At 42.7% G+C, this 72,089-nt stretch overlaps 2 protein-coding genes and 1 long non-coding RNA gene across 12 annotated transcripts in view; 1 reads left to right on the forward strand and 2 right to left on the reverse strand.

Annotated features, from left to right (window-relative positions):
- Positions 1 to 5,567: 5,567 nt before the first annotated feature.
- Positions 5,568 to 37,530, reverse strand: myd88 (MYD88 innate immune signal transduction adaptor). The gene is made up of 6 exons (XM_069922173.1): positions 37,336 to 37,530; positions 36,691 to 37,046; positions 14,349 to 14,435; positions 11,168 to 11,348; positions 9,315 to 9,406; positions 5,568 to 7,582 (listed from the first exon to the last, which is right to left on the reverse strand). Exons 1-6 carry the CDS (start codon positions 37,521 to 37,523, stop codon positions 7,428 to 7,430), a joined length of 1,059 nt encoding a protein of 352 aa, XP_069778274.1. The 5' UTR covers positions 37,524 to 37,530; the 3' UTR covers positions 5,568 to 7,427.
- A 33,450-nt stretch (positions 37,531 to 70,980) lies between these two features.
- Positions 70,981 to 72,089, forward strand: part of map3k22 (mitogen-activated protein kinase kinase kinase 22) — a 179,077-nt gene continuing 177,968 nt past the window's right edge. For 8 of the 10 annotated variants that reach the window (XR_011352488.1, XR_011352489.1, XR_011352490.1 and 5 more), the window contains exon 1: positions 70,981 to 71,069. The gene's annotated coding sequence lies outside the window, so the exon portion shown is untranslated. Of the gene's footprint in view, positions 71,070 to 71,379; positions 71,488 to 72,089 lie in introns of all 10 variants that reach the window. The other 2 variants (XR_011352492.1, XR_011352493.1) reach the window with 2 other exon arrangements.
- Positions 72,087 to 72,089, reverse strand: part of LOC138755720 (uncharacterized) — an 8,436-nt gene continuing 8,433 nt past the window's right edge. The window contains exon 3 of the long non-coding RNA XR_011352500.1: positions 72,087 to 72,089. This exon is cut by the window's right edge and continues 275 nt beyond it. This is a non-coding gene — a long non-coding RNA (uncharacterized lncRNA).

The following is a 72,089-nucleotide window of genomic DNA, read 5'->3' on the forward strand; positions in this document are numbered from 1 at the left end:
TTCTTCGGATGTGTTATATCTCAGGAGCTGAAATTTCAAGAGCTTGTTATCATCATCATTGCTAGGTTGCCTCTCTCTCTCTCTCTGCAATTGTTTTGACTTTAGCTGCTTGTTTATTTGCAGGCCACCTGCACTTTAAAAGCGAACATTTAGCTTTGATACGTCCTTCTGTTTTGCAATGGTTGCATTTAGAATTTTTGAAGAAACAGTTTCTGGTTGGTGGATGTATTTTCCACAACGGAAACAATCTCCTGACCAGTAGGTCTGGTTGACCCACATCCAAGTTTTTAATCTGCCATTTCAGGGCTGCAGGCAGCCCTGTATACAATCTGTAACGTAACCTCTTCATCCATTGCTAATAATTTTTGGCTTGCTTGGTGATTTGCCAGCCCCATCACTAATCTGTCTCGCAGTGCCTGATTTAGAAACTGCTTGAAATGACAGGGCTCCGTCAGCTTGCACAACGTTGCCAGGTATTCACTGTCTGTTTCTCCTGCTCCTTGTCTCCTTTCTTAGAATTGTTGCCTTTCTGCTATAACTGGCTATAATTATAGCCTTTCTGCTATAACTGGTTACTTAGAGCTGTGCATAATTTGTTGAATGACTTAGTCCCTGGATCCTTTGGCGTCAGCAAGGTCTTAAGGAAGTTGAATGTTTTGTCACCCATTATACTGAGCAAGAGGCCACATTTGCGGTTTACTGGACCTTCCACAATATTGTGGGCTATGAGGTAGTAGTTAAACCATTCTACGTAGTTATGGTAACTTTCTTCTACTTCGTTGAATTCCCCGAACTTTCTCTCCATCATCTTGGTGTGCTTTCACCTTGATCTTTTGACGGAATTTTGTTGGGGTTGTTAGATAGTTGTTTTCCTTCTCACGGTTAGTGCATGGAGTATTTGTAGGGTTCGTTTTGTTCCTCTTCGCCACTGTTGTGTATGCACTCACACAATTAAGATGGAGACATGATGCTTTCTCATCCTTTCCTTCTATTAGACTAACATGGCTACTGACACACAGGGTCAGCATGGAAGGGTGATATCATGATGTCCAGCATAGGGCAGGCTTATACCCAACAATGGCTGCAAGAAACAGATAGAGGCTAGATTTCCTGTCGCAAATGGCTCACCAGGTAATACCCAAAGACCTTCCCAGCATCAAGACACAAATCTGAAGCATGACGGTAGCTTTCCACTCTCAGTAAAGCTCAGAACATAATACTGGACAACAAACATTTTGTTTCCTGAACACTTTTGGGTGTGTTTTATGAATTTTGGGCTGCTTATCACAAAAAAACACCTTAAAATCTACCTATCACGTACCATTATTTTAGATATAACACATTTTTGTGATTTTCTGTCGTATTTTAAGTCCACTTCAAGCATTTAAAACTTTGGAATGCAACACATCATTGAAAATTCATTTTTTGCATTCACATTTGAACTTCTTCCCTACTGATCTTGGTGCAGTCAATAATGAACATGGTGAAAAGTTTCACCAGGACATTGCGACAGGGCAACTGAAATCCATCAGTGATAGCTAACTATTGTTGAACACTGACATGAGAGGCATCACGTCATGGAGTCTCCCACACTGACTCCAACTATGTGGCTCCCAACACAATCTATTACTGGAGTCCTGATCTCATTGCTGGATCCCACTCATCCCTTTTACTACCCTTTCCCTATCCTCCTACACCTCTCCCTACTCCACCCCTCCACCTCTCTGCCCCCTCTTCTCCCAACCCCCTAACCTTCAGACTTCATCTCCCCCTCCTCTCTCTGCTTACCCCCCTACACTCCCTCCCCCCCAAACTCCCCCTCCCTCACCCTCCTCTGACCTCCCAATCTCCCTTGCCCCAACAACAGCCCCCAACCCTTCTCCTCCTCCCTCCAATCTCCCCTACCTTCCATCTCCACCTTTGGACCCATCCCCACACTGATCGCTTCTACCTTCTACTCAAGACACACAAACCAACCATCCATTGTAAACCCATTGTTTCTGCTTGCTCTTGCCCAACCGAAAAGATACTATTTTCTCCCCATGTCCAATCACTCCCCACCTGCAACACCTCACATGCCCTCCATCTCTTCAATGACTTCAGATCCCCAAACTGGACGGCCTCATCTTCACGAGGGATGTTCAATCTCTTAATACCTCCATCCACCACATAGGACTGAAAGCACTTTGCTTTTTTCCGGACCAAACTCCTGACCAGTCACCCTCTACCACCACCCTCCTCCTCCTGGCAGAGTCTGTCCTCACTTTAAACAACTTCTTTTTTAACTTGTCCTTCCTCCAAAAGAGTAGCTTTTTTGCAGAGCAAATCCCACACACAGGCAAGACCCCACAACTCTTCCTCCAGTATATAAATGACTGCATTGGGGTTGCCTTTTGCACCCGCAATGAGTTTGTCAACTTCATCCACTTTGCAGCCAACTTCCACCCCAATTTCAAACTCACCTGGTCCATCTCTGACAATACTTTCCCCTTCCTGGATCTCTCTTTCTCCAACTTTGGAGACAAGCTTTCCACTGACATATATTACAAATCTTCTAACTCCCATAATTACCGTTACTACATTTCCTCACTCTCCATCCCCTGCAAGGATTCTATCCCCTTCTCTCAATTTCTCTGCCACATCTGTTCCCAAGATGAAGCCTTCCAGTACAGATCTTCCAAAATGTCTGCCTTCTTCCACACATGTGGCTTCCCTTCCACCCCAACCGCATCTCCTCCATTTCCTGCCCATTTGCCCTCAGATGCAACAAATATAGAATCCCCCTCATCCTCACCTAGCACCCCACCAGCCTCCGCATCATATTATCCGCTGGAATTTCCGGAACTTATTACAGGATCCCACCACTAGATACATTTTCCCTTTTCTTCCCCTCTGCCTTCTGTAGGGACTGCTCCCGCCATGGTTTCCTTGTGCACTCATTCCTCTCCACCTATCACCCCATCCCCCCAGTACCTTCTTTGTGGCCACAGGAGATGTAACACTTGCACCCACACTCCTTCCTTCACCACGGTCCAGGGCCCTAAACAGGCCTTTCAACTGAAGCAACACTTCACTTGTACATCCACAGGACTGATTTACTGCATCTGATGCTCCTTCTCTACACTGGAGAGACTGGTCGCAAATTGGGAGATCGCTTCACTGAGCACCTCCAGTCCCTCCACTACAACACACTCCCATACTCATGTTCTATCCCACCCTGATTGGAGGAATAACACCTTATTTTCTGTCTGGGCGCTGTCCAGCCAGATGGAATTAACATTGACTGCTTTCTGCTAACTTGCTCACCTTTTCCCCCCTCCCCTTCAGTTTTAGCAGTTCTCCCCCCCTCAAGCCACTCAGCCATCCTCCCTGATCGCTGCTGTCCCCTCCCTCCTTTCTCCATCTATCATCTCCTGCCTTTGCCTTTTGTTCAAATGCCTGCCGACATTCCTCCATACCTTGATGAAGGGCTCAAGCTCGAAACATTGGTTATGTATTTTTACCGTTGCTACATAGAGGACACTGTTTGACCAGCTGAGTTTCTCCAGCATTTTGAGAGGCATCAGATGCTGAGTGCAAACGAAAATCAGTGTAAACATTTTTTGGTCAGTTGAACAAACGTAATGTGTCAACACGCTAAATTTGCTAAAAATTAATTTAATGTTTCCCAACTTCCTATGTGGTACAGCAAATTTGAAACTATCTTTGTGTTCAACTTGCCATTCTTGAACTGAAATGTGTTCAAATTGTCCATCATATTCTCTAATTTTTTTTTTCAGGAAGCAAACCCTTTGAAAAAATTTGTTGTCCAGTATTATTAGTTGCAGCTTTGGAGGCTGCTAATTCCTGGGATTAAATATTGTCATGAGAGACTGGGCGATTTGGATTGGTGTTCCCTGGAGAGTCGACCTTATTCAAACATACAAGTTCCAAAGGGGCTTGCAGGTCAGCTGTTGAGAAATTTTCATCAGGAAGCTCTTCACAAAGATGGGGCAATTCTGCCTCGCCCGCAGAAAAAGAATCTCAGGGTGGTACATGATATCCTATATGTACTCTTGTCATTAAAATTAAAATCAGAATCTGGCAATTCATTTAAAAATGAGGTGCGCAGAAATTTCTTCTTTCAGCAGATAATGATTCTCTGTCCCAAGGGCGGTGTCTAACATCAGGGGTAGGGAAACTGCTGGTGAGGTTTCTAGGAGATAGAACCTATTAACAATGATTAAGGAGAGGAACTACCTTATTCTTCTTATTTTACTACATCTTCTCTGCTTCTGTTTTCTATGGCTCTGTGAAATATTTTAGGATCTATTTACATCACTGACAAAAGGCAAAGGAGGAAAAACCCAACACCCAACCCCAACCAACCAATTTTCCCCTGCAACCGCTGCAACCGCGTCTGCCTGTCCCGCATCGGACTTGTCAGCCACCAACGAGGCTGCAGCTGACGTGGACATTTACCCCCTCCATAAATCTTCGTCCGCGAAGCCAAGCCAAAGAAGAATTTCAAAGTGCTGTTGAGGTTATATAAAGGTTGATTGTGGTACCAAAGACGTATGGGGTTAGTAAGTTAATGGGTGTATTTAGAAGACACGGGCTCATGGGCCAAAAGGGCTGTATCTCTAAATTAAACATATTGACTGATGGAAGTGTTAACAGTGCCATCTTCTGCCCATACCCGTGAATGCAATTCCTTTATAGACTAAAGATTAAGCTTCAAAAAAGTTTGCTAATGGTTCCTGCATAAAAGGAATGGCTGGAGGAACTGAGCAGGTCAGAGAGGATTTGTGGAGGGAAAAAAAAAAATCACTGATGTATCAGGTCATATATATTGTTACATCTGGATAATTTACATTGTAATTTCAAATGTTGCACTGTACTCCAGGTTGAAAAAGACCTTAGTTGTGCAGGCAGCAAATGCAATTGTGATCACAACACTGCCTTCTCACTAAGTAATTATTTAATAATTTCTAGTTCGGAAAATTGTAGCTATCGGCACAGCATTTTGAAATCCCACCGCATGATGAAATCTGCAGGAGGTTTGGTAAGAAATTCCAATCAGGGTTTTGTCTGGAATCTGCATTTTGGAATTAGTTTAGATGAATATACAAAATAGGAGCATGAATAGGCCAAATAACCTCTCAAGCCTTCTCCACCATTCAATGTGAACATGGCTTGATGTGATGTTAGCCTGAACTTCCCTTTCTTGTCTGTGTTCCTTAGTTCTTGACAGCCTTGACTATACTCAATAAGTTAGCCTGAGCAGTTCACTGGGGTAAAGAATTGTGAAGATCCGTAACCTTAGAGGGAAAGTATCCTCTTAATTCCAGTCTTAAACATCTTATTCTGAAAATATGACCTTTGATTTTGGATTCCTCCACATGTCAAGGTATTCTTTCGGCATCAACATTGTAGATTCATAGTTATATAGAACAGAAACATGCCCTTCAATTCATCTCATCCAAACAAATCAAGATGGCTACCCAAACTAATTTAATTTGCCTGTGTTTGACACATATTTCTCTAACCTTTGCTATTCATGTAGATTTCAAATAAAAAAAAAACTATTGTCAACCATTACAGTGTTTATTGGTGTTTGAAAAAAAGCACTGTGTAAATAAAAGAGATTTTACTAATGCATAAAATCAGAATAAAAGAGGAACAAATTATTACAGATGTTAACAATCACTTCCACAGAGGCTAAAGGAAAAGGCCTAATTTACAGAATGCTACTCAGAAAATAGGTGACACTATCAATGTTCCAACTGTTGACTCCAACAAGTTCTCAACCAAGTCCCAAACCTTAAATGTCCAGGTGTGGGTTTATGACCAAAACCTAATTGTCCTTCGGCAATGGTTGTGATCTTTGCTCTTGAAGCATTGACAGGGGCTCGATAAAATTGACTAGTTCACCAGGTCACTTCAGAGGGTGGTTAAGAATCAACATTAATGGTTTGAGACTGGAAACACAAATAGGCCAGATGACAAAGGACTGTGGATTTAATCCTCTTTAAGTTATTATTGGTATCCATAATAGTCCTATAGATTTATGGCTAATTCTTGAATGAATTTTCAAGACAGAGAGTGAATTTTTCACACAACCTTTTCTTAAATCTCTTCATTCACTATTTCTACATTTCCTTCTATTCTTTGCCCCTCATGAGTCTTTGCATCTTTCACTTCAATGAATCGACACGAGTCACACATTTACATTCATACACCTCATTGGGGAAAAAAATATTTAATTGACTTAACTGTTGAATTTATTAGTGAATATTATTTGTTTATGGCCTCTTGTCTTGGGATTGCTCCCATATATGGAAATGTACTGTAAATAGACCCTTTTTAATACTTTGAAATATTTTACCAGTCTTCCCTCAGCCTCATACATCGAAAATCATTTAAGATAGCGTGGTTAACACAATGCTCTTGCAGCACTGGTGACTCAGGTTTGAATCTGGCACTGTCTGTAAGGAATTTGTTTGCTCTCCCTGTGTCTTCATGGGTTTTCTCCGTGTGTTCCAGTTTCCAAAAATGTGCAAGATTAATAAGTTGATTGGCAATGGATGTACTTGGATGGCACGGGTTCTGGGCTGGAAGGGTCTGGTAACATGCTGTACCTCTAAATTAAAAATTCTCTGGACTGCTATTCCAGAATTAATAGCCTAGTAACATAATCATTATAATATGCATATCTTTGCTTCTAAGTAAATTGACATGATCTCCTACATTGAAATCCTACCATGCAATTTGTGACACCAGTTAGGAGTTCACATGCAACTTCTAATAGGAGAAATTAAAGCAAGATATAGAAATCTGAGAAGATCATCATTTGACATCTTTGGACCAAACTTTAATTAGAACTTCAATTTGTAACAAATGACAATTGTTCTGCTTTGCCTGCCACTGCATTCCTCTCACCATGTCCAGCTTCAGCACGAGCAACTTTTCAGAACCCTTAGTAATTTTATATTAGTTATCAGAAAACAAACTAGGCACTCTCTGCTGACATGACAGACAGAAGTGTTAGAGAAAGAAACAGATGCTTCAGATTGAGCTGATAAAAGCACATCTGGGCAAAAGGAACCTCGACACAATGACAGGCTTTACAGAAGCTTGAATTAAAGGCACAGATGTGGCAGTGGGCTTTTCCTTGAGACTTATATCTACCTAACAAAATGTAAAAATTAAATTTTCATTTCCTCAGGGATATGATTTGAACCATTCTTAGACGCTCCAAAGGTTCCTTTCATTTAAGTTATATTTGGCGGAAAGGGGAAAAAGATCAAGTTCTTTTAATACTGAAGAAAAGAGAAAACGGAGCTGGTCATCAAATACATTTCATTGGAATCACCTTAGAGAACAATCCCCACAGAGTTTAAATACAGCCAACTTGAATATTTCCATTCCCTGACCAGGTGTTCCTCTCAAGGCTGTGAGAGTGCCTTTCCAAGCCTTTTCCAGAACCACGATTTAGTGCTGGGATTTGTGTAATCACAGATAGTGATATGGCGGAGAATACTGGGAAACTCTTTCTTGATTTGTTTGTATTTGACAGGGATCAGCCGTTTGTCTCGGGCACCTGTGAAACCAAAAATCAATACATTAATTTTGAAATTGCCCTCGCTGGTTCCTGTGTGCTTCCTCACACTTCCATTTATCTTTCCTCCCTTCATGAAAGATTACACCTTGGATGGAATTTGATTCCACATGCAAAGAAAGTTCTATGAACATACAAACTTGAAACAAGCTTTTTTTCTTGCACTCTCATTGTTTGCAGGGTGCAAAAGCCTCATTGCTTCTATTCTTCCCATAACCACAATGGGAATGGGAGCAATGTCCCAGGGCATAATTCCACACAATGGAAGTAAGTGGATAGGCACTCAGAACTAAAAAATAGCAAAACATGCTGTGAAGTCATTAAAAAAAAATAATATAAGGTATAGGAGCAGGAGTGGGCCATCGGGCCTGTTGATCTTTCTCCAGCACTCATGGATTTAGCTCTATTTATGTGTCTGCTGCCCATAAACCCCAACTCCCTTATTATTCAAACCTGTGTCTTAAATATATTTAATGAAATGATTTCTTTTGCTTCATTGGGCAGAGAATTCCACTAATTCACTCCTCTCTGGGAGAAGCAGTTCCTTCTCATCTCTGTCTTAAATCTACTCTCACAAATATTGAGGCTATGTCCCTGAGTTCTATAATTACCTGCCAGTGGAAATAACCAGCCTGCTACTTATCTATTTCTATGATTCTCTCTCATTCTATTGATTAATCAATCCTCTAACCATGTTAATACATTACACCTAACTCTGTGTACCCCTCCAGGCATCCTTATCTTACAAATATTATTCAATGATGGAAAAAATGAGAAGCTTAAGAGTTAAAGAGATCAAAGATTGAATAAAATTCAAGTTCATCGTCATCTGTACCGAAGGACAGTGAGAATTTTTGTTTTGTGAGCAATCCAGCTTGTAATTATCTCCAGTTAGCTCATTGAAAAAAAGAATACAGTGTAGCAATAAAAACATAATAGAGCCATAGAACACTACAGCATACAAAACAGGCCATTTGGCCCTTCCAGTCTGTGCCAAAAACACCATACCGCTAGTCCCCCTTCCATAACACTACAGACCTCTCCCATCCATGTAACTTAAGAGTGAACCCGCATTTATCACGTCAGATGGCAACTCATTCCACACTCCCACTGTTCTCTGAGTGAAAAGGTTCCCCCTAATATTCCCCCTAAACCTTTCCCCTTTCACCCTAAAACCATGTCCTCTTGTATTTATCTCTCCCAATCTAAGTGGAAGGAACCTACTCGCATTTACTCTGCCTAATCCCCTCATCATTTTGTTAACCTCTATCAAATCTCCCCTCATTCTTCCACATTCCAAGAAATAATCTGTTTAATTTTTTTCCTGTAACTCAACTCCTGAAGACCTGGAATCATCCTAGTAAATCTTCTCTGCACTCTTTCAAACTTAATAAAGAGCAATTACAAAGAGATTGGTTACAACAGGACAAACATATTATTTTTATTTTGAATGAGATTCATTCAAGAGTCTGATGTGGATGGGAAAGAAATCATCCTTGAACCTAAAGGTGCGTGATCTCACACATGAATTTTCTTCCCAATGGGAGGAAAGAGAAAAGAATGCAGTTGGGATGGGGTGAATTTTTTAATAATAAAAGCAGTCAAAATGAGATGAAACGAGAAAAAAATTTGTCAGAGGAAGATAAAGATTAAAAAAAAACATTCAAACACACAGGAATGAGCTCGAGTTGATGGTGGTGCATAGTTGGTTTACCTGGACTAAGACTCAGTGCAAACTTCGTTTGGAAATCACAATCATCGCTAACCAAATAGTCGTCAGAGATTACCGCCACCATTCTTTTACACCTGTCATTTAATATGAGAAAGATAATACATAAGATTCCAGTAATACAGCTGGTAGTTCATATCAGGCTAATCTTTAAATTTAGCAATTTAGTTGTTACTTTTACCTTTCTTCCTGGCCTGATATAGATTTCAGATAAGAAAAATGTTATTACACAAATGTACTCAATTACATAAAGATTCATTTACAGAAGGATATGGAGTATTGAGTTGGAGGGCGAAATATAATAGTATCTGGATGATATGGGCTTGGAATCAAAAGTGAAGGCGATCCAAATTTCAGTTCAAAAATGAGGAAGCAACCATACTAATTAATCTTTTCAGTATAGTTGCCTCATTCCTCCTTGATTTTAATGAGGCAGAAAGCCTTCAATACTGATCAATAACACATTTTATGAATTGATGAAAGACACTTGTCATGGATAAGTTCTATCTTGTCCCAATCCACCATCCAAAAATCTTCATTTTTGACTGCCAGTCAAAGTTTGAATCAAGTAGTGCTGTGATCATTTCTGAGTATTCCCAAAATTCAACCTATTGCATATATGGCGTTATTTACAAGATGAAATCAGTCAGGGCAACATCTTTGACGATGGAAAGAAAAAAAGTCGACTCATGGTTCTATTACTACATGATGATCTAAGTTTGCGAGCAAGCCTCAGTTTTATTTGCAAATGATCTTCCTTGGCTTTGAATGATTTGGCAAGCCTCATGGTTAAGGCATATTTGTGAATATGGATTCTGAATATAGTACTGAAAGATATGCCAGAATCTTCTTTTTCTTTGGCTTGGCTTCGCGGACGAAGATTTATGGAGGGGGGTAAATGTCCACGTCAGCTGCAGGCTCGTTTGTGGCTGACAAGTCCGATGCGGGACAGGCAGGCACGGTTGCAGCGGTTGCAGGGGAAAATTGGTGGATTGGGGTTGGGTGTTGGGTTTTTCCTCCTTTTTCTTTTGTCAGTGAGGTGGGCTCTGCGGTCTTCTTCAAAGGAGGTTGCTGCCCGCCGAAATGTGAGGCGCCAAGATGTATGGTTTGAGGCGATATCAGCCCACTGGCGGTGGTCAATGTGGCAGGCACCAAGAGATTTCTTTAGGCAGTCCTTGTACCTCTTCTTTGGTGCTCCTCTGTCACGGTGGCCAGTGGAGAGCTCGCCATATAACACGATCTTGGGAAGGCGATGGTCCTCCATTCTGGAGACGTGACCCACCCAGCGCAGCTGGATCTTCAGCAGCGTGGATTCGATGCTGTCGGCCTCTGCCATCTCGAGTACTTTGATGTTAGGGATGAAGTCGCTCCAATGAATGTTGAGGATGGAGCGGAGACAACGCTGGTGGAAGCGTTCTAGGATAGTAATAGTAATAGAATAGTAAAATCGTAAACATTGCTGTTTGAAGCCTAAAAATGTAAGTGTAGCATGCCAAAATGAAGAATGCGCCTGTGACTTACCTTTTGCTAAGCTTTTCAATATTAGGTGCTTCCATTACCTTGTATTTGAATCAACTGTAGATCTATAGACGTGTATTGATTGCTAACGATTGGCAAATTAGTCTATTTTTGTTGTACCATGTGTTTAGGAGGATGATAGAAGGGAAAGAATATGGGGCTGAAGGACAAATTCTCTGAGCATAAAATGAATTCCCCTTTCGGTTCCCCAAGGCAAATTATTGAGCTTCAAGGTTGGCGCACGCAAGGCGCACTGGAATTCCCTGTTAAGGTATCGCCATCCCAGATACGTGCAGCGTTCCCAAGTCTTAACCGCATACCTTTTCTCAATGAGCTCGCTGGAGATGGTCCAGATGCATGATCCTGGCAGCACATCACGATCAAATACACATAGCTTCAGTTTGTAGTCAGTCTGCTCAAGTTGTTTGATCATTTCGTGGACAAACTCAATGTCAGCTTGACAATAACAAATAAAGGCATCGTATAATTCAGGTGGACCTCCTGTCAGGAAAAATAGAATTTATTTATCAATCATCTAGAACATGGGTCATACATGTTACATGTCAATCATCTAGAACATGAGTCATACAGCATGAGCAGGCCTTTCAGTCCAACATTCTAGAGTGCTTTAAATCTCAACTTTGAAACTCCTATCCCTTTACTTCCATGGAGTCGTTGCCTTATTTAAGCTTGGGTGAAAAGATGCTATGAATGTAGCTCAGGCCATCATGAAAGCTGACCTTCTCCCCATCAATTCTGATTATGCAGCCTTCAGGAGATGTTAATGAATCTCCTTCCATTGGGTAAGCTTGAAACTCAGAACCTCTAGGTTCAAGAACAATTCCTTTTCTGCAGTTAACAGTAATAAATGGATGGCACAGTTAGCGTAGCAATTAGTGCAACACTATTACTACGCCAGCGAATGGGGCAGGGATTTGAATCCGCTGCTGTCTGTAAGGAGTTGGTATGTTCTCCTCATGTCTGCGTGGATTTCCTCGGGGTGCTCTGCTTTCCTCCCAAAATGCACCAGGAGGTAAGTGGATAGGCACTCAGAACTAAAAAATAGCAAAACATGCTGTGAAATCATTAAAAAAATAAGAATATAAGGAATAGGAGCAGGAGTGGGCCATCGGGCCTGTTGATCTTACTCCAGCGCTCATGTAATTGGGCGACACTAGCATGTGGGTCCACAGAGCTGTTACTGAGCTGTTTGTCTAAATTAAAAAGTAAAAGATAATCACTTTACACTGCTTTAAATGTATTTTTCTCTCTACCCTGCACTTTGTCTTGTAATACAATATCTTCTACTCTTTGACTTACTATAACCACACCCTGCAGTTTTGTTTTATTTTTGCATTATCTGCTAATACTTAAATATAAGTTGACTTTTCTGGAAAGCATGCAAAACAATGTTTGTAACTGTAACTTTGTTCATGGGACAATAAACATTTCAATTCAATATTTCCAATGGGGGTGAATATATTGAATATACTTTCCAATTAATTGTGATAAATAAAAAATATATAAATTGATTATGTCCAGCTAGAATAGTAAATCCTAATTTTAATACACAATCCTAAGTTAATACACAAGGCCATTTTGTGTCTTTGCTTTGTTTTCTGTATTGGACCAAAATTCAAATTATTTCTATGAAGTAAACATTATAGCAAGAGTATCATCTCTCTTGCTCAACCTCACTATTTTTCATGACTTTCAATAACATTTTGAATTAGCATATATACTCATGTAATCATTGAAACTATGTAATAGACGACCACCCCCCATTTTTGGGCCAAAAATTGGGTGTTTTTGTATGACCGTATTAAGGTCTACCCCCACCCCCCTCTATTTTTGGCCTTGACCGCCTGGCCATCCAAGCTCCCAATGCCCCGGCCGCCTGCTCACCAGAGAACCCAATACCCTGATAGTGGATCCTCACCCTGGCCAGCTGCCCATCAGAGCACCCGATGCCCTGGCGCCTGCCCATCTGAGCTCATGACTGCAGATCCTCGCCCTAGCCACCTGCCCATCAGAGCTCCTGACCATGGATACTCTCTCCGGCCGCCCACCAATCCGAGGTCCTGACCATAAATCCTCGCCCCGTTCTGTCCAACCTTCCAAACTATGAAGCGTGGATCCTCACTCCACCCGCCCACCTATCTGAACTCCCGACGCCTCGGACATCTGCCCATCCAAGATCCCGAAGCCCCGGCCATCTGCACATCTGAGCTCCCAACGCCCTAGCTTCTCACCCATCTGAGCTCCCACCTGCAGATGCTCACCCGAGCCACCCCCCAATCTCAACTCCAGACACCTCAGTGACCCATCCATCCAAGCTACCGACCATGGATCCTTGCACTGGCTGCCTGCCCATCCAAACTTCCAACCACATGCTCATCCAAGCTCCTGATGCCCTGGTCGCGGGCTTACCACTGGGTTCCAGCTATCGGAGCTCCTGAAGCTTTGAATGAAGCAGGTATTTACCAAGGTCGAAAGTTTAACGTGTAAAAGGCAACCACCCCTCCCCAATTTTCTGGCCTGAAAAATTGATCCAAAAAATTCAATGCCTACAGGAGTATATATGGTAAATGTTCACTTACTATCTTCTAAAAACAGCACGATTGGTATTTGTGCGACATATAAAAGTGCGGTAAAAACTCAGCAGGTCACGCAGCATCTGTAAGAAGCAAAGGGTAACCAGCTTTTTGGGTCTTGGCCCTTCATCATGGTATAAGGAAACAGCAGGCAATTGCCTGAATAAAAAAAAGCTTAAATTTAAAAAAAACTTTGACGAAGGGTTCAGCCTGAAACTTTGGTTATCCTGGCTTCCCATAGATGCTGACATGTACAGTTACAATCACAGCATTTGCAGACTTTTCTGTTTAACTCCAGGATTAGTATTTGTTATGTGATTGTTCAATCAATGTCAAAAATCTTTTTGATAATATATATTTAGTTTCTGTTCAGGACACTTGCAGAGAACAGGTTCGCATTACCACAGAATATGAGCCATTTGGCTCATTGAGTCTTTGCTGGCTCATTCCCCCATTAGTTTTTCTCGTAACCTATTTTCCCCATATTCTCTTCAACTCCTTCCAAATTCTACCATTCACCCACACATTAGGTGAAATTTACAGTGGCCAATTAATTCATAACTCACACATTTTAAGAATGTGCAAGGAAAGCAGATCACTTGGAGAAAAGCATGTAGCCACAGGAAGAATGTATGATCTCCACACAGATAGTGCCAGGGACTCAAATTATGGGCGCTGTGATCAACAGCTTTGCCAGCTACATTACGATACTGTCCTTAAACCTCAAAGATTGGCTCCAATAAAGGCCATCACATTTTTCTTAAAATATTTGTTCTTCAGATTGTCCCTCATATTTCTTAATACGATCTGGAGGGGGAGCTATGACACATAGTGGAATTTATTTTGCTCCTGTGTATGAAAGATTATATTACAAGAAAATGGAACGCAAGTTTATTCTGGATATTACCTGAAGGATCATCTGAGCTCTTGCGATCACTGCTATCCACTGATGGCACCTGAAGAGGTTTGTTGAGATATTGTTTGCAGTCCATTTCTATATAAAAAAATATGTTATGATATTGTAATATTAATGCACATTTTTGGATTTAAGTTCCTTATATTCTTAAAAAGGTTTCCAATCTGTTACCACTATTTTTTAAGAATTTATTGTGATGAACGTCATGAAATTTGGTGTTTTGCGAGAGCATTGCAGTGAAAACATACATATTATAACCATCTTACAGTATTACGATATAAAAAACTATAAATAATAGTGCACGAAAAGGAAGACAGTGTCTTTGGTTCATTGATTATTCAGGAATCTGATGGCAGTGGGGAAGAAGCCGTCCTTGTGCCGTTAAGTGCTCACCTTTAGACTCCTGGACCTTTTTTCTCGATGGTAACAGAATGAAGAGGGCATGGCCCTGGGTGGTGGGGTCTTTGAGGATAGAGGCTGCTTTTGTAAGACTCTGCCTCATGTAGATGTCCGCGATGGAGTGAAGAATGGTGCCTGTGATGTCGCAAGCCGAGTTAACAACCCTCTGGAGTTTATTCTTGTGCTGAGTGTTGGCGTCTCCACACCAGGCAGTGATGCAAACAGCGAGAATGCTCTCCCAGTACATATGTAGATGTTTACGATAGTCCTCAGTGACATACCGAATATCCTCAGACACCTCACAAAGTTTAGCTGCTGGCAAGCCATTTTTGTGATTGCATCAACTTGGAGGCTCCAGGACAGATCTTTGGAAATGTTGACAATTGAAGTTTTTGACCCTCTCCACTACTGAGCCCTCAAAGAAGACTGCGTCATGTTCCTCTAACTTCCTCCTGAAATTCACAATCAGAGAATCACATCACAGGCACCATTCTTCATTCCATCGCAGACATCTACATGAGGCAGAGTCTTACAAAAGCAGCCTCTATCCTCAAAGACCCCACCACCCAGGGCCATGCCCTCTTCACTGCTACCATCGAGAAAAAAAATCACCTCCTTGGTTTTGCTGCCATTGAGCGCAAGGTTGTTCTATTTACACCATTCAACAAGCTGATCCATCTCCCTCCTGTACGCTTACTGTTGGTGTCATTGGCAAACGTAGACAGCATAGGAATTGTTCCTGGCCACACAGTCATGGGTATACAATGAGTAGAGCAGTGGGCTAAGCATGCATCCTTGGGGTGCACCTGTGTTGATAATCAATAAGGAGGAGACATTGTTTCCAATTGGTGCTGATTGTGGTCTTCCAATGAGAAAGTCAAAGATCCAGTTGCAGAGGGTGGTACAGAGGCCAAGAGTTAGTAGCTTCTTGACTAGCACTGAAGGAATAATAGTGTTGAAAGTTGAGCTTTCATCAATGAAGAGCAGCTGTATGTATGATTTGCTGTTTTCAAGGTGATCCAGATTTGAGTGGAGCGATTGTGACAGTAGCTGAATTGCAATGGTTCCAGATCTTTGCTTAGATATGTGTTAATTCTGGCCATGACCAGCCTCTCAAAGCATTTCATCATAGTGGAAGTTAGTGCTTCTGGGCAGTAGTCATTGAGGCAGCTCACACTACTCTACTTGGGTACCGGGATGATTGATGCCCTTTGGAAGCAGGTGGGAACCTCTGATTGAAGCAATGAGAAGTTAAAAATGTTCATGTACACTCCAACTAGTTGATTGGGGCAGATTTTCAGTACGCTGCCAGGTATGCCATCAGGGCCTGATGCCTTGCAGGGTTTCACCCTCTTGAATGATGTCCTGAAGTTGCCCTCAAAGACAGATATCACAGGGTCCTTAGCCTTTTCAGGGATTCTGGTAAGCACTGTTTCGATTTTATTTTTATTGATCACTTGACTTTATTCTTCCATTTTCTGTTTCATATTCTATTTCTATGAACATAATTTATTCTTTCATGTTACATAAAAATCTGCTTAAGGTGTTGCAGCTTTAAAAAAAATCAAATATCGGCAAGGTTTTTTGAAAAAATAACAGGTTAACATTTAGAGTTAATAAGTTACAATTGGCTAAGCATGCCAGGTTTTATCTGCTGAAGGAGTGCAGTGATTCACTTGAACTTTTACAATACTTTATACCTAATGTTGCATATTCTTTTTTTTAAAAACTGCTATATTGTAATTTGAATTTTCCATCTTCAGAACGTGACTTTTGGATTACTAATATGAGTTGCAGAGCCTTTACAGTGCCCTTTAATTCTGTGGTTCTGGTCTAGCTTTAATTTTGCTATCCTACTAAGTATGTTAGGTTTAGAGTCTTGCCATAGGTGTGGCCATAGAGTTGTCCATCTTTAAAAAGGGCATAGACAATCCAATTCTTTTCAGGAGGACCTTGGATTAGAATGCCACTCAGTCTGTCTTTGCCAGTGGTCCAAATTTTTCATCATATTTCCTAGATTGTTCATTTGCAGATTTCAGATCTACTGTCAGAGAACATACATGACATCATATACAACCCTGAGATTCTTTTTTTCTGGAGACGAGGCAGAATCACCACTCATTGGTCGTGCAAAAAAAACTGCGCAAAGTGTATACATATAAACAAATAAAGAACTGAAAACAAACAATGAATGTAAACAAATTGTGCAATACAGAGAATTTTTTAAATCAATAAAGTGCCCAAGTAAGAGTCCTTAAATGAGTCCTTGATTGAGTTTATTGTTGAGGAGTCTGATGGTGGAGGGGAAGCAGCTGTTTCTGAGCATGGTGGTGTGACTCTTGTGGCACCTTGACCTCTTTCCTGATGACAGCAATACTCTTCTTGCCTTTTTTTGTTTTCCAGTACTCTTCTTGCCTTTATTTTAATGACCCTCCCAGTGTAAAAGCAGTCTAATGCCCCATGCAATCCGCAGAAGGATTCATTGCCATTGTGAACTATTCAATACAGTAAATCTTCAGCTAGAGTCCGAGGAGCAACAGAAAAATCAGACTGATCCAATTACATCAAATCCAATCAAATCTAATCAGATACTGCGACAAAAGTTGGTCATTTCTGCACTAAGTTACCACCACTTTTACTCAGCAGCATTCTCAAATGAGAGTCACATGTTTCTAGGTTTGAGTCCTCCTCCAGAAACTGATCTCATAATCTCTTGGACAATCGACGGTGAGACTGCCGCCTCAAAGACAAAGTTAAATATATTACTTAAATCAAATATATGGTTTCTGTAGAGAAAACATTAAAATCAAGTTTGGTCTCATCCTCATTAGATTACCTACAATTAGGGCCCTCTGCTGCAGAGGGCAAGGACAAGGTCTTAGAAGTTCTATTGGCCATCCAAGTTTCTCCACTGGTGTGTCCAGACAGTGACAGTCAGTATGCTGATCAATCAGAAGCAATGATGATTAAAGAATAGATAAGATATTAGAACCACCAAGTGTGAAATGGTGCTAATGAAACCAGCCACTAATGCTTTCAATAATGGTCACCAATATGGTTATCTGCTTGAATTTGGCTGTCTTTTGCCATCTAGGGTCAATGAAACTGATTGAAAAGTCTCCCAACCAAAGTTAATCAACCCGGTTCCAAGGAGAAATCAAAGCTACCCAACCAAAGTTAATCAACCCGGTTCCAAGGAGAAATCAAAGCTACCCAACCAAAGTTAATCGACCCGGTTCCAAGGAGAAATCAAAGCTACCCAACCAAAGTTAATCAACCCGGTTCCAAGGAGAAATCAAAGCTAAGATCTTCCTTCCTGTACTATAATGAAAATACTTCAAGACAAAGAATTGGTGGAGGAACTCAAATGTGCCAGACAGCATTCATGGGTAGAAATAGTCAGTCAATACTTTGGGTCTGAATCCTTTATGATAATGAAAATTAAACAGGTGAAATTACATATATGAAGGGGGAAAGAAGCTTGGGGGGGGGGGGGCGGTTGCAGGGGTGTTAGATGTCCATCTCTCATGTTTCCCCACACCTTGATAAAGGGCTCAAGCCTGAAACATTGGTGATGTATCTTTACCTTTGCTATATAAAGGCACTCTTTGACCTGCTGAGTTTCTCTAGCATTTGTGTTTTTTTTTTCATTGATTGGATCAAACTTGCTATATTTTAGTCAACAAAATTTTTGTTTTGGAACAGAAAATTGAAGAATAGAAGATAGAAAAGAAACTCTCTGTGCCTTGGATTGATATCATTAGTTATATGGTGGCCATCTTGGAAATGCCTTGAGTTGGGGGAAGTTTGTAATCCACATCTATTCGCCATGAGTATCGGCCAGAGAGGGATTTAAAGCTTCTAATCTAATAACAAAATGCTCTATAGACACGTTGGTGAAGCCATTTCTTTAAAATCAGTGATATTATAAACTGATGCTGCAGTGGAAACTCATTTGTTAATAGCAGCACATTATACCCATCAGACGGCTTATGTCTTTGGACTCATCTTCTGTGTATTTGTAGCAAGTTTGAACACAGTTTGGATTTTTCTGCCACTAGTCCATTGGGAACTGTTGATTTGGTCTGAGTTGTGCGTGTTTGACGGATGGTAAAACAAGACAAGTAAAAATGGCTGCAGCAGCGGCTGACTGCTGTTAAGGAGTAATGTATTAAAAGCATGAAGGTTGCAGATCTCAAAGAAGAACTGAAGTGATGGAGCAAAAAGACAAGTGGTGATAAAAAAAAAATGTTCTCATTGCAAGACTGAAGCAGGTAATGGAAGAAGCCACGGCTTCAGTTGGTGGGAAATGAAGACACTTCAAATCCATTGCAGAATGTAATATCTAATTTGAAGACAGAAAGGTGTAAATGGCTGAAGATGTGTCACCAAAAGATGATGAAGAAAATGGAAAGGATAAAGAAAATAAAGAGAATGAAGATGAAAAAGAAGTACAATTCGAATTGGAGAAAGAGGCAAGTAAGAAGGTAACATCTGACCTGCAAGACAAAATAAATTTAAGTGACAGTACATCAAATGTTGAAAGCCAGAGAAGCAAACAAAGTTCTTCTAGAATGAGCTCCAGAGTTTCCAGTACACAAGCTGCACATTTAGTGAATCAGGCTGAATTAGCTCCTCTTGTTGTGCACTATGAATTACTTCAAAATAAATTTGCCTTAGAAGAACAAGAGGAGCAGCTAAAGAGGGAAAACAAGCAGGGTGAGAAGCAGCTGAGGAGAGAAAAGTAACAGAGAAAGAGGAAAAAGGATAAGTTGGACCTGCTGTTAGCAAGGTCAAAAGGATTGTACTAGAAGGCTCAATGATATCTGGTGTTTGAAGTAAATTATCTAAAGTGCATGATGGTATGGAGTTATATTTTGAGAAAGAGCAATAGGAAAGGAAACCACTTAATAAGGTAGATATCTTCATACCACGGGTACAAATCCTCCCAAAGCAAGGTGTTATTAAGCCAAATGTATCAGTGACATTATGTGCAGACAAAGCTGCGGCTTGGGTTCGGTCAAACGCTGCAGCTCCTTTGGCATTCGAGTCAAGCATCAGAAATATGGGTGAATCTACATCAGTGAGGTTTCCAAATACAATACCTGCTACAGTACAAGAGGTGATGACCGGGCCAACCAACTATCATCCATAAGAAGACAATGAAATCGCTGCATCATTGGTCCAATTAGTCTCTCTTCTTTGCCCAAGAAGGAGATTCAACCTTTTGATGGAGACCCACTTCAGTACCAAACTTTCAAGAGATCTTTTAGACACAATATTGAAAACAAGTGTCAATACCCTGGAGATTGTCTTTATTATGTGGAAATGTACACAGGACAGCCAAGGGAACTTTTAAAAAAGTTGTCAACATATGTCCTTGGATAGAGGATTTGACAGAACCAAGTCTTTACTAGAGCAGCACTCATGCTTGGCTCGATGGCAACAGCCATCATATTGCTTTCTGGATAAAGCTCTTAAATGGTCATCAATAAAACCAAATGATGCAAAGGTTCTACAAATGTACACTCTCTTTTTAAAAGGATGATGTAATGGCATGGAAGTTATTGACAATATTCATGAACTTGATGTGCCTAGTCATGGGCAAATCATCTTAAATAAATTACCCTGCCAAATGTTGGATAGATGGAGACATTAGGCATGTAATTTCCATTAAAAAAAATTGATCAAAGAGCAACTTTAAAGGATTTGGTCAATTTTCTTGAAGGGCAGGTATATATTGAAAGAGATCTAATATATGGAAATACCAGAGACACTTTGATTGGGAACAAAGATGTAAGGAGGCTCTCGTCCAAAATTGAAAATAACTGTGCCAGTTATAAATAAAGAAAAAGATAAAGTAACTAAGGAAAAAGAGAGTTTGCTTACTGAGAAGAGTTGTTTGTTCTGTAAAGGTGGGCATGCTTTGGAAATGTGTTTATGGTTGGAAAAGAAGAAAAATAATGAGAAGATCGCTTTCTGAAAGGAAAATGGAATATGTTTTAGGTGTCTGTGTAAAGGACACATCAGTAAAAACTGCAAGAAGCAACTTAACTATTATAATATGCAGTCAGAAGCATTCTAAAATGTTGCATATCCATTAAAGGAACAAGGAATTGAAAAGGGGCAAAAAGCATTCTAAAATGTTGCATATCCATCAAAGGAACAAGGAATTGAAAAGGGGCAAACAGAAACAAAGGAAACATCAGAAAACAGTGATATAGTCTCGGTTCAGACAAGTGATCTTACTGGGGCCAGTGTAGATAACTGCAAACTTTCAATAGTGCTTGTACAAGTTAAACCCAAGATTGGGAATGCAACAGTACCTACTTATGCATTTCTTCACCCAGGCAGTACTGCATCTTTTCGCACATTGGGACTAATGAACAAACTTAATCTTCAGGGAAGAAGGCCGAGGATTATGTTGAAAACCATGGGATAATAAAAGATTGTTGAAAGAAACATAATTTCAGGGTTAGAATTTGCTGGAGAAGGTATTTTGTGATCTGCCAATTTTAAACACTCAGAAGACTGTGCATGAATAAAATATTCCACTTAATAAAGATATATATCAATTGTCTTATCTGTGGAACATTTATCTACCTGAAGTTAATTCTGAGGCAGATATGCTGATTAGTTCAGATATACCAATTCTGGAACTACTAGATGTAATATGGAGTGTGGGAGATGGACCTTATGAGAATATAACAATGCTTGGATGGACAATGGGCCATTATGTTGAGTATAAGCCTGCCCTCTGCTGGACATCATGACGCCTACATCATGATGTCACCCTTCCACATATATATATATATATATATATATATAAAACCTTGTGTGTCAGTAGCCAGGTTAGTCTAATAAAAGTAAAGGATGAGAAAGCAGGTTTTAATTTTCTGTTTGGCTGGGCGCAGCCATCTCTATTCTTTGCGCATGCTCCTGGAACTCATGCATGCACACATGTGTTAGTATATTAGAATGCCGGCTGGAGCATGCACAGTGCATTTGTGTGCTGTAATGCCGGTTGGAGCATACCTGGTGACACTGACCGTGAATTGGGAGTTTTACAATATATTATACAACACGGTGGCAGGAGGGTGAGTGAAAAAAAAACACTCATAATTTTCGTTGAATGCTTTCAGAGTATTCACGGAGTTTAATACCGATGTTATTGGAAGTTTACAGGGATGTTATTTATGAATATTTAATTGAATATTAAAGAAGATAATTACATTTATGTGTTAAAATAAAGAATTTAAATACATCTGTAGTTGTACTGGAACTAATTGAAAATTTAGCATCCAAGCCACTATTTATTGGATCAATGTCGCTATAGTAGTTGTACTGTTTGAGACCAGCTTATCTATCTTCTCAGGAAATGGTTAATATTAACCCATTCAATTAGTCAACAGCACTTTTTTTCTGGTCATCTTGAATCTTTTCCCCATGGTCCTCAATTTTTGTAACATCCCTTTGGTTCACTTTTATGTTGGTTTTCTGATAGAATGGAAAGCATAATTGTTTTCAGGTGATTTGGTTTACATTACTTCGCTTCCATTATTTCATCATTTTAATATTAATTTTCTTTTTAAAAAATAATGCTTTTTTCAAGAAATATTCTTCATAATGCTCTGGTATGGAATCCTTCTGAAAAATTGTGCCATGTTCTCTGATCTACATATATATTATCCTAATGTATTTCAGTTGGCACAAGTACGTACTGTAGTTCTCTTCTTTCATACAATTCGTTTGTACAGGTTTCGAATAAAGGAACACATCAAAGGAACTTCTTCAAAGGAAAAATCAGACAAAATGGGTGCCACACCAAAGAAACTTAATTAGACAAAGTGATCAATCACTTTGACAATAAAAGTACACACAAGGAGGAGATAAAAAATGGAAATTCCAAAATTTCAGACACTCTTTGATAGAAAGAGGTCCTGTCATTGACTTTACAATCCACGAGACAGCAGAGTGTCTCCAGGAAAAGGCAATGTCTGCCTTCTCATCAACACCATGTGGTACTCCAATATGTTGGTCCAGACAAGTGGCCTCCATGCTGGAGCTGAAATACTTGAACTGTGAAGTGCCGTCCTTTACCTGCAGCGAGAGTTCACCTCAGCTACATCAGCTATACTGACAGCAAACTACATCATACCCCATCTGAGAGGAAGCTGGCACTAGCTAAACTATTCACCTTAATCAACAGCCTTGAAATGAAGCAGCTCAAAGCTACATTCATCAGATGGCATGAGCATACAAAAGACTTAGACAGACATGTTTTAATTGAGCGCTCCATGAAGGGTATCAAAAAGACGGTTAAAATCCTAAAATTAACAATATTTTCATTTAAAAAAATGGACAAAGCAAGTATCAAGACACCAAGGCAGCAGAAAACAAAAGTTGAGGAAGTTTCTACTCAGCCAGGAACATTGAGTGAAAGCCAAAAAGGGACCGGCATAAGAGTGACTTTGTGACCGCCAACCCTGCAGAGCTGGGGAGTCAGGACAAGAACTAAATATTATCCTGGAGAAAGTGGAAAACTTGAGCAATCGATTTGTGGGCATTGAAACTGTAATGAGAGACATGTCTGAAAGGATAACTGAAATTAAATAAATAAGTGAAGACTTAATGGAAAGAGTGAACCAAGCAGAAATAGACTTGGTTAAAACACAAGATAAGCTAAAAAGCTTTGGAAAAATATGTAAAAAAATGGGAGTTGGACATACAAGGCCTGGTGGAAATGATGGAACAGATGGAGAATTTTAGCAAACGGAATAATATTCAAATGATAGAACTGAGGGAAGAGATCCGGTGAATTCCTTTTTTAAAATGGATCCTGTGAGTGCTGGGAGAAGACAAATTCAGAGAAAAATTACATATTGAAAGGGCTCACCAGACCCTTGGACCCAGGAGAGCCGGTGATCAGTGATCATGACCAGTTCTGGTGAGACTTTTGAGTTATCAGGAACGGGAGACAATTCTGGGAGAAGCATATGAATACTCTAAGCAAAATAATGGCAAAGGAAGGAGTTTGACGATGTAAAAAGACAATTGCATTCTAAAAACTTGAAATATTTGATGATATACCCCATGATTCTGAGGGTCGAAATAGCAGAAGGTAATCGGCGATTTTTCAAGACTAAGAACAAGGTGGAAGACATCCTGCGAGGTTTATGAAAAGAGTAAGGTTGCCAAAGAAGAACACTGTGTTACAGATTATATTATATACTATACATAATATATATATTAATATGTTTTTAAAAGAGATTGATTTTGGGGGGTTTAATGTAGGTCAGTTCACAAGCAGATACTTACACTTCACATCTCATTTAAAATGCAAGAGCTTTGCTGAAAGTAGACATTCAGGCACCAGTAGTTTTGCAAAACAAAATGGAACTGCTTTGGAATGAACTTAAGAAGCTGCAAATGGAACAATGTACAGGCAGAGGCTTTGAAGGATTGGGTTTGGAGCCCTGTAAGAAGTTTTGGTTTTTATAAGGGGAGAGAGAGGGAGAGGGAGAAAGAAAAGTCAGTAGCAATTGTGGCTGCAAGATGGCAAGCTGGCAGTCTTGTTGAAAACACCATTTTGAAGATGGGTTGTGAGTTCTGAGTTCAGCCTGTTGAAAACCCTTGTAATTTTTACAAGAGGAAATGGCTGGCTAGAGTGGTTCTCCTGAAATAAGGGAAACAAGAGGAACTCTGTGGTGACCTGGAAGAAGAGGTTATCATTTGGAAAACCCATGATGGGCTTCTGTAAGACATCGAAGTGATTGATTGGAGGAAATCAGTTTGTATGTGTCCAACGAACAACACATCTCTCTCTCTGAAACTAACGAGAACCTTCCTGAGCGGTAACCATTTAACTTTAATCACAAGAGCCTGGTGAAAATTCATAACTGTTAAATTCTGTGCACAGTATAAGAATTGCCTGATACCAGTGAACTTGGAGAAGTGAGAAGTGAATGATTGGACTGTGAAACAAAGAACTTTCCTGAACATAATACACATTACATACATGTGCACTTAAAATTAGAAGGGGATTAAGTTAGGTTAAGTTAAAATTGGATCCTGTTTTTGCATTTAAAGAAAATTAAAAGCAACTTCTGTTTAAGTAACCATTGTCTTGGTGAATTTCTATTGCTGCTAGGTTTTGGAGTCTGTTCTCGTAACAATTGTGAAGAATGCTTTTAATGGGACAAAGTAAAAGTTATATGCATTTATTGTTGAAAAGGAAATTTTATTGAAATGATCACAGAGAGGTTGTAACCAACTGCTACAGAGAGAGAGAGAGAGAGAGAGAGAGAGAGAGAAAGAGAGAGACACACACACACACACACACACACACACACACACACACACACACACACACACACACACACACAGTGTGTGGCAGGTTAAGCTCACTCATTTATTAGGGCTGGAAAGGCTGCTTTTATACTGTTCAAGTTCACTACATTTTTTGCTGATTGACTGAGTCATCCATATGAATAACAATAATGGGCGGGAACATCCACGCATATCCACGCATATATCCACGCCCTTCTTCCCCAGCCTGTTTCTGCTGAGTTAGCTGGGCAGCTTGACCAACGCCATTTTAGGGCTGTTGGTCTGATGCTGCCCCAGCTTCTACCTCCACCAGTTCGTTGTCCTGGGAGTCACTTTAGCAATCTCTGTCCGCATCTGCTGCCGCGCGATGTGCCGAACCGATCTCCGCAATTGTGGGCCGCCACATGGCCCCCCCCCCCCCCAGCCAGAACTGGTATTACAGTCTATAGTGTCCGTGGGTATAGTCCCCAATGTCTTTTGTGGTCTTCCTCTGCGTCGAGGTGTTGGTGTCTCCACGGGTTCTGCTGGGTCTGTGTGGGCAGGCTTGAGTCTATCTGTAGTGAAGACCTTTGGTTTACCATCGATGTCCAGCTCAAAGGTGGCTCTGTTGTTCCGGATGACTTGAAAGGGATCTTGTCATTCTGCTGCTGTACCTCTGCCAGTGCTGTGAAGTCCAGACCGTTGACCAGGAAATGGATGCTGTGTCTTGACAAGGCGTCCGTTACCATGTTGTCTTTGCCTGAGATGTGCTTGATGCCGGTGGTGTACTTCGCAATGTAAGACAAGTGTCTCTGTTGGCGGGATGACCAGGGATCGGAGATTTTAGCCAGGGCGAAAGTCAGTGGTTTGTGGTCCGTGAAAGCCCTTCCCTCAAGAAAGTACCAGAAGTGGCGGATGGCTAAGTACAGCGCCAGCAGCTCTCTATCGAAAGCACTGTACTTTAGTTCAGGGGGCTGCAGATGTTTTCTGAATAAAGCTAGTGGGTACCAACTTTCTTCTATCTGCTGTTTCAGGACTCCCCCAATCGCTGTTCCTGAGGCATCGACTGTGAGGGCCGTGGGTGCATCTGGTCTAGGGTGGGCTAGGAGTGCAGCTTTGGCCAGGGCTTCTTTGGTTTCCACAAACGCACGTGCGGATTCGACGTCCCAGGTCAGGTCCTTCTCCTTGTCGGACATCAGAATGAACAGATGGAGCATCACTCGGGCAGCTGCTGGAATAAACCTGCGATAAAAGTTTATCATCCCCACGAACTCCTGCAGACCTTTGGTTGTACTGGGCTTCGGAAAGCTGTGGATGGCCTCTACCTTGTCAGGCAGTGGTGTTCAGGCCAAACTGGCATTTGGCCAGGTTGATAGTGAGGCTGAACTCATGCAGACGACTACAGAGATTTCGGAGGTGCTGAAGGTGTTCCTGTCGGGTTCTACTTGCCACGAAGATGTCGTCAAGGTAGACAAAAGTACCATCCAGGTCTCAGCCCATTGCGTCCATCAGTCACTGGAATGTCTGTGTCTCATTTTTGAGCCTGAATGGCATCCTGTGGAACTTGGAGCAGCCCAAATGGAGTGATGATGGCCATCTTAGGGATGTCATCAGGATGCACTGCGATCTGGTGATAACCTCGCACAAGGTCCACTTTTAGAATATTGTTGCCCCATGCAGGTTTGCCACAAAATCTTGGATTTGTGGCACTGGGTAACGGTCTGGGGTGGTGGCTTCGTTGAGTCAGCGATAGTCGCCACATGGTCTCCAGCCCCCAGTTGCTTTAAGCACCATGTGCAGGGGCGAGGCCCATGGGTTGTCTGACCATCAAACAACACCCAACTCCTCGAGTTTGTGGAACTCCTCCATGGCCAGTCGGAGCTTCTCCGGGGGAAGTCATCTCGCCCTTGCATGGAGAGGTGGGCCCTTGGTCAGGATGTGATGTCTGATGCCATGTTGAGGCATCTCCGCTATGAACTGAGGGGAAAGGATTGCCGGGAATCCCGCTAGCACCTTGGAGAACTCATCCTCTGAGCTGAGGATGGAGTCCAAGTACATTGCCAGAAACCTAGCGCCCCTCAGTGAGATGGTCTCGTACGTCTTGGTGTGGACGAGCCACTTACCCTTAAGGTCCACTAGGAGGCTGTCGGCTTGCAGGAAATTAGCTCTGAGCATGAATTCCCTTGAGAATGACTGTCCCCGAACTGCAGTTCAGCCCTATGAGTGCCATAGGTCCGAATACTGCTGTTGTTGGCAGCCCTCAACGTGGGTCCCGCTAGCCTGCGCCTAGTGTCCAACCCTGTCGGGGGTATCATGCTGACCTCTGTTCCTGTATCCACCAGAAAGCATCTGGTGGACAGGTGGCCCCAGACGTACAGGAGGCTCTCTTGGTGACCAGCCGTCATGGCCATCAGCGATAGCTGGTCGTTTCAATGGAATTCGCAGGAGGACTGGCATCAGCAGGCCTCGGTGCCCCATCTCCGGTGGTAGAAGCACCATCTGTCGCTGGACTCGCTCTTGCCTCTTGTCTGCTGTTCCTTGCTTGGGATTGCTCTGAGCCCCTCGGTAGCCGATCACTTCTGTTTCTGTTTCCACAGAATGTCTGCCTGTGCTGCAACTTTCCAGGGGTCGGTGAAATCCTCATCCATCAGGAGGAGTTGGATGTCTTCACGTATCTGTTCCAGGAACACCTGAACGAACATGATGCCGGGCTGCTCATCTTCCAGGAGGGCCAGCATCTCGTTGATGAGTGCTGGTGGGGATCTGTCTCCAAGACCATCCAGGTGGAGCAAACGTGCTCCTCACTCTCACCGCGAGAGTCCAAACGTCTCAGTTAATAGCTCTTTGAAGGCAGTGTAAGTGCGTTCCAATGGTGGCCTGTGGAGAAAGTTGGACATTCTGTCTGCAGTCTGTGGATCCAGGGCAGTGACCTTATAGTAGTACCGGGTGGTCTCTGCTGTGATGCACGGGATCTGGAACTGAGCCTCCGCAAGGTCAAACCACACGCCGGGTCGAACTGTCCCAGAAGGTCAGGAGCTTCAGGCCGGCTGCGCTGACTGCCGCTTCATTCTCTATCGCTAAACTGTTAGGGCTGGAAAGGTTGCTTTATACTGTTCAAGTTCCCTCCGTTTTTGCTGATTGACTGAGTCATCCATACGATTAACAATAGCGGGCGGGAACATCCATGCATATGAGTGCCCTTCTTCCCCAGCCTGATTCTGCTGAGTTAGCTGGACAGTTTGACCAACGCCATTTTAGGACTATTGGTCTGATGCTGCCCCAGCTTCTACCCCCACCAGTTTGTTGACCTGGGAGTCACTTCAGCGATCTCTCTCTGCGTCTGCTGCCGTGCGATGTGCCGGCCTGATCTCCGCAATTGCAGGCCGCCACAAGGTAGAATGGAGACTCCGGTCTAAGGTGGAGAATGGCGCCCAGAGAGAAGTATCAGAAAAAGTTGGCGCTAAAGGGAGGGGTTCTTCTTCCTCAAGAAATTATGTGGGCTTTTATCGCGGGCTTTTGGGGTTTCCTGTTTACATCACTGTCGGGGCAGGGACATTTTATGTGTTTTCTTTTAAAAGGGGAAAGAATATGCAGTTTTTATTGGGTATGGAAATTGAATTTTACTTCAAAAGTGAACCTTTTATGTCTCAAAGGTACTGCAGTAAGAGAACAGTGACTTGATCAGTCACAGAAAGTATTGCCTCTTTGGATTGTTGTGGTTTGACAGTGGCAACAAGTGAAAGATATTTCATCATAATCTTTCACCAGCAGTGATGCCATTTTACTAGACCACTGTAAATGAGGGTAGGAAAGAGGAGACATCAGTCACTCAGGCTAAGGGATTTAGGGTGCACAAGGTGCCAGGGTCAGTGGAACAGTTCTCAGAGACAGATAGGACTAGAGGAAATTAGAGGACTGGTGAAGGAGGAGTCGAGGATAGAAATAATGTAAAAGGAAACACAAGAGAAACCACATTATCACCAGCCATACAAAATTATATTTAGACAAGCCCCATTTTATGTTTTATCACGTATGTAAGTAGAAGGGAAGTGCACTGGAAAACAATACCCAGATGCACACAAATGGTGGAAATGGGAAACATTGCAAAATAATTAACTAGCTTCTGCTTTTCATTCAAAGTTTAGAATGGCTGTAAAAACAGAGAAAATGGCCTTGTAACAAAATTATAAATTTAAAAAAGCGCCTTTAAGATTCACTTCCTTTTCTTGATAATCAGAAGTAGAATTACAGTAATAAGGCACCTCTCCAGGAATATCTCTCATCTTTTACCATTTTTATAGTAAGTAATTGAGTTTCCCAAATTCATAGGTGTGGGACCAGATTTTGCAAAATCTACATTTGTAAATTTTCTGAAACTTTAGGCGGGATTTACACTGTTACTATAGGATTATGACATATCCCTTAGCAATTCCCTCATTTCAATTGGTGGCACTGTTTTTCGTGACAACTAAAAGGAGCTTGATTCTCTCGAATTGCATGTGATGTTCAATGATATCAATAATTTCTTTTGCACTGCTGAGAAAAATGCTTCGCCTACAGAATCTCTCCTCAAACGTCTCTGGAGTATTGTTTGAGAATGCATTACATTCCTTTTATGGCAAGTATTTTTTAAAACAAGGAGACGAAAAAAGTACACAATACTAAGATCTTTTGTAATTGCATTGTTATTTTTTCCCTCCGGTTCTCAAGACCCATGTATTTATCTTCCTAATTGCTTACTGTGTCTGCATGTTAGTCTTCAGGGATTGGTGTGCAAGGTTCCTTTAAAACAATCAAAATTTCCCAATCTGCCATCACTTTCTGTTTTGTGCGCCAGAGTAAATTTTCGCACATTATCTTCCATCAACAGGTTCCCCTCCACTCACACTGCATTTTCCTTGAAACCTCTTAATTTACGACCTACTCACCATCCCACTTACTTTTGTATCATCGGCAAATTTGGCAACAGTCACTCCAGCCAAATTGTTGATTTAGATTCAGACAGTGCCACATTCCTTACAGACTATAAATCTGATCATTCACACTCCTTGTTTTCTGTCTGTTAGCTAATTCTCAATCCACGCCTGTTTTGTACCCCCAATTCCCAGCCTCTAACATTCATGATTAATCTTCTGTGTGGGATCATATCTTGTACCAGTCAGATCCTTAAGGAACCTTTCATAGATTAATCAAACGTGATTCTGAAAACACCATTGTCCTAGCACAGAAAGTAATTAAGAACACGAAGATAATGCTAGGGAAATTGAATACAAAAGTAGGAAAGTTATGCTTCATTTATATTCTCAGCGAGACCTTATTTGGAGTACTGTTACAATACAAATATCTTACTCAAAGGGGATAGAAATGAAGCTGTTCAAAGCAGATTTACCAGCTCGACACTGAATTGGGTGGGTTATCTCCGGAAGAAAGATTGGAGAGTCTGGACTTTTATCTGCTGTTGTTTGAACAAATTGAGAGCTGACGATGCAAGATCTGAAGGGTCACAACAAAGTCTATGTGCAGAGAATATTTCTTTCTCAGTCCATGTCAACACTGCTCAATCCTATCACAATAAAACCCGATATCCAGATTTCAAACAGCTGGCCAAAAAAAAAGGAAAATAAATAAAAAAATAATAAATTTTAAATAAATACAAATTTTAAAAAATTAAATTGTAAAAGTAAATGTTTTCTGAAGTAACACATCAACCTTTGGTGAAGATGGGAGCAAATATTCAGCCTTGATCATGCTTTGCTCATATCAGCTGTTTGAATAAAGTTGTGTATGAATAAAATGGGGTCATCCAAAATAAAGAGCTGGTTGATGCTGCTTGCCGTTGGGGTGACATTCATAAAGTGTCTCCTTATCCCTGCTTAGTAAGTCTTCATCTTTATTAGTTTATTATTAAGAATATTAGTGAGACTATCTGTAAATTTCAGGGGGGGTAATTATGATGGTGGCATGGTTAGCATAGCAGTTAGCGCAAGGCCGTACAGTGCCTACGACCGGGGTATGAATTTAAATTGTGTAAATTATTTGAATGACCTGATTAAAGTGAACTATACATAATTAAGGACCACAATACTGATTTTTTTTTTCAAATTATATTACATTTTGCACTGCCTTTTGTCTTTTAAACTGCTTATTCTAAATGCTGGTGTATTAATTAGGCAACCAGAAAACTCACTTATCTGGCATCTACCAATCCCTGTAGGAGCCGGATACGATGAGTTTTACTGTACTCTTTTCTACATGCTATTTCATTATACATTTCAGCATTTTCCTCATGACCAATGTTTGGATAAAATGCCAGTTGTTCACCATTTTACATAGAGGGATACAAGAGAGACAGAATATTTGAAGATAATTACCAGAGCATCTGTTATCTCAATAAACACCTCTTAAAATAGCGCTATGTAGATCTTCAGATCTTTGGGAGTTACTGATCCTACCAACATCTCTTTTAATTAATACTTGGAGAATTCGAGGAAGGGCTGCAAAGATAGGTGAATTAATGCTCATTTCAATGATCTCAAAGCTTGTTCAAATGTTTTTATTTTCAAACAATGATATTTACAGCCTATTCTGGGATAATAAGCATTTCAAAAATGAGAGTATTTTAGATTGTAGATTTATAAATTAAATGGTTTACAGACTCTTGGCTATCAGCTGCTCATTTGCCCTCTAAAATATTTCAGTATTAAAATAAGTTACATTAAAAACTAACTGATCCAAAATAAGCCATAGTTAATCTGGACAAATTGTTAACATTTTAGAAAACTGAAATAATTCATCATTGAAAAAGAGTGCAAATTTCATAATCTTGTCCCATATTAAAATATCAGCCTGTTAAGGAGGCTGGCAAGAATCCCAGGTGCAAATAGATCTTGTTCATAAATTACACACAGATGTCTCATAGGAAAAGGAAATAGTCTCCTACGTGTCACAATTCAGAATTAATAAACTGGAATCAGAAAAGGTCATCATGAGGTGACTGGAATGTGGTAAAAGCTATTTCTTCAGTAAGAAAATCTACTGTTCTTGACCAGATTACCTGGACATAACATAGATCTATTCATGTGGTCCATTCTTGATTGCCATCTCAAAACATTATAAACCACCAGTTCAATGAGAAAGTCATGGTGACATATGAGAATGAATCACCAGTAACAGGAATCTCATCTTCATTTTTCAAGTTTTTGACTTACACAAACTTAACCACGTGTTCATCATTTGCACAAACTGTTTTCTAAATTGGATAGAAATGAAATTTCCACAAGGTTTTCAGATGGCCTTTTCTGAATCTTTCACACTGAGATATCATGACCAAGCTAAGGGATGTGGGAATCTGTTCATCCCTCTGCAACTGGCCCCTTGACAACATCATCGAGCAGATCCCAATCAGTGAGGACCAGCATCATCACCTCCTTCACACAAGGGCACCCCAAGGCTGAGTGCTGAGAGCCCTATTCTAGTCCTTGCACCCTCATAAATGCATAGTCACATTCAGCTCCGTCGATCTATAATGTCACCAATGTTGGCCAAAAAAACTGGAAATTATGTCAGAATACAAGATGGAGATCAAGAACCTGTTTGGGTGGTGCCAGAACAACAATCTTACTCTTGACATCACCAAAACCAAGTAGCTGTTCGTTGACTTTAGTTAGAAGAGGCAAAGGGACCACACATCCATCTGCACTGATGGGAAGGAGGTGATAAGAATCAGAAGATTCAAGTGGGAGTCCATATTTCAGATGACCATTCCTGAGGCATGCAACCATGAAGAAGGTGCATCAGCTCCTCTACTTTCTAAGGAGTCTGAGGAGATTAGGCATGTCAAATACTCTATCAAAATTCTATAGATACATTGTGTAAAATATATTGACTGGTTGGATCACAGCCTGGTTTGGGAATACAGGAATCCAAAAGGTAGTACACATAGCCCAGTCCATCATAAGGCATTTGCATAGTCGGCTTCTGCATGGAGACTGGTTTAAAAGCCGAATGAAAAGGTATTTCTTACCTTTTCATGCAGGCCCACAAAAGCCTTCTCTGATGTCCCCTTTCAGCCTGGAGGCAACTGGGGTGTTGATGCGGCTTTCAGGAGGCATGGCAACTGGTGCCCCTAGCCAGCCGCTAGCGATGAGCGCTGACCCTTGAGGGATTGCAGTCGGCATTCTTGGAACTGGCCAGGGCACATTCATAGAGGAAAGTCTCCTGATGTAAGGGCAGAGAATCCCCACCTTTGCACTTGGGTTTTTTGACTGTATGAAAGGACCTCTCATCTACTGTAGACCTCTTTCTGCGTGGTGCTACCTCACAAAGGTAGCCAACATCATAAAGGGCCTCCACCACTCTCCTCTTACTGCTACGTTTGGGCAGAAGGTACTGAAATCCAAAAACTACCATTAACTAGAATGAAGAGCAGTTTGTTTTCAACAGCTAACATCAATCACGAGCTGTCAGCATCATCGCAAGTCTCTTTTTTGCACTAGGATTACTGTGAATATTTACATTTATCTTCTGTATTAAGTCTCTTTTAATTTAAGTCAATTTGTGTACTATTATATTTTCATTTACATGTATCTGGCTGTAGAAAGTAAAAGTTTTGGTGCATATGTACATGGTACAACATGTATGGCAATAAAATTCACCATTTCGATCATCACTGATGTACTGAGAGTGGAAGAGGAACCTATCCCAGATGCTTTGTGAAGTTGTTGTATGAGGCAGGATTCACAACTTCTTCACACATAGCACAACACAGAAAATTTATATTTATACATGCCTTTCATAACCACAGGATTTTCATAGTAATTCAAATTCAATAAAAGCACCTTGCTTTTCAAAGAAAGAGCAGCCTTTTGATGCGCAGAAATGTCTCCCTGTGATATTGGAAGGCCCTTCTTCCAAAGACTGTTAGGAGATATTTTACATTCACCTACTATTGTAGATAAGACTTTGGTTTAGCATGTCAGAAGCAGAGTCAGACTTTATTCTCCTGAACAAGTCACTAAATTAATTGTCTTGCAGCAACATTCACAGTGCAAACATTTATATAAATTACCTTTCAAAATAATTAAAAATAGTGCAAGAAAAATGTTTCCTTCAGGCAGTGTCTGTGGTTCATTGATCATTCAAGAATCTGATGGCAGCAGGGAAGAAGCTGTCCTTGTGTCGTTGAGTGCTCAACTTTAGGCTCATGTACCTTTTTCCAGATGGTAGCAGAATGAAGAGGGCATGGCCTGGGTGGTGGGAGTCCTTGAGGATAAAGGCTGATTTCTTAAGACACCACCTCATGTAGATGTCCTCGATAGAGTATAGTCTGGTTCCCGTGATGTTGCGGGTTGAGTTAACGACCCTCTGGAGTTTTTTTCTTGTCCTGAGTCTTGGTACCTCCATACCAGACAGTGATGCACCCAGCTAGAATGCTCTCCATGGTGCACCTGTAGAAGTTTTCGATAGAATTCGGTGACATATCAAATCTCCTCAAACTCCTAACAAAGTATAGCCGCTGGTGAGCCTTTGTCCTGACTGCATTGTATGATAAATTATGTTATATTTTATATTGTACAGGTACACAATCCGTTATCCGGAATCCTTGGGGGACAGTGTGTTCTGAATTTCGGACTTTGTCGGATTTCAGAACAAAAGCCAACTGCCCTAGATTTAAGCCCACCCAAATTGTGCTGCCGTATCCACCCCCTTCCAGTTGCGCTGGCATCTCTCTTCCCCTCGCCCACCCGAATCACGCTGCCATCTTTCCCCCGCCACCCAAGTTGCGCTGCCATCTCTCCCCCTGACCGAATCGCGCTACCATCTCTCTCCTCCCCCACTGCCCACCCAAGTCACGCTGCCGTCTCTCTCCCCCCTTGCCCACCCAAGTCACGTTGCCATCTCTCTCTCCACCCTCACCCACCCGAGTCACGCTGCCATTTCTCCCCACTCCTGCCCAACCTAGTTGCACTGCTGTCTCTTGCTCCATCAGGGTTTTCCAGATGATAACCTCTTTCATTCAGGTCACCAGAGTTCCTTTTCTGTTTCCCTTATCTCAGGCGAAACATTATACAGCCAGCCACCTCCTCTTGTATGGACCACAAGGGCTCTCTCCCTCCGCTGTACCAGTACCAGGAAAAAAAATGCCAGTTTTTGGAGCTTTCTAGATTTTAGATGCTTGGTTAAAGGATTGTGTACCTGTATATAGATATGTTTTAAAGGAGATAAATTGTGGGGTTTTTTTTATTAGTTATATCACAAACACTTCACAACACAGATATCATTTAAAATGCTAGAGCTCTGCTCAAACCAGACAGTCCAGCCTCCCAGTGCTTCGTGAAGACAATGGTAACTGCTTTGCTGAAGGACTTCACAAGTAGGTGTTAAGTGGACATGCTGTGGAGTAATGGATTATTGTTTTGGAAAGCAACAGATGGAACAGACTCAGAAGATTGGATCTGGTGCTGCAGTCTGAATGCAGTTTGCTGATCTAACAGGGTCATGTGGTTTACTGAGAGAGACAGAAAATGAGAGAATTCAGTTCTACAGTTCATGACAAGCTAATAAGCTTGTGGGAAAAAAAAACATTTTGAAGATGGGTTGTGAGTTCTGAGTTGAGTCTGTTCAAAGCCCTTGTGGTCCATACAAGAGGAGATAGCTGGCTGTATAATGTTTTGCCTGAGATATGGGAAACAGAAGAGGAACTCTGTGGTGACCTGAAAGAAAGAGGTTATCACCTGGAAAACCCTGATGGGGCAAGTTTATTCGGAAAGACACTGAAATGACTGATTAGAAGGAATCAGTTTGTGTCCAGCGATCAACAAATCTCTCTCTGAAAACTGACAAGAACCTTCCTGAGTGGTAACCATTTACCTTTCAAGCACCAAAGCCTGGTGAAATTCTTAAATGTTAAATTCTGTGCACAGTGTAAGAATTACCTGATACCGGTGAACTTGGAGGAGTGAGAAATGACATTGGACTGTGAATCAAATAACTTTTCTGAACTTATACACACGTTACCTACATGTGTGCTTAGAATTAGAAGGGAGTTAAGTTAATAGTAATAATTTAGAGTTTGATCTGGTTTTCACGTTTAAAGATAATTAAAAGCAACTTTTGTTTAAGTGACCATTTGTCTTGGTGAATTTCTGTTGCTGCTGGGTTTTGGGGTCCTCTGGGCTCATCACAATCGACATGGAAGCTCCAGGACAGTCCTTCGGAGATGCTGACATCCAGGAATTTGAAGTTCTTGACTCTCTCCACTACTGACCCCTCGAGGAGGACTGGTTCGTTTTCTCCTGATTTCCTCCTGAAGTCTACATTGATCTTCTTGGTTTTGCTAAAGTGGTGTGCAAATCTGTGGTTGTGACACCACTCAACTAGCTGTCCCATCTCCCTCCTGTACGCTTCCTCATTGTCCACTGTGATTTTGCCAGTGTCATTCAAACGGCAGGAAGGATGGACGCATTTTTTCAGTGTGACTTGTCCATGGAAGGTAGCAAAGAAACTTGACAGGGAGGCAAGTATAAAATGCTCTTCAAAGAGCATTTTAATCATAATATATTCAAGGATGCTCTGCAAAATAAATAATCCCAATATCCCACTGCAAGATTTGAAACCAGAGGCTTACCAATAGCTGACATGAAGTCTTCAAGGATATTCTCTCTTTCTACCTTCCGGAGCAGTTCCATCAACTTGCCCACGGAAGAACCGTCTTTGGCTTGCCATTCCTCCAGCAGTTTGCCAGTGGGGTTCTCCAACCTGTCGTAGTTCCTTATCTCGAGATAGTGAAAGCCCATCTCCTCGGCCAGCTCCCTCCAGTCGGCCGCCACCACGTTCTTCGGATTGAGGAAGAGAGCCAGCTTTTTTCTCACGGTGAATTTCAGAGCGGTCACGGGGACGGAGTAGAAGTCAATGGTCCCGGGAGAATCGCCACCTTCCTCACCTTTCTTCTTGCAGCTTGTCATCTTGTGAATGCAGCGAACTCTTGAGAGAGAGAGAGAGAGAGAGAGAAAACAATTTCCATCAGTGTCCCTTTAATTTAAAGATAAATCTCCCCCTCCCCAGCATAATGACACACACTTCCCGCACCCGGGAATACGAGCAGGCAGAGCAAACGTTTGACTGAACTTAACCCCCCACCCCATTCGCTGCAAAATGATGGCGAGCCTCAGGGCCCCAGCAGATTTACCGGAGGAAAACTAAAGAAACAGATGCGAAACAAGAAGCAGTTGAGTGGAAGTTTTGAAGTCAACAACCCTAAAATCGTACGCACCGACTGAAAGGCGCCTTTGGAAACCTTCTCTCCGAAAAATCAAGAGCAGAAACCAATATTCCAGCTGATATTTCAGGAAGTAAAAACTTTGAAAAACTTGGATGTGACTTCCTCGATCCGCTCGTGGAAGTGACGCGCCTGAAACTGCCGAGAAACCAACTTCTCGGGGTGGAACCGATACATTTCATTTCCGTGTCGGCTCGTCCCTGCACCAGACCCCCCCCCCCCCCTCCTCCCCATTCATCCACCATTGGAACGGGGGCCAAGGTTCCTTTTTGCAACAATGAAATTAAGAGGGAAATCCGTCGGGCTTGTGAAACACAGAAATACTAATAAAGGTCCTGGATGCTGGAATCCCGAGCTGCTGGGCGAACTCAGCGGGCGAGACAGTGCCCGTGGTCAGTCGATTCGGGTCTGGGCAGAGGGTTCCCACCCGAAATAGTGACCACTTCCACTCACGGATGCGGCTTGACCCACTGAGCTCAATACATTGGACTTCTTTGCCAGGTCTCACGCTCATTTTCCATCTTCAATGAGCCTTCAGGGGTTGACAATACATTTTTTTTTTTGCTAAGGCTATCATAATAATTTTTTTTTGTGCTCCATCCAAATCGAGGCCAAGTTCTTTACTTCTTCTATCACTTAGAACACACATGTCAAACTCTGGCCCGCGGGCCAAATTTGGCCCGTGATATAATTATATTTGGCCCGCAACATCATATTAAATATATATTAGAGTTGGCCCGCTGGCCGCCGCGCCAGTATAGCACATGCACACTGAAGGTGAAAATGAAGACGCCGGAGGTGTGGAGGGATCTCAGAGTCCCGAATCCCGGGGATCGGAGTGCCGCACTCAGCCCGCCCGGCTCCCGGACACACAGACGCGGCTGGAGTTGGGGACCATCCTCGCTGGGTCTGCGCTTCAGCGGCGACGCCGGACTGAACGTCTCGTTGGCGATGCTTTCCCCCTCGCTCCGTGCGCGGCAGTCCCTGCCTCCCGCTCCTTTTGTTGGAGACGAGCCCGGTGCCGTGAGATCGCAGTTTAATCCCTCTCCAACCATGGGAGGGGGGTGGGAGCAACGCGCTCTTCTCAGCCAATTCCTCCACCGCCCCGGACGCCGGCGTTTCAATGGGGGGTTCGTGTGCCTTCGTCAGGCGACCGACCTGTTGGTCCAAGACAAGGGGAGAGCGTATAAACTCCACACACACAGCACCTGAACTCGGGTGAACGTGGAGCTGCGACCCCACATTCCACATCAGGACTGTGTGTAAGATTGGGAGAAGTGAGACGGAAGCTTATTTTGTTCCTGTGATTTAAGCCTTTCTTGGGGTGGGGAGGGGTCCTTCTCTGACCACTTGCCTAACAATTAACCTAATCAGATGTGGAGTTACCACAATACAACAGTTCTCAACCTTTTTCTTTCCACTCGCATCCCTGTGCCATTGGTGCTCTGTGATTAGTAAGGGATTGCTTAAGGTGGTCTGTGGGTGGGAAGAAAAAGTTTGAAGACCACTGCTTTAATCATCCCTCATTGACTCGTCATGTGCACGGTTTCAGAATGCTAAAGGAAATGGGCCAATGACAATTTTTCTCAAGCAAAATATTTCAGTAACAGTTGGGTCTAGAGCAGTGATTCTCACCCTTTCCTTCCCACTCACATCCCACCTTAAGCAATCCCTTACTAATTACAGAGTTCCGATGGCATAGGGCACACACTTCAAACTCTGGCCCGCGGGCCAAATTTGGCCCGCGATATAATTATATTTGGCCCGCAAGATCATTTCAAAAATGTATTAGAGGTGGCCTGCTGGCCGCTGCGCCAGTATAGCACATGCACAGCTAATACTACAAATCCCAGAATGCATTGGCGTCACCCCGCTAATCGCCCCCACCTCCTCTGTTTACGTTGCAGGGTCTCACCGTGGACTCTGGTTTTGGGGCCTGGCCGGTGTCAGGGGAAGCCAAGGCCGCTTCCCAGCGCCCGGAACCGGAGGCCTCGGGCATGATCTCGCCAGGACCGTTGCCCACTCCCCCTCCCTGCCGCAGGCCGACCCGCGACTCACGGTGACGGGGCTGCTGATCCGCCGAGATGCCGCCCTGCAACGAGAGCCAATGCCCCCGCACTGTCGTTGTCCAACCCGATCGCCCGCAAACCCCGCCCTCCCGCACACAGGCCTGAGTAAGGATTATGAACTTTAATCTCAGGATAAAACGATCTTCCAATAGTTTCATGTCACAGTGATAAATATATTCCTGGTTAAAAATGGTCCTGCACCTGGATACAAGCTCATTAGGCATAAAACTTGAAAAGTGTGTCAATCAAAGGATATCTGTACCAATGGAAAACGGGCATGGCAAATAACCCTGCTAGAGTTCATACCCACAATCAGTCACCCATTTGATTGTTTCAGGAATCATGTTATTTTCCCACATTCTCAATAGCCCTCAGATTTTACTATTCGACAACACACTAGCAACATTTGACAAATCCTCTATAGAGAAATATTATTTATTGAATATTTTATTTCTCATTTGTTAATGCTTCTGGAAAGAGTTTATCCAAAACTATTATTAAAACATTTATTTTAATAAGAAAAAGTTTAACATTACATATGTTGAAAGAAGAGAAAACATGCAGATGTTGTTGAAAATTTTCAATAAATATTTAGTTCGGCCCTCGACTTAGTCCAAGTTTTTAATTTTGGCCCTCCGTGAATTTGAGTTTGTCACCCCTGACTTAGAAGAAAGATCTCTGGATTTTTTGGTATGTTGCTTTTTGTGATTTTGTTTGTAGTATGTCAACCTGGAAATTAGAAGAGAGCCTGAGAATACAGCAATGGTACATAGAAATGAATAAATGTATTCCATTGGAAAAAATAATATATAATTTAAGAAATACATCACAGTATTCAAACAAATTTGGGAACTGTCATGATAATGAATATGTATGAGATGTACCGGAAGTCACGTGGTATGAGAGGGAGATAAGAGCACAAGCAGGAGAACAAAGGGAAACTGGAGAATAAAGACACAAGGAAGTTTACCTGATAAAATTTGTGTTCGATGTTTTATTAACTTCACATTTCGGGCCACAAATGTGACATTGGCGACGAGGATGAAAGAAGCTTGAAGAAAATTAAAGACTAAAGAAGATTACAGAGGATTACAGACAACTTCAAGGTGATAAGAATTTTCTCTTTGACTCAGTACTTTTGGGGCTGGAATATTTCCTCATGGCTGGTGCAGACGGTGACTTTCTAACGCATAGTGGAATTGCTCATTTTAACCCAACGGGTGATGCAAGCACTGTAAGTGTGAAGTGGAAGGCATGGCTGGAAGAATTTGAATCCTACGCCGACAGTATTGGCCTATTTCTAGATACCGGTACGGTTGAACAAAAAGCGCAGAGGAGGGCGTTACTTCTTTTCACCGCTGGACCCGCAGTTCAGGAAACATTTAAGACACTTTTGAATACTGGAAGAAAGGATGAGTACCGGAAAGCGGTAGATGCATTAAATGCACACTATGTAGTGACACCGAATGCTACATTTCAACGCCATTTGTTTCGGAGAACGAGACAAGAAGATGGCCAGACAATTGCTCAGTACGTGACGAGACTACGCCAGCTAGCTGTTGGATGCAATTACATGCCAGCTGATTTGGACAACCAATTATGGATTAAGTCGTACAGCACTGCAGATCAGATAAACTCAGAAGACGTCTACTGGAAAGAGGGAGTGAGTTGGAACTCACCGATGCTTTAGCCATTGCTGCTGCATTAGAGGCTGTTGACGGGCAATTTCATACCATGACCCTAAAAGACAACTCAAGCCAGCAAATTAAGAGGCTCTCACATCGCCATAACCAGCCAAGATATACGTTGACACAGGACGTGGTGTGTTATCGATGTGGAAACCGAGGTCACTTTGGAAAAGACCCATATTGCCCCGCCAAAGGCAAAGTTTGCAGAAAGTGTGGAGGTAAGGACCACTTTGCAAAGAAGTGCAAAAGCAAGTCCAATGCAGACCAGAAGAGGAAGAGTACAACTTCCAAAGGCAAAGTCTGGGGGAAAGGAAAGTATCCTGGAAAGAAAGATACCATTCGCCAGATAGACGGTGACCATGATGATACCCAGGAGGGACAGAGTTGTTACCAATTTACGTTGAATGAAGTACATCATGAGAAGGTCCCAGTGATCATTGGTGGAGTGACAGTGCAGGTCATTGTAGACTCAGGCAGTGACAGTAATGTGATTGATCGACATTTATGGGAGAAGTTGAAAAGGAAAAAGATCATCTGTACATCAAAGAAGTGTTCCAAGAAACTGTATCCATACACAGCAACCAAGCCATTGCAGACCATTGGATGTTTTACTGCAACTGTTGAAGCTGGAGATAAGTACACCGAAGCAAAGTTTATGGTCATAGAAGAGAGGGGAGAACCATTGCTGAGTAGAAGCACAGCGCAAGACCTGGCAATACTTCATATTGGAGCTTGTGTCAATTCAATTCAGTCATACGAGGATATGAAGCAAGAATTCTCCGCAGTCTTCCAAGGAGTAGGAAAGCTGAAAGGTCGACAATTGAAGCTAGCGGTAGATGAAACGGTCAAACCCAAGGCACAACCAATGCGCCGAACTCCGTCTGGACTTCGTGGGAAAGTCGAAGCCAAAATTAAAGAATTGATCAAACAAGACATTATTGAACCGGTGGAACATTCGACACAATGGGTCAGTCCCGTAGTGACTGTGCCCAAACCAAAGGGTGACATAAGACTATGTGTTGACATGAGAATGGCCAATGAAGCTATAATTAGAGAATGACACCCTATACCAACAGTGGAGGAAATACTTCAAGAACTAACTACCAGCAAGGTATTCTCAAAAATTGATCTGAAATGGGGCTATCATCAATTAGAGCTGGATCCAGGTTCCCGAGATGTAACTACATTTGTGACTCACTGTGGATTGTATCGTTACAAGAGACTATCATTTGGAATTAATGCAGCTTCGGAGATCTACCAGTATGAAATCCATCGAGTGATTCAAGGCATTCCTGGAGTTGCCAACATTTCTGACGACATCATAGCCCATGCACCAACAAAGGAAGAGCATGACAAACGTTTGAGGCGTGTACTATCTAGCCTACAGGAGGCAGGCCTTACCGTGAATGGAAACAAGTGCCAGTTCGGTGTGTCAGAAATGGACTTCATGGGACACAGACTTACACGGGAAGGACTAAACCCTGCAGAGGCCAAGGTGAAAGCTATTGCAGAGGCACGTGCACCTCAGAACGCAACAGAGGTGAGGAGTTTCCTGGGATTGGTCAATTTTGTGCAAAGTTCATTCCTAATTTCGCTACAGTGGCAGAACCACTAAGGAAACTAACCAGGAAAGGTGTACCATTTCATTTTGGATCTGAGCAGAAGAAAGCGTTCACAGCGCTGAAGCAAAGCCTGACAGATGCAAAAACTCTTGGATATTACGATCCGGCGGCATCAACCAAGGTCATAGCGGATGCCAGCCTGGTTGGTTTAGGAGCCGTGTTGGTCCAGATGCATGATGGAGGACCAAGAATCATTGCCTATGCCAGCAGATCGTTATCAGATGTGGAAAGAAGATACTCTCAGACAGAGAAAGAAGCACTCGGACTTGTATGGGCCTGTGAGAGGTTACATGCATATTTATACGGCATTGAATTTGAACTCATCACAGATCATAAGCCATTAGAGGTGATCTATGCACCTAGATCCAAGCCATGTGCCAGAATAGAGAGATGGGTACTCAGACTACAACCCTACAAATATAAAGTAATCCACATTGCAGGGAAAGCAAACATTGCAGATCCGCTGTCCAGATTGGTGAAGGATGGTGGTCCACATTCCAAGTCAGAATTGGGAACAGAAACAGAGAGCTTTGTGCGCTTCGTAGCTATTCAGTCGACACCGAAAGCTGTGACTACGAAGGAAGTTGAGAGGGAATCTGAACATGATCCAGAACTCAAGGAAGTAAGAGAATGCATACAGAGTGAACAATGGGACAAGTGTACTCACAAGACTTACATTCCCATTAGAGACGAACTTTGTTGCATCGGACAGTGTGTATTAAGAGGTTGCAGATTGGTGATACTGCAAAGATTGAGACCGAAGATCGTATCCTTAGCACATGAAGGACACCTAGGTATTGTTGGTACCAAGCAAAACCTCAGGACCAAGGTATGGTGGCCAGGTTGTGATAAGGACGCAGAGAAATTTGTTAAAACTTGTCACGGATGTCAAATCACAAGTAGGAGTAATCCGCCAGAACCAATCCGGAGTACGCAACTCCCGACAGGACCATGGATCGACGTAGCTGTTGATTTTCTTGGATCTTTACCGACGGGTGAATCAATTATGGTAGTGATAGATTACTACAGCAGATACTATGAGTACGTGGTGTTGAAGTCCACAACCATTGAAAAAACAATACAAGCATTAGCAGAGATATTCGCAAGATATGGATTACCTGTTACATTATACTCTGACAATGGTCCACAATTCATTTCAGAGACATTTGCGGAATACATGAGGACCACAGGTATCCACCACCATAAAGTAACTCCGAAATGGCCGCAAGCCCACGGGGTTGTAGAGAGACAAAATCAGTCCATTGAAAAACGATTGAGGATTGCATACGCAGAAGGACAAAATTGGCGAGAAGCATTGCTATCTTATGTGGCTGTCTATCGAGCAATGCCTCATGCAACCACTGGAAAAAGTCCTGCAGAAGCATTTTTTGGGAGAAAAATCCGTACAAAAATGCCAGAAATAAAGAAAATCCGAGACGACCAGGAGATGAGGGACCACGATGCTGAAAAGAAAGGTGCAGCAAAGCTGTACACAGATTCGAAATGTTGAGCCAAGTACTCAGACATCATGCCAGGAGATAATGTTCTAGTGAGGCATGAAACTGGTGGTAAGCTAGACACACCTTATTACCATCAACCCTATACTGTCGTATCCAGAAGTGGCAGTATGGTGACAGTCAAGTCTCCGATTGGAGTCCTGTATAAGAGAAATGTATCAGGTGTAAAAAGGTACCAGTCCAGAGATATATCGAGCAAAGAGGTTGAAAGGCCAATACGAGATGCTGAAACTGAGAGACCTGATGATGTTCCAGAGGCAGTTACCAGCACTCCTGATGAAGTGACTAGAGCGCCAGAAACACCCGAAGCCGTGGCGAGCACTATTTCCGACGCCGAGAGTGAACAACCGAGAAGCGACGACAATATCGCAGGCAGGCCAAAATGAAACCGGAAAGTGCCCAAACGATACGCAGACTTTGTGCCATAGTTTAATAAGAACTTTGGGACAGTATTTAATCTTATATCATAAAGTGCATGTATGAGTGCTGTAGGAAGTAAATTTTATGTAGTTGAGTTATAGTATTACCATTAGTTACGATGTTTGTAGGTTTCCGAGGGATATTGGTAAGTGAAGGTAAAGTTTATTTCTGATTAAAGGAGGGATGTCATGATAATAAATATGTATGAGATGTACCAGAAGTCACGTGGTATGAGAGGGAGATAAGAGCACAAGCAGGAGAACAAAGGGAAACTGGAGAATAAAGACACTGAGAAGTTTACCTGATAAAACTTGTGTTCGATGTTTTATTAACTTCACATTTCGGGCAACAAATGTGACAGGAACCATACATGGAACACAACAGAGAAGTCCTACTGTGGACCTCCACCCCCTAAAATGACAGAAGGAGAAGAATACGAAATGAACTGACCCAGTGTGTAAAAGTAGATGACACAAATTTCTTGTTTATTTTCATTGTGTGATGACATTATTTAATGTATCATATAGGTTGAATGTTGAGTGAGTGGGTGGGGGGGGGAAGGGAGGGGGGAAAAGGGGAGAAAATGACACTGGGTATATTCAAGAGGGAAATGTTTGTGTGTATTTTGGTCAGTATGGTTCATAGTGTGAAAAAAAATTAAAAAAAAAAGCCTTCAGGGGCAGATTGCTGAATTACATGCTCGCAAACTGCTGAAGCCCTGTGATGGAAATTGCCCCACAGTACAAGCAGGGGTCCAGGAATTTTGCAACAAACAGAAATTGTTTTATGGGGCATGTGGAAAGGTGAAAAACTTGGAGGGGGTAATGGACGTAATGGCATTTCATGCAGCCGTTGGCTTTGTTATGGGCCCAGAGGACCCCAAAACCCAGCAGCAATAGAAATTTACCAAGACAAATGGTTACTTCAACAAGTTACTTTTTCTTTAAACATAAAAACAGGGTCAAATTTTAACTTGTTATTAACTTAACCAAACTTAACCCCCTCCTAATTCTAGTTCTAAGTGCCATTGCGGAGGTCGAGCTGGCACATCACACGGCGTGCGTGGAAGTAAACGAACTGTAACACGTCCCTTAACACAGTGAACAGGCAGGGGTGAAAGTTGGAGCAGTACAAGACCAGCAGCCCTGAAATGGTGCTGGCCAAGCAACCCAGCTAACAGATCAATAACAGGCTAGGTAAGAAGGGTATTCACATGGAAGAATGTTCCCGTCCACTATTGTTATTCATGCAGCTGATGTCAGCCAATCAAACAAATGGCAGGAACTCCAATTGTATAAAAGGAGCCTTTCCAGCCTCAATAAATCTCAGAGCATAACCTCCCATACTGTGAGTATGTGTTTCTTAGACGGCATCTAAACCCAGCGATGGATAGTGAAGTAGCGATCATTGCAGTAGGCCTCAAACTCCCGACCTTCTGGAAAGTTCGACCAGGCTGAGGCTCAGTTACAGATTTGGGGCATCACATCTGAGACCACGTGGTACTGGATCCAGAGAGTGAAGACAGAGTGGCCAAGTTCATCCATAGGCCACCATCGGAAGGCAATTACACGGCCTTCAAAGAAGTATTAACTGAGACCTTCGGGGTCTTGCGGTGAGAAAGAGGGGCTTGGCTGCTCCACCTGGCTGATCCCTGTCAGCACTCATAAACGAGATGCTGGCCCTCCATGAGGCCTGCATCATGTTTTTGAGCAGGCATTTTTGGAGCAGCTGCCCGAGGACATCCAACTGCTCCAGGCCGACATGAAATTCAGCAATGCCCGGAAAGTTGCAGCACGGGCAGATATTCTGCAGAAGTGCTCAGCTACTGTGGGCATCATCACGAAGTCTCGCAACCAGACCAAGGAAGGCCCTGGAGAGGAGTGGCAGATTGGGTTCTGAGGCCTGTCGATACTGGTCACCTGCAAGTTCTAGGGAAACGACAAGGCCAGCTGTCGCTGATGACCAAGGCAGCTGGCCAGCGAGAGCCTCCTGAACATATGGGATCACTTTTCCAGTAGAAGATTCTTGGTGGATACTGGAGCGGAGGTCAGTTAGATGCAGGCAAGTGGGCCCTGTGCTGACAGCTGACAACAACAGCAGCGTGTGGACCTATGGCATGTTAGGGCCAAGCTGCAGTTCAGAGGGAGTCACTTCTCATGGGAGTTCATGCTAGCCACAGTGGAACAGCCACTCCTCGGAGCAGACTTCCTGTGGGCCCACAGTCTCCTAGTAGACCTCAAGGCCAAGAGACTTTTGCAGGCGGAGACGTTTTAAACCTTCACACTGAGGGATGCCGGGCATCTGGCTCTGCACCTGGACTCACTCCACAGCTCAGACAATGGGTTCTCTAAGGTCCTGGCTAAGTTCCTGGCAATCCTTTCCCCTCAGTTCATGGTGGAGGTGCCTCGACATGACATCAGGTATCACATCCTTACCAAAGGTCGACCTGTCCATGCAAGGGACATCCCAGAGAAGCTCCAACTGGCCAAGGAGGTGTTCCACAAGCTTGAGGAGTTAGGTATTGTTCAGCAGTCGGACAATCCACGGGCTGGAGACCATGCAATGAATGCCATCGGCTTAACGAGATCACCACTCCAGATCGTTAACCCATGCTGCATATCCAGGACTTTACAGCAAACCTGCACGGAGCAACAGTCTTCTCCAAAGTGGACTTGGTTTGAGGATGCCACCAAGAAGGTACCACTACAGAAGCCCTACAAAGTCATCTGGAACAACGGGGCCACCTTCAAACTGGATATTGGTGGCAAACCAGAGGTCTTCACTGCAGATGGGCTCAAGCCAGCAAATAGAGACTCAACACAAACCATGGAGACGCCAGCACCCCGACACAGAGGCAGATCACCAAAGACATTGGAGACTGCATCCAAGGACACTATGAACTGTCGTTCAGGTTCTGGGGGGGTCATGTGACAGCCCTCCACCATGGAGATTGAGCCGGCACATTGTACGGCACGATCAGTAGTAAACAGCTCCATAATACACTGTAACTTGTCCCTTAACACAGTGAACTGGCATGGTTGAAAGCTGGAGCAGTACAAGACCAGCAGCCCTAAAATGGCACTGGCCAAGCTGCCCAGCTAACAGATCAATAACAGGCTAGGGAAGAAGGGTATTCACAAGAATGTTCCCGCCCACTATTGTTATTCATGCAGCTGATGTCAGCCAATCAAACAAAAGGCGGGAACTCCGACTGTATAAAATGAGCCTTTCCAGCCTCAATAAATCTCAGAGCATAACCTCCCACACTGCGAGTGTGTTTGTTTCTTTGTGCAGTCGGCTACAGTGTATGTAATGTGTATATGTTCAGGAAAGTTCTTTGATTCACAGTCCAATCATTCACTTCTCACTCCTCCAAGTATCAGGCAATTCTTATACTGTGCACAGAATTTAACATATATGAATTTCACTAGGCTTTGGTGCTTGAAGAGTAAACGGTTATCGCTCAGGAAGGTTCTTGTCGGTTTTAAGAGAGAGAGTTGTTGTTTGCTGGACACAAACTGATGCCTTCTAATCAGCCATGTCAGTGTCTTGCCGAAGAAACTTGCCCTATCAGGGTTCTCCAGATGATAACCTCTTTCTTTCAGGTCACCACAGGGTTCCCTTTTGTTTCTCTTATTTCAAGTGAAATATTAGGCAACCAGTCTTGTATGGACCACAAGGGCTTTGACCAGGCTGAACTAAGCACTCACAACTCATCTTCAAAATGGGGTTTTTTCCACAAGTTTGCCAGCTTGTCCTGTTCCAGTCCCAGCTGCTGCTGCTGAACTGAATTCCCTCTCTCTCTGAATTCTCTCTCTCTCTCTCTCTCTCTCTCTCTCTTTCAGCGAAAATACCTGTTTGACTCCCTCTGCCTTCAAAACCACATGACCCTCTTAGACCCTCTTAGTTGCACTCAGACAGCCTGCTGCTCCAGTCCTAATCCTTCAAGTTCTTTCATTAGTGATCATTAGTGAAATCTCCATTGGCCTTCCCAAAAGCTTTTGCAAAGGCAGTCAGAGCCGGCCTTTCTAACTTGAGCAGAGCTCCAGTATTTTAAATGAGATTTGTTTTGAATTGTTTGTATGTGACCTACACTAAAAATCCTGTCCCAATTTATCTTATATATATAAAACACAACATAATCTGTCACAGTTCCTCTTGTTTCCCTTATTTCACGTGAAGCACTCTAGCCAGCCATTTCCTCTTGTGTGGACCACAAGAGTTTTCAACAGGCTGAACTCAGAACTCACAACCTGTCTTCAAAATGAAGTTTAAACAAGCTGCCAGCTTCCAAAAGCCACTGCAGAACTCGAACTGAATTCTCTCTTCGAGAAAACCGGTTTGATCTTTTCCTCTCTGCAAAACCACATGACCCCTCTTAAGGCTCCGAACCCAATCTTCTAAAAATCTTATTAGCACTTGAGCTCAGACTTCTCCACTTGCATCTGCTTTTGAAATTCTTTAACAAAACAGTTTCATTGTTTTTGCAAAATTGCTAGTGTCCAGCTTGAGCAAAGCTCTTTCATTTCAAATGAGATTTCTTTTGTGAAGTGTTTGTTTGTTTGTGAAGTGACCTACACAATAAACCCCCTGCAATCTATTTCTTCTAAAGCCATGTATATATAATATAAAATATGATATAACCCGTTGCAGCTTCAAGTGGGAACTGATTTGTGAAATGCAATTGAAAGTGGATCAAGACCATGGCAGGGAGTTGAGCTGTAGATCAACTCACTCCAATGAAATGGCAAGGGTAAAATGACTCATGGGGTGAACAGGATTGATTAATATTTTTAACACTTCTGCTGGTGACAATGAAAAAAATAAATGATCGAGACTGGAATGATTGGAAAAGTGCAAAGAATAAGTGCGAGAAACCATCCAGTTGGATAACCAAGCAATTTTAATTTGAAAACCATGGATGTGTTCTGACAAATGGGTGGAATGGCAGCTGGATTTTGTGCAATCTAATTAGCAGGACAATAGCAAGTCTTTGCTTGCAATTTTAATCCAAACATGCACAGTTTACTGAGATACTGAGCTAGACAATTGATGACTATTGATCCGTGTCAGCTTTGAGTTAGCCTTGCAGTCTGATATAAAGAGATAATATGGAAATAATCAGGAATCTTCTGCGGAAAAGAGAAGCCGAGTTTTCAATTCAGGCATGAAATGCTAGCTTACCCTATCCGAAGATGATATGTGGGCTGCCTTCAGGAGAGTGAGTCCAAGAAAAGCAAGCAACCGTTCCAGACCGAGTACCCAGCCTAGTTCTGCAAACCTGTGCCGACGAACTGGCTAGTGTATTCATGGATATCTTAAACACTCCAACAGGCATGGCACCCACCTGTTTCAAGTAAGCTTCAATTATACTGGTGCCCAAGATTAGTGTGGCAACCTGCCTAAACGACTATTGACCAGTGGCATTCACATCCACAGTAATGAAGTGTTTTGAGAGGCTAGTGTTGAAGCAATAAAATGTATCTGTTCCAATTTGCCTACTGCAGCAGATGAGCTATGGTGAATACCATCTCACTGTCTCTACATAAACACCTAGACAGCAAAGGTGCAAACATCAGGATGCTCTTTATTGACACTATTATCCTCTAAAAACTAATCAGCCATCTCCAAGACCTGGGCCTCAATATCCCACTGCGCAATTGAATCCTGGATTTCCTCATCTTCAGACCCTAGTCAGTGCAGGTTGATAAGAACATCCCCTACACAATCTCCATCAGCAATGGCGTACCACATGGTTGTGTATTTAATCTTCTGCTCTACCTTCTCTGTACCTATGACTGTGTGGCTCTGTCCAACGATGATACCACCATAGTAGGCTATATGGAAAGGGATGATTAGTCATCATACAGGAGGAATCTGAATGGTATACCAACCACAACCTTGCATTCAACATAAATAAAACCAAGGAGCTGTCTGGAGATTTTATGAAAGGGTGAGCAAATTTAAATTCCTGGAAGTCACTATTGCGGAGGACTTTTCCCAGACCAAACACACTAATGTCATCGTGAACAAAGCACGCCAGTACCTCTACATCCTCGGGAGTTTGACACCGAAAACCTTGGCAAACTTCTATAGATGCGAAGAAGAAAGTGTGCTGATTGGCTGTATCGTGGCCTTTTATGGGGTACCAATACCTCTGAGTTGGAAGTTCTGCAAATGGTAATGGACACAGCCCAGTAAATCACAGGCAATACTCTCCCACCATTGATAAAATATAAATGGAACAATGTCATCAGAGCAGCAGCAATCATCAATACCTTTATGAAAGGCTCAAGCCTGAAACATTGGTTATGTATTTTATATTTGCTACATAAAGTGTACTGTTTGACCCGCTGACTTTCCTCAGCATTGAGTTTTTACTTCAACCACGGTGTCTGCAGACTTTAGTGTTTTACTTCATGCACCACTCTCTGCTGCCTTCATAAAAGAGGTATAGGTGCCACAAGTCTCACACCACCAGGTTTAAAAACACCCGCTACCCCTTCACTATCAGTCTCCTGAATAACAGACTCATTCAGATACTCATTTAAGAACTCTTATTTTGCTCATTATTTATTACTGAATATCTCTTTTCTGTATTTGCACAGATTGTTTACAATTCTTTCTTCTCGAGTATAGTTTACAGTTACTGGTAATTAGAAATTCTGCCTGGCCTGCAGGAAAAGGAATCTCAGGATTTCGTGTGATGTTATGCATATTTTTCTAATGATAAATTTGAATTTTGAACTCTTCATAGATGGTGGACCTTTGGCATTTTCTGTTTTTTTTTAAATTTCAGACTTCCTGCCTCTGTGGTTTTTTTGATTTTCAATTCGGCTCTCACCCTTTGGTTTAAAACCAATCAAGAGTTGCACTCATTAGATTAAGTCAAAGGATTCAGATTTAAAATGATAAGATGTGCTTAATTCTTTCTCCAGAACTTCTTAAAGATCATGCCTCACGTACACAGAGAAATGTAAATGGAAAGGAAGAAACAGGAAGTTGGAAGGTTTTGAGAGCAGTGAGAGAGTTTGTAGAATGTGGTTTTGACTGAATAATATCAGAAGCAAATGGATGACTAATAATTGGCAAACAGAATAAACAAAGTTCAATTCAATTTCATGTATATTACACTGTATTATCAGACAATTGTAAAGTACAATTGGACGAATTGGCATTCTTCGATCCTTAGTGTAAAAATATGCAAACACATATAAAGACATACCACACATATTTAGAAGTGATTTATATGCTGTATATTGCGGAAACTGCCAAAATGTTTGGCCTGGAAGTCGGCCTGAAGAAAACTGAGGTCCTCCATCAGCAAGCCCCCCACCATGACTACCAGACACCCCACATCTCCATCGGGCACACAAAACTCAAAACGGTCAACCAGTTTACCTATCTCGGCTGCACCATTTCATCGGATGCAAGGATCGACAACGAGATAGACAACTGACTCGCCAAGGCAAATAGCGCCTTTGGAAGACTACACAAAAGAGTCTGGAAAAACAACCAACTGAAAAACCTCACAAAGATTAGCGTATACAGAGCCGTTGTCATACCCACACTCCTGTTCGGCTCCGAATCATGGGTCCTCTACCGGCATCACCTACGGCTCCTAGAACGCTTCCACCAGCGTTGTCTCCGCTCCATCCTCAACATTCATTGGAGCGACTTCATCCCTAACATCGAAGTACTCGAGATGGCAGAGGCCGACAGCATCGAATCCATGCTGCTGAAGATCCAACTGCACTGGGTAGGTCACGTCTCCAGAATGGAGGTCCATAGCCTTCCCAAGATCGTGTTATATGGCGAGCTCTCCACTGGCCACCGCGACAGAGGTGCACCAAAGAAGAGGTGCAAGGACTGCTTAACGAAATCTCTTGGTGCCTGCCACATTGACCATCACCAGTGGGCTGATATTGCCTCAAACCGTGCATCTTGGCGCCTCACAGTTCGACGGGCAGCAACCTCCTTTGAAGAAGACCACAGAGCCCACCTCACTGACAAAAGACAAAGGCGGAAAAACCCAACACCCAACCCCAACCAACCAATTTTCCCCTGCAACCGCTGCAACCGTGTCTGCCTGTCCCGCATCGGACTTGTCAGCCACAAACGAGCCTGCAGCTGACGTGGACATTTACCCCTCCATAAATCTTCGTCCGCAAAGCCAAGCCAAAGAAGAAGATATGCTGTACTGTACAATATATAAAAATAAATACATATTGTTAAATAATAGTAGATTCTTGGAAGAATTGTAAGCAATTTGACCAGTTCATCAGTCGTTCAGCAGTCTCGCTGTCTGTGGGAATAAGCTGTTTCTCAGTCTGGTGGTTTTGGTTTGATTCTCTCCCAACTATTCTGACAGTGGCATGTCTGTTCTCAGCCTCATCCATTGCCAGGGCGAGGCAAAAATAACCTAAAAGAGCTTCATATCCTAATTCCTCCTGGACCACCTTAAACTTAATGGCATAAATATTGAAAATTTGTAATTTTAGATATCCCACACCCCCATCTGATTCCATTGTTTCCATCTCTACCTACTTCTGTATTCAATTTGTTTTTCTCTTTCTAACTTTTCTTCTTCTCTCCCTGCCCCCCCCCCCCCATTTTCTAATTGTTTCTCCCTTCACCCATCTCTTTACCACTCTCATCTTCTGTCCTATCTCCTCTGGCCCCTCCCACAGCTTTTTTTCTAAATTTATAGTCTCAATAAAGGAGTTTGACTCAAAATGTTGACTGACCATTTCTATCGGTGGATGCTTCTGACGTGCTGAGTTCCTCCAGCTCGCCTTTGTTTGTTTTTGAACGTGGACCAGTCTGATAAGTTATGCGAAGTTCTGAAAGTCCTCTGTGAAATGAGTTTTGGGCAAATGAAGAGTTTACATTCAAACAGTAACTCAATTGACCTCAGGTGGTCCCAAATCATTACATTGTTCATGAAGTAGACACTATCTAATGAAGGGAAACATTACACAGCAAGCTTCTACAAAAAAATGCTATAATGATAAAATACTATTTTCATTTTGTTGGAACATCAATGACTCTCCCCTGAATATATTGTGGAAAATTCTATGCCACTCTGAGGGGCAAAGACAGTCTTCAATCAACCACCCAGATTTTTAATTAAACTGATGCTCTTTCTCAATACAATGATTAGCTTCCTACTGCACCATTGTTCCCTTGATTCTATTACATTGATCTAAATTATGTGTTGAAGTCTCTGGATTGGCAAGTAAACCTCTCATCATCCAACTGAGAGACGTGGGAACTGAAAAGAGAATGACAAGAAAGGGTCACAAAAAGATTCCACTGAGTACATCTCATAGAAATGCAGGTACTTCCATACTTACGACAAATGCAACTTACGGCCATCCACACATATGACAGAAATCTCCCCTCATCTCTGATGATGATCAGCTGGATCCCATCTCTCTCTTCTGCCGACCATTCGACGACACCTACTTGCAGCCGCGGATGTGTATCTGAAGCTCGGCACCCGAGCACAGTAGGCCCCAATCAATTTCTACTTGTTTCCCTCCACCTGCTCTCCTCCTCTTCCCTCCTTTTATCTGCCTCTCTCCACTCGCTCCTGCTGCATGGAATCCACAAATGCAAACCAAACCAAACTTCTGGCAGTATCGCTCAGTCAGGCGGCTCACTTACCACTGAGCACTGGTCATCCTTCCTCAGTGGGTTTGGCTGGTGAGCCTGATGTTCCCCCCCCCCCCCACCAAACCCCTGCCGCTCCAATGGCGAAATTGGGAACTTCACCTCCAAGGTGCCTAAGAGAGCGTAGGTGCTTTGACTCGATTCAGAGGGGCAAAATTAAAAAAAAGAAAGAAAAAATATAAAAATAATGCGATTATTGGCCAATCTATGGAAAATAATGGCAGTGGTCAACCTCTCGTGAGACCTGGCCTTGGTAGCCACCATGTTGCATTTGACAAACTATTAAAGGGATATAGGGAAATTCCAACATACTTCAAGATACAACTGGTTGCTCAGAACGGAACACGGACATATATCTAGGTATGAAAATATAGGTATGAGAGCTATCCCTTCAACAATTCCCTACTAATCAAGACTTCCTATTGTGCAGTGACACCAAGCAGCTGCTGGCACCAGCTAGGGTAGTTACTCTCATACAAAGATGGACCTTGGTTCTCTGGTCAATGCTGAATATAATGTGGTTAGCAACCAGCTGTGCTGTGACTTACCCCTGAGACACTTGTTGATGACACTACGTGGCCTGAGAGTGTGCCAACCCACCATTTTTCACTTTAACAAACACAAAAAGTTGACAAAAAATGAATAGGAGGATAAATGTTTTTCACAAGATCAATACTTCATTGTTGAGGTCTTTCATGGCTTGGTTCAGCATCATGCTGAAGAAGATTGAAAAGAGGGTTGGTGCGAGAACACAGCCTTGCTTCACGCCATTGTTAATGGAGAAGGGTTCAGAGAGCTCATTGCTGTATCTGACCCGACCTTGTTGGTTTTCGTGCAGTTGGATAACCATGTTGAGGAACTTTGGGGGGCATCCGATGCGCTCTAGTATTTGCCAAAACTGTATGACTTGTCCTATATTTTTCCTGTGTGCAATCACTCAAGGTATCTGATGATGGTGCTGTGGAGCCGGTAAAATAATTTACTCAATTGCATCACCACCAGGCATCTTGTATTGACTGTAGGCCATATTATCGAAATTCAGCAGAATTGCCTTAGGGTTTGCTATTGCACTTTTTTGATTCTGCCTGCAGTAACAACAATATCTCTTACAATTTAAGTCTGTTTTTCAGCCATGAAATTGAAACATACACAGAATAGGAAGCAGATTGACAGCAGGGGCTAAGAAAAAAATCTGATAATAATGTCTGAACTGGAGATGCTACAATATAGAACTCCAACTGCTGGAGGAACTCAGTGGGTAGAGTAGCATCTATGGGTGAGAACGAAATGTGTAGGGTCAAGTCTGTGCATCAGGACTAAGAGTGAAGAAGGAAGATAGCCAGTATAAAGTGGGGAGGGGATGGGTGTTACATGTGGAGTTGAGGAAAGGGGAGTTGGTATAATGGACTGAGCCACTTTCATAAACCTCTGCAGTTTCTTGAGGTCTTAGCTGGAGCAGTTCACAGTTCACAGTGATGCAGCTCTCAGTGATGCACCTGCAGAAGTTGTTAAGGGAGGCAGGTGAGATGCAGAGGAAGTAGAGATGCTAGTGCATCAACATGGTTCAACCAGGATGTCACTGGAAATGCTTACCCCTAGGCACTTGAAGTTATCTTCACCTCAGAATCATTGATGCAGGCGGGGAAGCTAGTTATAGAATCCCTTAACCTGCCATCTGGGAAACCTTAGGAGCTATAAAGCTGGAATGGCAGGAAGTCATTCCTAGTCTAAGGTACTGCCTGTGACCATCACCTTATCCATGCCCCTCATACCTTTGTAAACCTCTATAAGGTCACACTCAGCCTTCTTCACTACATAGAAAACACCCCCAGCCTATTAAGTCTCTCAAGACCATGAACATAGGATGTAGAAGACAGAATAGAACATTTAGAACTGTGCGCTCCACACTTCAATAAGATTACGGCTGATTTATAACACAATCAAGAAACTCAAGAATGGGCAATGTTTTGAGCTGAAACCCTTTATTGAAATGCCATTTCCTGTGTGGCTGATTTCCACTTCTGTGTCACTTTCCAACGTTTGTTTATTTTCCTGTTCTAACCTCAGATTGATTCCTTTAATATCTAAAAATCAATCAATCTTGAATTTACTCATTAACTGAACCTGTACAGCCTACTTTTTGCATAAAAAAGTCTTCTATGTCCCTCCTGAAGAGCTGACCCTTATTTCCTGATTAAAACTCCAGTTCCAACATCAAAGTGAAAGGAAACATCAGCTCTACATCTATCTTGCCAATTTTTTTGCATTGGATTGTGATCATTATTGTAAATGATGAATCCAGTTGGCTTAATTACTCCTCATTGGGAAAATGGAGCATTCCAGGAGCCAAATGTTTAAAACTTATTCTCCCATCTGAATACGTCGTTTGTTAGATAGGGTGTCCTTGCCTTGATGTAGTCTCACCAGAGTCCTATATAATTAGAGCAAAATGTCCCTGATTCAATCAAATCCTTTGCACATTATTTTTCAGTTATTTTCTTACAAAGCCACCCCAGGAACCCGAATGCCAAAGTATTTCAATCTCTCACCATTGACAATATACAGTACCCCCCAACCAGCCATCTGGGAAACCTTAGGAGCTATAAAGCTGGAAGCTGGAATGGCAGAAAGTCATTCCCTAGTCTAATGTTCTGCCTGTGAAGAGGAATTTTTTTCCCAGTTATCAATGACATTTCATGAAGATGCTGGTTTTATACAAAAATCAATTGAAAAACTTTGAGCTAGTGCATGTGGTGGGAAGAGCATTGTGGGCAGATTAGTTATGGACCTTTGTCTTAAGGATTTTTAATATAAAGCCCATACTTCATCTGCTTCTGTGAACAAGCCAAAGATGGTTTCCAAGCATACACAGATGCAAAAGTCATCTCCAAATTGCAGTTATAATACTGAGAAGGTTTAAGACAATTATGCACTTCTGATTGACATCAGCTTTCACTGAGATTAGTTTTGTTGTATTCTTACTGATTTAAGTTGTGACTTGCATGCCATCAAGGAACAAATGTATAACAGAGACAAATTTCTATGGGCAGTTCCACCATACTCCTGAAAGATTGAGTCACCACTGTTAGGAAGTTGGAGATGGCCAGGCATAGTGGCTAGTAAAATTTGCTGCGTTTTTTCTTGGTGTTCTTACACAGTAAATGTTATGATTATTTTGTCTGCTGATAGATTCAAGTAGCAGTTTTTGGCCAATGGAAGGAGGCATATCAGGGAACCTGATGAAACTTCTCCAATGGCAGAGAGCAAGGAAACAGTCGTATATCTCCTTTCTTGAAGATGGTCATAATTATGGTATCTCGGTAGTATATCATCTTATTGCCAGCTATAGATGATGATATTGTGAATGCGTGACTGTAGTGTTTCACCTCCGGGCTTTAAGATTTCAATGGGGTTATCACCTGTTCATCAGGCTTTGTTCTTTTTTCAGTTGGAATATGGCTTTCTAAAAAATGGAGTGTCACCTCATTGGTCGGACAGGAAATAGGCTGAAGGCCACTTCCCTCATGTCTAATAATCCCACAGCCAACACCACCTATCAATTTGTCACCCTCCTCACCTGAAGTCACATGACTCAATACCTGGGCTGGCCTTGAGATCCCAGATGTTCAAAAATCAGCATGCATGTGACTCGCTCTTTACATTGAGGATATCGTGGCTGCAACTTGAGGCACCACTGGTAGACTAATTGTATGCAGTAAAAGGGGTGGAGCTCAATCTTCGAGGGCACCTAGATGAATCGTCATGGTTCACCCAGTTTAACTTGTAAATTTGTAGAAAAGCTAGATAGCTTATTTAATCTGTGTGGTTTAGGTAAACTGCATGCTAGCGAGATTGGTCTGCATGTGGGCATTCTGCTTTCCTTTCATATTAGGTTCCCATTTGTAAATAAAATTCATGTTTTTACTTCTAACACATGCCCAAGGTTGTCACTCCTTGAACTCTTCGAATCTGTTACCTGTACCCTCACCTCCAAACTTCTCAACTTCACTTCAATGATGGTGCTCCATCACCCATACAGTAATGAACACTGATAACTGATGGTGTGACTACTGCCTAGTCTAGTCCATTATCTCCATCAACATAGAACATGACAGGAGAGAAGAGGCCCTTTGGCCAAAGATGTGCTAACCAATATAAACTAACTCCATTCAGTCCCACACATACATAATCATCTATTTTTCTTACATCCATGTACCTATCTAAGAGTCTATTGTACCTGATTTCACCACCAACCCCACTACTGCATTCCAGGTATCTACCACACTCTGTGTAAAAAAAAACTCAATGAACCAAAGACACTGCCTTACTTTTCGTGCACTACAAGTTTAATTTATATATATATATATATATATTATTGTTGTAAGATGATTCATAATATATGGCTGTTGGGACCATGATGCTGCCACAAAACATCAAATTTCGTGACTTGTTCATGACAATAAATTATGATTTTGATTCTGATTCTGATAAAACATCAACATCGACAAAGGCATTGCTGCAAATAATTTGTCAAAAATCTCAAATCTAGCTCTTCTGAGAGGGAATCTCAGAGACAATTGGTCAACTCTCCAGCTTACAAGAGGTGCAAGCGTCCACTGCTACTCACTACCCTAAAGCCCATCAGAAATGGCATCTGCAAAAAGGCTTTCTTTTCAGTCACGAAGCACAAAAGTATAGGAACAGGAGTAGGTTATTCAGCCCCTTGAGTCTGCTCCACCATTCAATAGGATCACGGGAGACCCATCAGGAAACCTATGAACATCAATGCCACTGGAAGAAACACTTTGAAGACCTGCCCAAACACAATTCTGTCTTTGATGTGAGTGCCACAGAACTTATCTAGGCCAGCCTTACCATCCCACCTGAATGACAAATATCCAAAATCTTATCGAATCACAGAATAAGACCAATGAGTTTGCTCCTCTTGCTTTGGCAGCTCGCCAAAGATTAAGATATTTTGCATAATGGACTGTGTCGGCTAAAAGTGAACAGATTTCTAGATATAATTTCTGGTTCCCATTCATGGATAAAACAGTTATGTGTAGAGAAACATAAAGTCTCCAGATGCTGGAATCTTGAGGAAACAATGAGCTGAAAGAATATAAATGATCAGGCTGCATCCGTGGACAGAAATGGTCAGTCCATGTTTTGAATCAGTCCCTTTATTAGAATCCTTTTTTGACAAATGGTCATGGCCCAGAATGTTGACTGGAGGTACTTCCCCATCCTTCCACTGAGCCATGGATACCAAGAGCACCTATGTCAGATTATCATTCATCATCTAAAGCTTTCAATATCATAGTCCCCTCTGGGACTGCGAGAACAGGGCTGTTAATGAAAGGAGGATCAGCAAACACCGAGGACATGAGTATAAAGTGAAGGGAGAGACATTTAGGGGAGACATCGGGATAAGATTTTTGCACAGAGTTGTGAGTGCATGGAATCCCTTACCAAGGATGGCGGTGGAGGCTGAAACATTAGAGGCATTTAAGAGACTCCTAGACAGACACATGGATGGAAGAAAATAGAGGGTTACGGAGAAGGGAGGGTTTCGTTTGTTTTAAAAGGAATAAATGTGTCAGCACAACATCGAGGGCTGAAGGGTCCGTACCTGTGCTGCAGTGTCCTATGTTCACTTTAATAAGCAGTGGGAATGGTCATCAGGGCAGGGGCATACTCCTCTTGCATAGTAAAGGAAGCTAACAGTACCCCTGATGACTTCATCTGTGAGAAGTGCACCCAACTGCAGCTGCTTACAAACCATGTTAGGGAATTGGAGCTTGTGTCAGATGAACTCTGGATCATTTGTGAGGCTAAGGGGGTGATAGACAGGTGTTACAGTGATGCAATCGCACCTAGGAGGTAGGAAGAAGGTAGCTGAGTGACCATCAGGAGAGGGAAAGGCAGACAGATGGTTCACGGTACCATGTGGTCATATCCCTCAGCAACACATTTACCCCTTTGGATACTGCTCAAGGGGATGACCTATCTGGGCCAGTCAGCAGCCAGACCAATAGCAATGTGATCGGCTCGGAGTCTCAGAAGGGAAGGGTGAAGAGAGGTAGTCAAAGGGGACTTGATAGTGAGGGGAAAAGATAGGAGACTCTGTGGCCACAAAAGAGGCTCCAGGATAGAGTGTTGTCGTCTGGGTGTTCGAGTCCTGGATGTATCTGAGTGGTTGCAGAATATTCTTAAGGGTGAGCAAGCAGAGGCTGTGTTACATAGAGGTACAAATTTCATAGACAGGAATTGGGTAGAGTTTCTATAAAGTAATTTTAGGGAGTTAGAAAAGAGATTGAAGAGCAGGACTTCAAGGTGATAATCTTTGGATTACTCTCAGTGCCATGAGGTAGGGAAGGTCAGAACAGGAAGATAGTACAGACAAATGAGTGGTTGAAGAGATGGAGAAGAGTTTTGAGTTCTTGAATTATTGGAACCTTCTGGGGAAGGGGTGACCTGTGCAAGTGGGATGGGTTGCACCTAAACTTGAGGGGAACCAATATTCTGACAGGGAGGTTAAGCAACAGCATTAAATCATTAGAAATAGGTGACATAGGATTGGAAGATATAGAATCATTTTGGGTTGAGTTAAGAAATGGCAAGGGGTAAAAGACACTGTTGGCAGTTATATACAGACCTCCAAACAATATTGGCAACAAATTACAACAACAAATAGAAAAAGCATGTCAGAAAGGCAATGTTATGGCACTTTCGTGGGATTTTAACATGCAAGTAGACTGGGAAATCCAGGTTGGAACTGGATATAAAGAGAAAGAATTTGTAGAAAGCCTGTGAGATGGCTTTTTTTGAGCATCTTGTTGAAGACCCGACTAGGGGATTGGCTATACTGGATTGGGTGTTGTGTAATGCACCAGAGTTGATTAGAGAGCTTTGAGTAAAACGCTAAAAAAAACAAGAGGGCCCAGGGGGACCACGCTCTGCTAAACCTTGATGGCTTCACTGTTAAGGTCGTCAAGAGTATCAAATTCCTTAGTGTGCATTTGGTGGAGAACCTCACCTGGTCCATTAACACAAGCTCCATTGCCAAGAAAGCCCAGCAGTGCCTGTACTTCTTGTAAAGGCTGAGGAAAGTTCATCTACCATGCTTTATCCTCACTCTACAGAGGATGTATTGAGAGCATCCTGTGAAACTGCAGCACCACCTGGTTTGGAAACTGAACCTCCCTGGACAGCAAGACCCTGCAAAGGATAGTGAAATCAATGGAAAATATCATTAGGGGCTCTCTTCCTACCGAGAAGGACATTTACAACATTCGATGCAGACGAAAGACAATAAACATTGTGAAGGACTCAACACACCCTTCAGGTAAACTGGTCTCTCTTCTCCCATCTGGTAAGAGAGTACTGCAGCACTTGGGGCCCTTACATCCAGACTGAGCAACAGCTTTTCCCCCAAGCCATCAGACTCTTGAACTCTCAGAGTGTACTGTGGACTGTTACTGTACAAGTCTTAATATTTCAATGTGTTTAACTTCTATTCTAACTTGTATTTATGTAAATATGCTCCATGATACTGGAGAAACACTATTTCGTCTTTACCGTGAGAGCATGGTACGAACAATAATGGAACCATAAGGGGGCACTGATCACAATATTATTGAGTTCAATTTGAGATTTAAGAAGGAGAAATTGAAGTCAGATATTCAGAATTACAGTGGCATGATGAGGAACTGGCCAAAGTGGATTGGAATCGGGCACTAGTAGGGAGGATGGAAGAGCAGAAATCGATGTAGTTTCTGCAAGAAATGAGGACAGTGCAGGAAAAATATATTCTAATAGAAAAATGTCATAACTGTAGCTGACAAGCAAAGTCAAAGCCAAGATAAAAGCAAAAGAGAAGCACATACAAGGATGCAAAAGTCTGTGGGAAGATAGAGGATTGGGAAGTTTTTAAGAACTTGCAGAAAGTAACTAAAAAGACTCATAAGGAGAAAATTAAGTCTGAAATTAGGCTGGCAAATAATATCAGAGGATACCAAAAGCTTCTTCAGAGAGTAAAAGAGCTGAAAGTTGATATAGGACAAGTAGAAAATGATGGGAGACAAGGCAGAGGAACTAAATGGGTATTTTGCATCAGTCTTCACTGTGGAAGACATTAGCAGTGTGCTAGATGTTGAAGGGTATCAGGAAAGGGAAGTAATGCAGTTTTTATTTCAAGATAGAAAATGTTCAGAAAGTTGAATTATGTAAGTATTGATAGGTCTCTAGGAACTAATGCATTGCTCATTTGGGTTCAGAAAGGAGTAGCGGTAGAGATTGTGGAGGCATTGGTAATGGTTTTTCAGGAATTAACAGATTCCAGTATGGTCCAAGAGGACTAAAAAATTGTAAATTTCACCCCAGTATTCAAGAAGGGAGTGAGACAGCAGAAAGGAAATTATAGACCAGTAAGCCTGGTATCAGTGGTTTGGAAGTTGCTCTTGTGTCTTGGTGTGAGCTTGCAGGTGCCTCAGATTGAAGAGCAACTTGTCCGTGAACTACTCTTTGCAGACGATGCCACTTTAGTTGCCCATTCAGAGCCAGCTCTTCAGCACTTGACGTCTTGTTTTGCGGAAACTGCCAAAATGTTTGGCCTGGAAGTCAGCCTGAAGAAAACTGAGGTCCTCCATCAGCCAGCTCCCCACCATGACTACCAGCCCCCCCACATCTCCATCGAGCACACAAAACTCAAAATGGTCAACCAGTTTACCTATCTCGGCTGCACCATTTTATCGGATGCAAGGATCGACAACGAGATAGACAACAGACTCGCCAAGGCAAATAGCGCCTTTGGAAGACTACACAAAAGAGTCTGGAAAAACAACCAACTGAAAAACCTCACAAAGATTAGTGTGTACAGAGCCGTTGTCATACCCACACTCCTGTTCGGCTCCAAATCATGAGTCCTTTACCGGCATCACCTACGGCTCCTAGAACGCTTCCACCAGCGTTGTCTCCGCTCCATCCTCAACATTCATTGGAGCGACTTCATCTCCAACATCGAAGTACTCAAGATGGCAGAGGCCGACAGCATCAAATCCATGCTGCTGAAGATCAAACTGCGCTGGGTAGGTCACATTGCCAGAATGGAGGACCATCGCCTTCCCAAGATCGTGTTATATGGCGAGCTCTCCACTGGCCACCGAGACAGAGGTGCACCAAAGAAGAGGTACAAGGACTGCCTAAAGAAAGCTCGGTGCCTGCCACATTGACCATCGCCAGTGGGCTGATATCGCCTCGAACCGTGCATCTTGGCGCCTCACAGTTCGGCGGGCAGCAACCTCCTTTGAAGAAGACCGCAGAGCCCACCTCACTGTCAAAAGACAAAGGAGGAAAAACCCAACACCCAACCCCAACCGACCAATTTTCCCTTGCAACCGCTGCAACCGTGTCTGCCTGTCCCGCATCGGACTTGTCAGCCACAAACGAGCCTACAGCTGACATGGACATTACCCCTCCATAAATCTTCGTCCGCGAAGCCAAGCCAAAGAAAAAAAGTGGTTTGGAAGATGTTGCATTCAAGGATGAGGTTACTGAGAGGCACATGACACAAAAGACCAAAGCCAACTTGGTTTCCTTAAGGGAAAATCTTGCTTGACAAACCGATTGGAAGTCTTTGAAGAAGTGACAAGCTGGCTGGATAAGGGAGTTACAGTGGATGTTGTGAATTTGGATTTTCAGAAGGCCTTTGACAAAGTAATGTACAGGTGACTATTTAATTGTTTGGATTATGGAATGAATAGCTTTGAGGCCAAGTTTGCAGAGGATATGAAGGCAGGTAGTAGAACAGGTAGTGTTGAGGAAACAGGAAGGCACCAGAAAAACTTAAACAGATTAGGAGAATAGGCAGAGAAGTGGCAAATGAAATATAATGTCAGAACATGTGCAGTCATGCATTTTGGTAGAAAATATAACTGGTGAGAATTTTTCTAAATGGGGAGAAAATTGAAAATACCCCATGTAATGAACTGGAAATCACTAGAGGTGTCCTGTACTAATGACTGTTCCCACCTCCTGGCCCCTCCCCCACCCAGGAGCTTGTATATAACCCTGGTTTCTCGCCTAAACCCTGAACCCCTCTGAAGCCTATTCATGAACCCTACCTGTGTTGTAAGCTAATAAAAGCGTTAGTTCTCCCTCCAGTCGAGTGTGAGCTTTTATCTACGCTATACCCTGATGCAAAAGGACTTTGGAGTTATGGTACAGGGTAGCCTGAAGGTAAACTTTTACCTTGTCGCAGTTACGTACTTACCTTCGTCACATTGCTTATGTCATCAGTGTATCAAAGGTCTCAGTTCGAGTCGGCACTCTTCTGAGCTCTCACAGATCTTGGCACTACGCATATTTGCACTATGGCTTACCATCCACAGACCAATAGCCTCATTAACAAAAGGTGGTGATGTATCTACATGGAGCGAATGTTTGCCCATAGTTCTCCTTGGAGTGTGTGCTACTGTTAAGGCAGATCTTGGATGTTCAGCAGTATATGGCACTATGTTAACCTTGCCAGTTGAGTTTGTGAATCTGAGTCCAAGCACAACACTCTATGATCTGGCTAGTTATGTTGATCATCTTCGGGAAAACATTTGAGTAAACTACTCCTATGTGGCAGAAGTCACCTGCAGCATACGTGCCGAATAATTTAAAATGCTGAACTGGTGTGTTCCTCTGGCATGATGCTGTTTGCAAACCACTTCAGCCTGTTTATGATGGTCCTTTTCATGTCTTACGACACCACCCAAAGACTTTTGTGATCGACAGGAATGGAAAAGCTGAAACTGTTTTCATTGGCATGTGTTAGGTCTGCTTTGTTCGAGAATGAGTGAGTCAGACACCAGACTGAGTCGAAATCAAGGTTCTTTATTATCGGATTATAACACTTGCAACTAACAGTGTTAGTTGGAGAAGGCGCATTCTCCCGATATCAGCAAGTGGTGTTTTTTTTATACCTCAGGACACGCACTTAGTAAATTATCATACCATTACATTGTCCAATGAATAAGCTGTTTCTACCCTTCTCTGTTAGTCTGCTGCACATCATCTTGTTATTGCCACACTTATCTTGAGTGTACAAGGTCACACCTGCATCCTGTTACTCCTTAGTACTGGGTGACTCCTTCTCCGGTCCCAACTCATGATGTTTTTACCTTACACATGTCGAAGCCGGTGTATATCAATGGCCCGTGTTCTGTGTTGGAGCCAGAGTCAGAGGACCACTTGGACCGTGGACAACAGTAAGACTGACCCAAAAGATGGAATCAGGGCAAATGAGCAAATTGAATACAAATTTGGCTTATGGTGATGCTTTTGAGATTAGGAACCTATGACCACAGGTGTATCATAGGGCTTGTAGCTGGGAGACTCTATGATATATATATTAATACATTAGATGTGGATACAAGAGATATAGTTTGTATGTTTTCAGATGAATGAATGAAGAATGAGGGATTTGACAGAGGTATACAAAATTATGAGTGGCATTGATGGAGCAAGTACAAGTAGACTTTTTCCACTGAGGTTAGATGAAATGTAAACCAGAGGACATGGATTAAAGGTGAAAGGAGAAAAGTTTAGGGGAAACTTCTTCACACAGCGTGGAACAAGCAGCCGGCTGAAGTGGTAAAAGTGGGCAGAATTTTCACATTTAAAAAAATTTGGACAGGTACATGGATGGGAAAGGTTAGGAGGAATGTGGACTGGGTTGAGGTCAATGGGACAATGCAGAATAATAGTTTGGCACAGACTTGAAGGGCTAAAGGCCTGTTTTCTGTACTGTAATATTCCATGATATGAAAACTGATTGTGTTGTCGATAATGTAGAGGGTAATCTTAGGTTATAGATTAACATGCTGTATTTGTTTTCCTTGGAGTAGAGAGGCTGATGAGATGCCCATTCAAGGTATACAAAGATGATGAGGGGCAAAGACAGAGTAGTTAGTTGATAAACAATAGAAAACCTTTCCCCTTGACAGAGATCTCTAAAGCTTGAGGAACTAGTAAGATGGGAAACACAGTCATGACAGCTGGAATGTAATGTTGAGAAGAATGAGGTGGTACATTTTGAGAGGATTAATAAGATTAGGGCATGTGCAATTAATGATGGGGCCACAGGGAGGACTGAGGAGCAGAAGGTTCTTGGAATACAAGCCAGAAGGTTTCAGCACATATCGATGAGATGGTTAAAAATATATGGAGGAACAAAACATGCTAGAAGTACTCAGCGGGCGATGCTGCATCTGCGGGAAAAGAAAAAGTTAATATTTCAGACCATTCATTAAAGCTGAAAATAAGTTTGTTAAGATGCAAGGAGGTTGGGAGAAGGGGATGTCTCTGACAGAGTCAAACTGAGTTGACATTAGGTATAAGCTGTCAACATAAATAAATGAATGGGAGAAGATGGAGAAAACATCTGGTTATATAGTCAGATCAACAACATGGAAGCAGGCCCTTCAGTCCAATTTGTCCATTCTGACAAGTTGTTTGCCTTAGTTAGTCTTAGCCCATATCCCTCTAAACATTTTCTATCTATGTACTTTAAATGTTGCAATTGTACTTATAGCTACCATTTTATTTTGTAGCTTTTTCCACAGACATGCCATCCTCTGTGTGCAAAGGGCACTGTCAGCTCCTTTTAAAGCTTTCCTTTTTCACTTTAACCTATGCCACCTGACTTTTGACTCTCCTATCCTGGGAAAAGAGCTTACCTATTTACTCTTTCTATTGTTACAAGCCCAGAGGACCCATAAACCCAGCAGCAATAGATATTCACAAAGACAAATGGTTACTTAAGCAAAAGTTGCTTTTAATTATCTTTAAACATGAAAATAGAATCAAACTTTAACTTATCTATTATTAATTTAACTTAATCTCCTTCTAATTCTAAGCACACGTGTATGTAATGTGTATGTAAGTTCTGAAAAGTTATTTGGTTCACGGTCCAATCTCACTTGTCATTCCTCCAAGTTCACTGGTTGTAAGCGATTCTTATCTTCTTTGGCTTGGCTTCGCGGACGAAGATTTATGGAGGGGGTAAAAAAGTCCACGTCAGCTGCAGGCTCGTTTGTGGCTGACCAGTCCGATGCGGGACAGGCAGACACGATTGCAGCGGTTGCAAGGGAAAATTGGTTGGTTGGGGTTGGGTGTTGGGTTTTTCCTCCTTTGCCTTTTGTCAGAGAGGTGGGCTCTGCGGTCTTCTTCAAAGGAGGCTGCTGCCCGCCAAACTGTGAGGCGCCAAGATGCACGGTTTGAGGCGTTATCAGCCCACTGGCGGTGGTCAATGTGGCAGGCACCAAGAGATTTCTTTAGGCAGTCCTTGTACCTTTTCTTTGGTGCACCTCTGTCACGGTGGCCAGTGGAGAGCTCGCCATATAATACGATCTTGGGAAGGCGATGGTCCTCCATTCTGGAGACGTGACCCATCCAGCGCAGCTGGATCTTCAGCAGCGTGGACTCGATGCTGTCGACCTCTGCCATCTCGAGTACCTCGACGTTAGGGGTGTGAGCGCTCCAATGGATGTTGAGGATGGAGCGGAGACAACGCTGGTGGAAGCGTTCTAGGAGCCGTAGGTGGTGCCGGTAGAGGACCCATGATTCGGAGCCGAACAGGAGTGTGGGTATGACAACGGCTCTGTATACGCTTATCTTTGTGAGGTTTTTCAGTTGGTTGTTTTTCCAGACTCTTTTGTGTAGTCTTCCAAAGGCGCTATTTGCCTTGGCGAGTCTGTTGTCTATCTCATTGTCGATCCTTGCATCTGATGAAATGGTGCAGCCGAGATAGGCTGTGCACAGAATTGAACATGTATAAAGTTCACCAGGCTTTGGTGCTCGAAAGGTAAATGGTTTTCAGAGTTGTTCCAGGATATCCACAACTGATGTACTTCCATCAGTCACATTAGTGTCTTGCTGACGAAACTTGCCCCATCAGAGTTCTCCAGATGATAACCTCTTTCTTTCAGGTCACCACAGAGTTTATTTTTGTTTCTGGTATTCCAAGTGAAACATTAGACAGCCAGTCCTCTCCTCTTGCATGAACCACAAAGGCTTCGATCAGGATGTCTTCCAAAAGCTTGCCAGCTTGTCCTATTTCAGACCCAGTAACTTCTAACTTCTGCTGGCTGCCACAGTCAAGTGAACTCTGCTTCTCTCTCTCTCTCTCTCTCTCTCTCTCTCTCTCTCTCTCTCTCTCTCTCTCTCTGAGAGAAAACCTGTTTGACTCTCTCTGCTTACAACACCACATGACCCTCTTACAACAGCGGCTCCAGCCTGCTCTTTCATCTGTTGCCTTTGATAAATAATAATCCATTAGTGATGTCACTTGAACACTCTTTAAAGCTCTTGCAAAAGGGTGTGAGAAGCCTCTATGTCTAGCATAGCTTCAGTATTTCAAGTGTTGTTTTAAAGTGTTTGCATGTGACCTACTCTAACAAACCTTTCCCAATTTATCTCCCCAAAACATTTCTATATACTGTCACTCTATTCATCATTTTATTTCCACCTATATGATTCTCCTTCAGCTTCCTACACCAGGGAGAAATGTCCCAGCCTATCCAATCTTTCCATATAACTTAAGCTTGCCTTTTACAGTGACACTTGTGAATCTAAAATAGGAATGAAGGAGTTGAAAAACACAAAGCATTCCCTGGCAGACCAGTCTATGCATCTCCTCCACTGGCAGAGGAAAAAAACAGGAAAGGAAAAAATATAAACTACAAAACAAAATGAAAACAAGAACCCTGTCTCCCTGTGGCTCAACAGGCGATGGGTTCCTTTCCTGCATTAATAGGGCATAAAATACTATATATACTTGTTTAATCATCAACATTTTTCAGGTCAACTTTGGTGGGGTGGGGGGGGGGGGTGGGTGGTGATCAACTATTACACAGGTCAAATTTTTGACTGCAGTAAGTACCAACATCGTTCAAGGCATCGGGTGCTCAGATGGGCAGGACCTGGTGGTGAGTCCACATTTGGGGTGACGGGAACTTGAATAGGTGGCTAGGGCTTAGAAGAGTCTGTGGCTGAGGTATTGGGAGCTCTGGTGGGCGAGTGGCCCAGACGAGGGTCCACATTTGGGCATCAGGAGCTTGGATGGATGGGCAGTTAGGGCATCAGGAGCAGGACATTGGGAGCTTGGATGTATGGGCAGTCAGAGCTTAGGAGCTCAGATGGATGGATGGTTGGATCTTGGGAGTTCGGATGGGTGGATGGTAAGGGCCACAAAGGGGGATTGAATTTTACATTAGTCATATGAAAACATTGAGTTTTGGGTCTAAAAAGGGGAGTTTGACTATTGGATGGTATTGTGGTGGCGCACATCCTCATGGCAAACCAGCCCCGCTTGTATTGTCACGTGGTGGGGCAGCCATGGGGAAATGGCTTCGTCAGAGGTTTCTCTCTGACTCCAGCATCCTTTCCAGCACGCACCCTGGGCAGCGATTATGATGTCACAATGGACCAGATAACTGAGCTCATGCTACACTTAAAGGGGCGCGCTGAATTTTAATAAAAACTGTTAACGACCCTCAACATGCTGGCTGTGTTTCTTCCACTGCTCACACCACCACCCCACCAAAGTTGACCTGAAAAATGTTGATGATTAAACAAGTATATATGGTATTTTATGCCCTGTGGTGCCCCGACGAGCCCAGATGTTTTTCTGGACTCAAAACACCATGGATTCAGCAGAGGTTAACGCTGTCTCCATCAAGCTTCCCCCCTTTTGGACCCACTGACCGAGAACGTGGTTTGGGCAGGCGAAAGCACAATTTCACTCCGCAAAATCTCCTCAGATGCCACGATGTTCTATCATGTCATGAGCGCTCTGGACAAAGATACAGAAAGCTATGGGCAAGCACACCACAGCATACCACCTGCAGTCCAACAGGTTGCTGGAGAGGTTCCACAGGCTTCTGAAGGCATAGCTTATGGCCAGGCTCTCTGGACCAGACTGGGCGGACAAACTACCCTGGGTCCTCCTTGGGATTAGGATGGCACCCAAGGAGGACCTGCAGGTTTCAGCAGCGGATATGGTCTATGGCGCACTGCTTTCCCTGCCAGGTGAGTTTTTCAGCCCAAACCCTGACACCACGGCCACCGAAAAAAACCCGCAGGCGAACCTATGCAGGCGATTGGCCTCCCCCGCTGCCCCACCCCCGGCACACTACGGTATCCAGCTGTTTCATCTCCCCAAAGAGTTTGACTCAGCCCAGTTCATTTCTGTGCGGAGGGAACCATAAGGTGCACTGCTACAGCGACCGTATGAAGTGCCATACAAAGTCTTGCACCGGTCCAACTGAACCTTCACCCTGGACGTTGAGGGAAGAGAGGAACTTTTTACACCGCCTGAAGACAGCCCATCTGGACTTATCACAGCTGTGCCCAAGTGCCGGGACTGGCCACCAAAGCGACAGGACGCGTAGCCGGTTCGGGGGGCTGGGGGGGGGTTTGTGTGGCAGCGCACATCCTCATGGCGAACCAGCCCCACTTGTATTGCCACGTGGAGGGGCATCCATGGGGAAATGGCCTCGTCAGGGGTTTTTCTCTCTGACTCCAGCATCCCTTCCAGCATGTGTCCTGTGCAGCGATTATGATGTCACAATGCACCAGGTGACTGAGCTCATGCTGCCCTAAAGGGACGTGCTGAATTTGTCATTAATGACCCTCCACTGCTCACACCACCACAGTATCAACGATTACATGAGTATAAACAGTATATAAGTATGGATATTTAGATATTGGAAATGGTGAAGGTTGATGCAAACAATTGATTTAACATACCTGCAGTTTGTTAATTTCTTGTTATTAATTCACAATTCTCAAGGTCCCACAGCACATTTCTATTTATATTTTCATAGATCCACTTTATGTTTAATATTACATGTACTTTTTCCTCTCAGTCATTTTTTCCTTCTTATGAGCTTTTAAGTTTTTTTGCTGCTTGGTACTAAAAAACTTTCCTATCCTTTGGCCTACCTTTGTATGCTTAATTCGGAATTTAACATTATTTTGATTCCTTCAATAACTTTAGACTATACCACTTTATCAAGGAATCCCTCAATAACTTTAGACTATACCACTTTATCAAGGAATCCCTCTTTTTAATTGGGATGAATAGCTGCCAAATATTATGGACTGGGTGAGTGAAAATCTGCCACTGTTTATCGACTGACCTGTCTCTTACTTTATTTTTCCAGTACGGACTTGAAGGGCCGACATGGCCTATTTCCGTGCTGTAAACGGTTATATGGTTATGGTTATATATTATTGTCATACCATTCTCGGCAATCTTGATAGGTTCAATAACATGATGTTCTCAGAAGCAATTTCTGATGTACTCTACAAATATATCTTCCATGCCACCCTTGCCAAGTTGGTTCATCCCATCAGTACGCACATTAAAAGCTTGCATGACGATTGTAATTCCCTCATGTGCCCTGTCCTATCAAGAAGTCACATTTTGGTAGCATCCAGATGAGATCTATCCCCCTTGTTTTTCCCCCCTGCTATTGATAATTTCAAACCAAACTGATTCCAAATTTCTATGCACTGCTTCAATACCATGATTCAATACTTCTCTGATTACACTGGATCACAAATGTTTTCAAAAGACTTTCTTCTGAAAAGAAATTGTGTTCAACTTGAAATCCCCAAACATAATTTCAGATTTGTGGTATCATGTAGGAAGTTGGAGAAACATTAAATTAACTTTTATTGAATTTAACATGTTTAATCGCATCA

This window comes from Narcine bancroftii, chromosome 2 (genome assembly GCF_036971445.1).
Source record: "Narcine bancroftii isolate sNarBan1 chromosome 2, sNarBan1.hap1, whole genome shotgun sequence".
NCBI lineage: Eukaryota > Metazoa > Chordata > Chondrichthyes > Torpediniformes > Narcinidae > Narcine > Narcine bancroftii.

Coding starts and splice junctions, on each gene's coding strand:
- myd88 (XM_069922173.1), bottom strand. CDS start 37,523: ATGAAATGTATCGGTTCCACCCCGAGAAGTTGGTTTCTCGGCAGTTTC. Junction 14,436..36,690: donor AGACTTCATGTCAGCTATTG/GTAAGCCTCTGG, acceptor TTTTTTATATAG/AAATGGACTGCAAACAATAT. Junction 11,349..14,348: donor GAGCTCAGATGATCCTTCAG/GTAATATCCAGA, acceptor TTTTCCTGACAG/GAGGTCCACCTGAATTATAC.